The sequence below is a fragment of the Giraffa tippelskirchi genome, chromosome 11, assembly GCF_054371585.1.
Source record: "Giraffa tippelskirchi isolate mGirTip1 chromosome 11, T2T-mGirTip1v1.2.pri, whole genome shotgun sequence".
Classification (NCBI taxonomy): Eukaryota; Metazoa; Chordata; class Mammalia; order Artiodactyla; family Giraffidae; genus Giraffa; species Giraffa tippelskirchi.
Window position 1 is genome coordinate 147,703,188 of NC_137285.1, and position 56,734 is coordinate 147,759,921.

General features: G+C 37.2%; 4 protein-coding genes and 2 pseudogenes across 4 annotated transcripts; all 6 read right to left on the reverse strand.

Moving 5' to 3' along the window:
* Positions 1-6,646: 6,646 nt before the first annotated feature.
* On the reverse strand, positions 6,647-7,596 carry LOC145525839 (olfactory receptor 8J2-like; annotated as a pseudogene).
* A 6,937-nt stretch (positions 7,597-14,533) lies between these two features.
* Positions 14,534-15,579, reverse strand: LOC145525291 (olfactory receptor 5T2-like). The gene has a single exon (XM_081538086.1). It carries the CDS (start codon positions 15,488-15,490, stop codon positions 14,534-14,536), a length of 957 nt encoding a protein of 318 aa, XP_081394212.1. The 5' UTR covers positions 15,491-15,579.
* A 6,751-nt stretch (positions 15,580-22,330) lies between these two features.
* On the reverse strand, positions 22,331-23,260 carry LOC145525292 (olfactory receptor 8H1-like). The gene has a single exon (XM_081538087.1). It carries the CDS (start codon positions 23,258-23,260, stop codon positions 22,331-22,333), a length of 930 nt encoding a protein of 309 aa, XP_081394213.1.
* A 6,196-nt stretch (positions 23,261-29,456) lies between these two features.
* LOC145525840 (olfactory receptor 5T2-like) lies at positions 29,457-30,377 on the reverse strand. The gene has a single exon (XM_081539693.1). The coding sequence runs from the start codon at positions 30,375-30,377 to the stop codon at positions 29,457-29,459; it is 921 nt and encodes a 306-aa protein (XP_081395819.1).
* A 6,072-nt stretch (positions 30,378-36,449) lies between these two features.
* On the reverse strand, positions 36,450-37,397 carry LOC145525533 (olfactory receptor 8H1-like). Its single transcript, XM_081538866.1, has one exon. It carries the CDS (start codon positions 37,395-37,397, stop codon positions 36,450-36,452), a length of 948 nt encoding a protein of 315 aa, XP_081394992.1.
* Positions 37,398-48,544: 11,147 nt separating this feature from the next.
* On the reverse strand, positions 48,545-49,488 carry LOC145525534 (olfactory receptor 8H1-like; annotated as a pseudogene).
* Between the last annotated feature and the right edge of the window lie 7,246 nt (positions 49,489-56,734).

Genomic DNA, 56,734 nt, shown 5'->3' on the forward strand with positions numbered 1-56,734 from the left:
AAATCAAGAATTGTCACTGGAGCTAATCTAGTAATCAGCCATCCACTCACCGAAAACAAGGAATGCCTTCTTGTTCTGCCATGCAGTTAGTAGTCTGACTGAAGTTAGAAGAATTTATGAATGTCCCTCCCCTTTGAGACAGTCCCCTAGAAACTTGAATGCAACTTCTTGATTATTCCCAAAGCATCTAAGAACACGAAATGAAGCCACTAGTCTTGGTTAATTATTTTTGATTTCCCTGTTGAGGAAACACTCTTTTAGATGCAATTCACATGCTTTTTTACTATTAATTTTATTGCACTCACTCAAATATCTGGATTTCAGTTTATCATTTGTTGGATAAATCCTTTAATCACCCATAAATTACTTCAACATTTAGTATTTTCCACCATGCCCTCTGCCCAAGTTTTATGCCTGAGGGTAAAGACAAAACTCTTCTAACATGTCCTAGAGTGGTTCTAAAGACTCAGAAGGAGTACAAACGTAACTCATTTTTCTTTTTAATTTAAGGGACTAAATTGAGTTACCCATACCCTAACTCGGTATCCTATAATCATCTTCAATCCTCACTTCCCATCCCCACTCCAGTTTTCCTTCCTCATACAGGCACCTTCTCTGTGAGAGCTGATATACGCTCTTAAACAGAAATACAGCTGCATAATATGAACACGGTATACATTTTAATGTGCACTCATGTTGTCATTTAACTTGCTTTGATGCTTAAAGAGTCTCATTCTACTCTACATTTTTGAAGCACATTCATTTTACTGTGTGTGTGTGTGTGTGTGTGTGTGAGTGTTAGATGCTCAGTTGTGTCCAACTCTTTCCAATCCCATGGACTGTAGCCCACTAGGCTCCTCTGTCTGCGGAATTTTCTAGGCAAGAATACTAGACTGGATATCCATTCCCTTCTCCAGGAGATCTTCCTAACCCAGGGACTGAGCCTGGGTCTCCTGCATTGCAGGCAGATTCTTAATCATCTGAGCCACCAGGGAAGCCCCATTTTAGTACATACACACCATTATTTCTCTCTGTTCTGTTTCGTAAAATTGCTATAATCTGGGTCTCCTTTAATTTAAGATGTTTGCTTCCATGGCAGTAAGATCCAGCCGGTTGCCAACTCTTGAATATTCTGTGTCACCACAGTTAATGACTTTGTGTTTGTGGTCCCCACAGATCCATGGATGAGATTTTCTGTGATATATTGGGTCAGTCAAAAAGTTTGTTTGCTTTTTTCTCATAAGATGACTCTAATAGCACTTATTTATCTTTAATTTCCTTTGAAACAATTTAGTTAGATTGTATCCTAACAGCTGTCATATCAACATGCATTTAAAAATTATCAAAACTGGTGAATGTTTGTATAGCCATTTTAATATTGAAGATGGAAGCAAAAAGCAACATTTTGGCATAGTATGCTTTATTCTTTCAAGAAAGATAAAAGCACAACTGAAACCACCAAAAAAGATTTGTGCCATGTATGGAGAAGGTGCTGTGACTGATCAAATATGTCAAAAATGATTTGCCAAGTTTTGTGCTAGAGATTTCTTGCTAGACAATGCTCCACAGTCGGGTGGAGCAGTTGAAGTTGATAGGGATCAAATTGAGACATTGAGAAGAATCAACAGTACACTATGTGGGAGATAGCTGGCATACTAAAATATGCAAATCAAGCACTGAACATCTTTTGCACTAGCCTGGTTATATTAATCACTTTGATGCTTGGGTTCCACGTAAGTTAAGCGAAAAAAACCTTCATGATCATATTTCTGCAAGCTATTCTCTACTTAAACACAATAAAAACATTCTGTTTTTAAACAGTTTGTGGTGGGTGATGAAAAATAGATACTGTACACTAATGAGGAATGGAAGAAATCACAGTGTAAGTGAAATGAACCACCATCAACCACACCAAAGGCTGTTTGTTCAAAGATGATGTTATGTGTATGGTGGTATTAAAAGGGAGTCCTCTGAGTTCCTTCTGAAAAACCAAGTGATCAATTCCAACAAGTACTACTCTCAATTAGGTCAGCTAAAAGCAACACTCAATGAGAAGCATCCAGAATTAGTTACCAGAAAACATTTAATCTTCCATCAGGAAAACATAAGGCCACATGTTTTTTTGATGACCAGGCGAAAACTGTTACAGCTTAGCTGGGAAAGTCTGATTTATCTACTGTATTCACCAGATAGTGCACCTTCAGATGTCCATTTATTCTGCTCTTTATAAAATTCTCTTAATGGAAAAAGTCTCAATTCCCTGAGGAGAAGACTGTAAAAGGCACCTGGAACAGTTCTTTGATTAAAAGACAAAAGCTTTTGGGAAGATGGAAATGTGGTTACCTAAAAAGTGGCCGAAGGTAGTAGAATGAAATGGTGAATACATTGTTCAATAATGTTATTGGACAAAATTAAAAATACGTCTTGTATTTTCACTTAAAAACTGAAGAAACTTTTTGACCAACTCAATATCTCCTGGAGTGGGTCCCTGATAAGAGAAATATAAGCAAAATTAATTTATTTAAATTAATATGAATCCATGCCAAGATTTATCAATATATACTCTATCATCACTACATAAGATTTTATACTTTGGACATCCAACTTATGAATATGTACAATTTGTTCATATGATAAGGGACTGTAAAAAATAATTAAACCAGATTTAAAATTTTAGAGCCAAAATTGTTTTCTTATCTTAATACATTATTTTTTTTTTAATAGTCATCGAGGTGGCAAGGGGGTTCAGGATGGGGAACACATGTAAACCCATGGCTGATTCATGTCAATGTATGGCAAAAACCACCACAATAATGTAAAGTGATTAGCCCCCAACTAAAATAAATAAATTTATTAAAAAAAGAAATAGTCATCCAAATTGGATCTGAATTTGGAATAGAATGATATACTAAGCACTGTCCCAGTCAACTGATACAGATAACACGTATTTTATAATAGTTTTAATATTCAAATGTGTATAATAGTAATAAGACCAACAATTTTGGATAATGCTGAAGAAACTGTCATGGAAGTGACAGAAAATCTGCCACATACATCCTGCAGCAGAGACTGACTGATCATCAAATCTTTTTTGTTTTCACTTTGACTCCTTCTACCTATAGATCCAATTTTCAGTTCACTCTACTCATCTTTTGAATGATTTCTTTGAATGGGCTTTTTCATTTCCATAGAAGTGGCTTGTGGAAACAGCCCTTTGGAAAGTAGAGATGCAGGTATGACAGTGTAGACAAATGGAGTCAATGCCAGTAGCTGCTCAAACTAAACTGATTCACAAATAGCTTTAAAGTATTCTTTTTTCAATCATTAGTAACCTCTTCTGACCAAGAGACAAGAAAATCTTCTCTGAAAACCTTAAAACTCAAGTTTGCTTTTAAGTGACAAGAAAAAAAAAAAAAACCAAAATGGGACCAGTTTCTGTTATCTTTTTGGTTGTACTAGAAACATCTTTTAAACCTGAGTGTTTGAGACGTACGTAAAATAATGGAGACACATGATCACAGTCCTTCAAAACAGAAGGGGTTACTGAGAAAATGGCAGGGCCTTTGGCCTTTGAGTAGGTTTTTGGATTTAAATTTGTAAAATGGCATTTGCTATTCTGAATTTGGGAAATTTGAATGGCTTTTCTTATTTTCATCATCTTGAAAGGATTTATTTATGACCTCCACCTCCAAGATTAACACACTTGCAGTGCTTTCTGCCTAGGGTACCCTTGTGTTACAGAGCTGGGCTGAAGATATTATACTTACTGTCTCTATTGCAGCTACAGAATGAGGGGTCCGTCTGGTTGCTGCCTCAAGTCTTTGCTGACTTCCAAAGGTGTTCCCAAACCTTGCTTCATGACTGTGCCCTGAGTTTCTTGTCTCCCCCTAAAGACTAGAAAGGTTTTGTTGTCACTGTTTAGACACAAAGACCATGGAACCTCTTGAGTACTCAGGTAGGCATAACCTGGAATTATGGGTGACTTAACATCCAGAGGGTAAACTTTGAACAATCAGAGATGAGGGCTCACAGATAATTTTTTTTCTCTCTGACTTCGTTGAAAACCAGTGCTCAGCTGATGTGCCTGTATGGTGAGTTGATTTAGTTGATTCATCATTTTTGATAAAAGGGAAACAAGCGGCATGTGAGTACACGTGTATGTGTGTAACACATTTGGAAACTGAATGAAATACCTTTTGCTTATCTTTCGTTTAAAGAGGGCGTTATGTATAGTTTATTTAGAACAGATTTTGGAGCTAAGTAATATAGAAAGAATGTATAGTGTAAGCTTTCATGAGACTATCTTATCAAACACTAGTGAATAAGAGGTGAAAAATTTTAAATTGTCCAGTTTCACAAGCTATGTCAATATAGCTACAGATGTTTTCACAGCTATGTCAATAAATAGTGATGCACGCCTCCCCTCACCCTGCTGAAGATGCCTGTGTCTGAAGCTTCAAAGCCTGTGAACACGTTGCCATGAACATGCAGTGAAGAGATTTGTCACAAGTCTGTTTTCTATGTCTGCGTCTTCATTGAGTGAAGCAGAGGACGGGATGAAGTGAGAGAGTGGCGTGGAAACACATACATCGCCGTGTGTCAATAGATAGCCACCTAGGAGTTCACTGATTAATGCTGCGAGCAGCTCAGTCCAGTGCTCTGTGACAGCCTAGAGGGGTGGGAGGCGGAAGACGGGAGGGAGGTTCAGGAGTGAGGGGCCATATGTATACCTGTGGCTGATTCATGTGACATATTGCAGGAACCAACACAATATTGTAAAGCAATTATCCCCCAATGGAAATTTTAAAGCAAGAAAGAGATTTGCCAATGTGATTAAGCGAGGGCCTTATGTGAGTGAGTCCAAAGAAGTCACAGGGAGAGAAAGATGCAAACGTAGAAATCAGAGGAGATGTATCAGTGAAAGCAGAGGTTAGAATGATGGCTTTGTGGGATGGAAGGCAAACGCCAGGCAAGGTATATGGAACCTGCAGGAGCTGGGAGAGGCAAGGAGACAGATTGAACCCTATTTGGGTCCTGAAAGGAATACAATCTGGTACCTTGATTTTAGGTCTGGACAACTCATTGTGAACTTCTGACCTCCAAAATTTTGAGACAAGAAGTTCACATTGCTTCAAGCCACCAAATTGGTGATGATTTGTTATAACAGCATTAGGAAGCTAATACAAGTGACAACATAATTATTTTAGAAAATACATATAAGTCAACCAAATTAACAAGTAGGAAACACTACAGTTTTCATTCTTAGCTTCAGTTCAGTTCAGTCATGTCCAGCACTCTGTGACCCCATGGACTGCAGCACACAGGCCTCTCTGTCTGTCACCAGCCCCTGGACCTTGCTCAAACTCATGTCCATTGAATCAATGATGCCATTCAACCATCTCATCCTCTGCCGTCCCCTTCTCCTCCTGCCCTCAATCTTTCCCAGCATCCCTTTCCAATGAGTCAACTCTGCATCAGGTGGCCAAAGCATTGGAGCTTCAGCTTCAGCATCAGTTCTTCCAACAAATATTCAGGACTGATTTCCTTAACTTAAATTCCTAACTTAAAGTAATTGAATAGATTGCAGATAATTGGTAGAAATACAAGTGTGAGTTTAGTCCTGTTACTCTATTTCTGTTGACCTAACCAGAGTCAAAGAGAATTGTTTTCTGCTAGAAAGTAAACCTCTCTTATTGCAAGTACCTAGGTTGATGAAGCTAAATAAAACTGTAATAAAACAAAACAAACATTCCTTATTGACTTTTACATATTTATAAATAATAAAATACAAAATTCTAAAGGCTAATGGTATCAAGTTATTACTGGCTTTGTCCCTGAAGACCAAAAATGTACATTATATACTACAACTTTTCTGTTTTCAAATAATCTACTTATTTGTGAGTAAAGTTGAAAATTAACACGTGAACCTGACTCTCACTAAAAGAAGTGTTTGCTGTTATGATTTTAGAACAAAAGCTTTTTAACACGAGACTATGTTAGGAAAAACAATTATAAACTTTATATTTGAATGAACATTGATATTTTGCTTTATGTATATGTATAAAACATAAAGGATGAAAAAATAGAATAAACTTTCATATGTATTTTTAGTCAGTTTTGCCAAATGTCCTATTTTCATGTATATCTAAGCATTTTGTATTCAACCTTTATTTTCCTGTACAAGCTTATTTTTTGCTGTGACACAAATTTATTTTAAATGCAAAATAACAGTTGGTTGAAAAGCTGGATAAATTGATGGGTAAACACTACAAAAAATTATGAAACTTTTAGTAGTTGAAGGAAAGATATTTGTGATAAGGAAGATAATCTAACTCATAGCAAATATCCAAAAAAAATTTCCTACGGGCGTTCATTTTTATGTTACATATTTAGAAATTCTGGAAACCTTTTATTTACTTACATTTATTTTTTAAAATATTTATTTTCAAATTATTTTGTATTATTTATATTATTATATTTTTTCAGTCAATGCATTTTGTATGGAAAATTTAGTATTTAAAGGTGAGATTAAAAGGATTATGATTTTTGCTTAAAATTAGGGGACGTTTTATTTATTGCTTCATCACTTAGCAAAATTTTCAGGAACAAATAAAACCTTTAACTGGAGAGAGTTGCAGTTTTAAATTTACACTGATTTGAATGACTGACTTGGGTTATCCAGGAATCTCTTCAATGCATCCTTCACGTCCTTGTTCCTTAGGCTGTAAATGAGGGGGTTCAGCATTGGAATCACCAGGGTATAGAAGACCGAGGCCGTCTTATCAGTATCTAATGAGTGGTTGGTCCTTGGTTGCAAATACATGAAGAGAAGTGTCCCGTAGAACACAGTGACAGCCATCATGTGAGAAGCACAGGTGGAAAAGGCTTTTTGTTGCCCTTCTGAAGAACGCATCCTCAAAACAGCAAGGATAATGTAGAAGTAGGATGTTAGAACAATAATCATAGAGAAAAACAAATTGGTCCCTGAAAAGGTAAACACTGCTGTTTCTGGAATGTAGGTATCAGAGCAGGACAATGCTAACAAAAGGACATTATCACAGTAAAAATGGTTGATCACATTGGACGAACAGTATGATGCAGAAAACACACAGGAAGCGACCGTCAGTGCTGTGGCCAGACTGTAGGTGTAAATAGGGGACGGCAGGAGAGGGCAGAGCCGCGGAGAAAACGCCAGCAGGAGGAGCCGGGGGTTGCAAATAGCCACAGAGCGGTCCCAGGCCGTGGCAGCCAGCGTGGAAATCTCAGCCACCACAAAGACGATGAATCCACTTAGCTGGGCTGCACATCCACAGTAAGATATGGTTTTCTTTGTAACCAAGAAGTTAACCAACATTTTGAGGGCAATGACAGAAGAACTGCCAAAACTGATGATAGCCAAGTGCTTGAGGAAAAAGTACATGGGGGTTTGAAGCTGAGAGTCCACGCTGGTGAGGATGATGATGCCCAGATTCCCTGCCATGGTCAGTCCATAGATGGCCAGGAACACACAGAAAAGAGGAATCTGAAGTTCCGCAAGATCTGAGATATTCCCATTAGAATGAATTCAGTCACTTGAGTGCGATTCCCTCGAGCCATGTATTTTGCTGATTTCTGCTTAGTGGGGAAAATGGAAAGGGATTAATAGACCGTAAAGTGGTCTCTATTTTTGTTACATGCCATATTGTTAACTGTTTCACTTAAAATCAGTTTACTTCTGTTGACAAGTACTTAAAAGTTTCAGAACTTTCTTAATTGTCTTTTCTCTTCATCTTTTCATCAAATTCAGCAATATAGACTCTCCAGAGTCCCATTTCAGCATCTTAGAACTGTTTGACTAAGCAATTAATGTATTTATGTACTATAGGATATGGTTTTTATTGGATAAATAAACATAAATTTCATGATGAGATGTATTTATATTTTCGTGCATATGTAATTATATTAATATCTCATGAAAATATGCTGCACGTATATATATATGTTGGAGAAGGAAATGGCACTCCAGTAATCTTGCCTGGAGAATCCGTGGTCAGAGGAGCCTGACAGTTTACAGTCCATAGGGTCGCAAAGAGTCAGACACAAATGAAGTGATTTAGCACACGTGAAAATATATTGCAAGTATAGAGGTGTAGGTATTTATTTATATACACACATGCCTCTCTGTGTGTTTGTGTTTCTCGAGATAAAACAGAGGTACCTATAAGAAGCTGATGAGCTAGAGTGACATCTAGTTATTTTTTTCTTAGCTGCTACAGGCCTTCTCGGCCTCTCATACATTGTCATCATACTGGTGTATTTTAGCATTTCTGTGGAAAACTTTTTTCAATAGCCTGTTTTTCCCTTAACAATCATTACAATACTCCTCTGATTCAGCTGCTCACAGCAGATTTACACTTTGCTACTGCTCATTCTTTGTATCATTCAGATATTTTGAACCTGCTTTTTAAAAATCACATTTCCTTTCTTCTGTGATTGCTCTTATCTAATCTGTCTTTTTGCAGCTCAGACTTTTTATTTTGTTCTGGCAACCCTTTCCTTCTTTTCCTATTTAAAGAAAAGATGTATGTTTTTCAGCCTCTTGTGGGGGGGAGGGGGGTTGTTGTGTGCACGCGCGCGTGTTCCGTTGCTCAGTTGTGTCCAGATCTTTCTGACTCTGTGGACTGCAGCCCACCAGGTTCCTCTGTCCATGGGACTTTCCTGGTGTGAATACTGGAGTAGGTGGCCATTTTCTCCTCCAGGGGATCGTCCCAACCCTGGGAACAGAACCTGTATATCCTGAGTCTCCTGCATTGCAGGTGGATTCTTTACCACCGAGCCACCAGGGAAGCCCAAGAGCCTTTATAGGATATTTATCAGTAGCATGTTTTTATGATGCTTTGGGTGTGTTGTTTGTTTAGTTGCTGGTTAGTAGTTAGTGTACTAACTGATGAAAAAGGGAAAGCAAAAGTCACTCAGTCATGACCGACTCTTTGTGACCCCATGGACTGTAGCCTGCCAGGATCCTCTTTCCATGGAATTCTCCAGGCAAAAATACTGGAATGAGTAGGCTTTCCCTTCTCCAGGAGATCTTCCCAAACCAGGGGCTGAACCCAGGTCTCCTGCATTGCAGGTGTATTCTTTACCATCTAAGCTACCAGGGAAGCACTTTACTAATAACCATATGATTTTTCCAAGTATTCATAGTCTTGTGTTGTACGGATTAAATGAGATAGTGTACATATGTATGTTATATAGCACAGAGCCTTGTGACAATGAAAACAAAATAATTTGTACCAGAAGTTATTGATATTAACATGTTTTGAATGATTTTTTAAATGTGGTTTCTTATTTCAGTTCCAGTAACTCGTTCTACCTTACTGAGAGTTTTCATAGTTGAGATAGAAATAGCAAGTGAATTTTGGATATACAAAACACAGGGACACGTGCTATCTAACTATATATTTAACAACAACAACAACAAATTATCCAATGTAGTCTCCCTCAACCTGATTCCCTCTTAAATCTGTGATGTTCTTCTTGTTCCTGATTGCTTCTCTTGTGAATACCTATCCTGCATCCGCTGTGTTGGCAGGCAGATTCATTACCACTGCACCACTTGGGAAGCGCCTAAGGACATCTATTCCATACATCAACTCTGTTTGATGAGCTGATCCAATTATGCTGCAACAACTGTCCCTTATTTTTTGCCTTCTAACACTGCATCTAAAACAGATGCATAAGTAAGCTCTTGATGGAAAACATAGTGGCAACACTCACTCTAATCAAAGTATTTGTTTGCTAAACATATAGCAACTCAGTGCACGTTTCACTGAGAGATAACATATATAATAAATTTATTATTAATTTAACAAGGAAAAAAGCATTAGCAACAGTTATTGTCTACTCTGAATGTGTGTAATCAGCTTGTGAAAAGGAGAGTATTTTTATGTAGGAGAGAACTGTATAAGGAGAGAGTCTTCTATCTCAAAGACACTTAACTTTCTTATCTAGTGTAATGTGTCCTCTAAAATATCCACCAATTCCGGCAGTTCTATGGCAGAAAACATTCCCTTATAGTTCAAAGTAAAATATACCTATTTAAAGGACTATTCAGTATTCTGCACAAATGCTCAGAGTTTAATATATCAATAGGGGTTAGTTGTTCAGTCGTGTCCAACTCTCTGATCCCAGGGACTGTAGACCGCCAGGCTTCTCTGTCCATGGGGTTCTCCAGACAAGAATATTGGAGTAGGTTGCCATTTCCTTCTCCATAATCTATCAATAGGGTTTTAAAAATCATTGTATTTATATGTATCGCCAGCACTTCCACTTAGCAATCAGTGGGCAGAGATGTGAGTGACTTGGCAAGAGCATGGACCAGATATCATCAGTTCTGAGTTTAATTTGAACTGATGAAGTTTCCAGTATCCCTACTCTCCTCTTACGGAATTTGAAATAAATAAGGTATTTGATTTTACCTACCTGAGAAAAGTGATCCGCCTAGACCTGCTCCTGAAGCCTTTGCATGGACTGTGCTAACTGGTTTATACAAGTGTTTGAAGTCTCTGAAGACCTTCACACTGAAATGTGTGTCATGCCCCTAGTCCCTAAACAGGAGAATTAAAATTCCCAGTACAGATACTGAATGTTTATTAGTCAAGCCTCTATGCAAAAATGTCACACAAGGTGCAAATCTGTAGATAGCCTGGGAATATTCTTGAAAACCATTGATTAACTATTGCATCCGTTGATTCCACCCTTTTTTGTTTTGAATTTTACTCCTACATTGTTTGGAAGTGTTGCTTCTGGCACTTGAATGGAGAAAAGCACAGGATTCTGGCTCCAATGTTGAATTTTGATGTACATATTGGAAATAGAACCAAATGTAAAGCCTCCATTCTTGTGTCAAGATAAACCCTGGTGTATTTGCCACAAGAACCAGATGATGTACAACATAAAGGCAAAAATCTTGCTATATGTGCTTACTTACTTCAAGCACCTCGCGGCAAGGCTAGTATGTAGTTGTATACTTTCCACAATAACATTTAAATATTGAAAGAGCTACATTTATTCATATCTGTGGACTTTAAAATATGAAAACATGATAAAGAATGTAACAAAAGATAAACTTTAAAATAAACCACTTTAATTGACACGGTATTTTAATATGATTAATTTAGCCAACAACTGAATGTCATAACTTGTAATGTAATCCCATTTTAGGAAAAAATTTTTAGCTTAGACTCTCTATTTAAGGAGGTAGCCCTATTAAAACTAAAACAATTTTACACCCAAAAATATTAATGATAACAGAAGGATTGATAGAAGGAAGGAAAAATACATATAATATTGATACCATTAACTTTGAAAGATATGCCCTTGCAATGTAAAGGAAGCCTGTTGGAAGTAGGACAATATGGGCACAATAGGGATGTTTTGTGTACCTTGTTCATTGTCCTGGACACCGAGGAATGGTGGCATCTACCAGGGCTCACAGAGTGGAAAGAGGCAAAAGAAAACAGGCAAAGCTGAGTCAGGACCAGACCTGCAGGGAAAGCCAGGAAGATGTGGTGGAGCTGAGCTTGGGACGAGCTCCACATGCCAGTCAGTCCCACCTAACTCTCTGAATTGTGCTTGTCTTTTATCATCCTTGAGAATTAAGTGTAAGCCTGGTAAATGCTAATGCATAGTCTCTGTATTCTGTGACGAATTCTTGAATGAATTCACTGTCCGTAAGTTCAGCTCAGTTCAGTCGCTCAGTCGTGTCTGACTCTTTGCAACCCCAGGGACCGCAACATACCAGGCCTCCCTGTCCATCACCAACTCCTGGAGTTTACCCAAACCCATGTCCATCGAGTCGGTGATGCCATCCAGCCATCTCATCCTCTGTTGTCCCCTTCTCCTCCCATACTCAGATGAAATGACAAGAGGGAGAGAAACGCACAGACACAAAGAACATAAGAATAGCAACAGGCGTTTGAACACCCATGTGTGGCCTCTGAACCACAGACTGGGAATAGACTGCAGCTGGTGCAGAGATCTGAGGTTGGAGCAGAGTGCTTAGAACTGGAGTCCAAACCAATGATCCCATGGAACATGAGATGGGAGTAGGTGAGCTGTGGTTTTCCTGTTGATTAGATTGTGTTTGCTTAAGCTAGTCAGATATATAATTATCAAATTACTAGTAATTGCAGCTACAGTAACATAGCCATTTTGGATTATATGAGAAGAAAGTTGATGCTAAATATTTTAAGGTAAAGATTTCATGCCTATGGGACTGGGTGTGTGTAAATACATGTAGAGTATATACCAATATACATAAATTGAAATCCTAACCCTCTGTACTTCAGAATGTGACTATTACAGCAATAGGATTTTCATGGAGATAATTAACTTGAAGTCTTTAGTTGTTGTTGCTAAATCACTAAATCACTTTAGTTGATCTTGCTAAAATCACTAAATCACTTCTGACTCTGTTGCAACTCCGTGAACAGAGGAGCTTGATGGACCCCATTGACTGTAGCCCATCAGACTCCTGTGTCCATGGGCTTTCCCAGGCAAGAATACTGGAGTGTGTTTCCATTTCCTTCTCTAGGGAATCTTCCTGACCCAGGGATCGAACCCATATCTCTAGTGTCTCCTGCATTGGCAGGCATAGCACCATAGCATTTACCATAGCACCATGTGAGAAACCATAATTCTATGTACTTCTAGTCTATTATTTATAAATTTAATAGATGCATAACTGTATCTATTGTCTCTTGTTTATGGCTAGTTTTTTCCCCTATATTTGTGTTTATTTTTCTTTAAAACTAAAATTTTAAAGCATAAAATTTATTTTTGTGGTATTGAATTATGTTTAAGAATCTCTTCAATGCTGAATGATACACACACACGCATACACACACACTATTCAACAACACATTTGCATTGTTTGGATATGCAACTATAACTAATATCAGTGAACATGGTTTAGTTTTGATATTTAGTAGAAGAAACTGTTTGAATAGCAGCGAGGAGAGTATCACCAGCAGGAGAAATAAGAGCAGAGATATTACATAGGAATAAATACAATAAGGGCTTCCCTGATGGCTCAAATAGTGAAGAAGAACCTGTCTGCAATGCAGGAGACCCAGGTTCAATCCCTGGGTCAGGAAGAGCCCCTGAAGTAGGAAATGGCAATCCATTCCAGTATTCTTGCCTAGAGAAGTCCATGGACAGAGGAGCCTGGAGGGCTATAGTCCATGGGGTCGCAAAGAGATGGAGACGACTGAGCTGCTAGCACTTTCAAATACAGGTAATATAGGTAAGAGGGTTGTGCACAAGAACTTTAGAATTATAATTTATACTTCACCCCAATTCAGAAAAGTATCATTAGGTTGGACTTTAAATCTCAGAAGATTGTCTTGGATTTAAAAATAAAGATGCTCCTTTAAGAAGAGAATGAGTTTTTGCAAAATTGTGATTAAAATTAATAAATACAAATGAGCAAAAGCAGGAAAGGAGAATACTACATTTTAAAATTATCTCTGAAGGACACATGTCCTTGCAATGAAAATGAGGTCTATTGGAAACAAGGCTTAAACATGCATGTAGGAGAAACCCTTCTGTAATGAGGTTCTTGGGCCTGAGCATGAGGAGTGGGGATTTCTGCAGGCGCATATCAGAGTTGAAAGGGTCCAACGAAAAGAGAGCTAAAATCTGAGTCAGCGCCAGACCTGTAATCAAATCCAGAAAGGTGGATTGGGGCTCAGCTGTGGAAAGAGCCGAATGCACAGGCCAGTTATACATTATTCTCTGAATTGTTTGTCTTTTGTCATTTTTTAATGTAAGTGTGATCTTGATAAATGTCAATGCCTGGACTTCATTTTCTGTGAGAAATTAAAGATTTGTTTAGCACTCAAGCTCTGAATGAAATAACAAAAATGAAAGAAATTCATCCCTACAAATCAACATGGTAGTTAACACCAGGAATTTGAATATGTTATCTGTGGTCCCAAAACCACAGACTGGGATTAGATTGCTGCCAATGAATAAATCTAAGGATAGATTAGAATGCTTTGAAATGAATTCAGATACCAATGACTCTATGGTATGGGATCATATGAACTATGGGTTTGCTATTGATTAGTTGGCATTTGATCAAGCTAGTCAGATATAATGTTAATTACAGTTGTGAATATTGAGGACTATACATTCAAGTTATATCAAGATGAAAGAAGAAAAGAATACATAATATGCTAAAGAAAGTTACATCTACATATGCCTGTGTGTGTTATATCAATCAGCATGCTTTTACATACAAACGTGTATAGGTGTGTGTGCATGTATGTGTGAGTGTGTGTGTGGATACATCTATCAATAGGATAATATTAAGGCGCAAATGGATGATACAATTTTTCTGCATATAAAAATAACATAGATAGAAGGTTAGCTATGATGTTTATATTAAAACATCCAGGAAGAAGAGAAATACATTCATAAGGTAAAACAAAACAATTTCATCATATCTTCTCGGTATTATGGTATATAACATCATTCTCGATATTTTTAGTTAATTTTTACTGTGAAAATGTGCTTTATTGATAAGCCAGTTTTTTGCAGACACTCTCTTCATCGCCTCTTTTACATCTTTGTTCCTTAAACTATAGATGATGGGATTCATCATTGGAATCACAGTGCTATAAATTATAGACACAATCATATCACGATCTGTGGCATAGTTGGAGCTTGGCCTCACATACATGAAAAGAACAGTACCATGAAAAATGGACACTCCAGTTAGGTGAGAACCACAGGTAGAAAAGACTTTCCTTCTCCCTACAGCAGATGGCATCCTCAGAACGGCCAACAGAATGAAACCATAGGAGATCAGGACAACCAGGACAGTGACTATCTCAGTAGAGCCTGCAAAGTAGAAGAGCAGAAGCTGGTTTGTGCGAGTGTCTGAGCAAGAAATAGCGAGGAGGGGAGGGATGTCACAGAAGACATGTCTGATTTCAGTAGATGCACAGAAGGAGAGACTAAAAGTAGCCACTGTGTGTACAGAAGCATGCAAGATGCCACCAACATAGGAAGCAAGGATGAGTGGCACATAGACTCTGGGCGCCATGCTAACGGAATACAGGAGGGGGTCGTAGACGGCCACATAGCGGTCATATGCCATTGCAGCCAAGAGGAAGCATTCTGTGGTCCCAAAAGTAACAGCAAGAAACATCTGTGTTGCACATTCAAAGAAGGAAATGGCTTTATTCTTTGACATGAAGTCTACTAACATTTTGGGGGTAATTACTGAAGAATAGCAGGCATCCACAGATGAAAGCACACTCAGAAAACAGTACATGGGGTTGTGGAGCCGGCAATCCCCAATGACTAATACAACCAGTCCTAAATTTCCAATCAGCGTGAAGAGGTAAATTGCTAGAAACAAGAAGAATAAGATGATTTGCAGTTCAAGATTGTCCGTGAAGCCTTTCAGTAAAAAGGATGTTACTTCGGTGACATTCTTCATCTTGATACCTCATGGAACAAACTCGAAGATTTTCAAAAAATTGCAATTTATTTCCTACCAAAAGAATGAATAACATTGTGATTCAATGGAATGTGATTTCTGCCCATATATATATATATTTTCCAGAGTATAGTTTCCCAGTTGTAGATCAGAACATGGTGACAAGACAGTGCGTCAAGCGTTCATGCCACTCACTGAAGACTCAAATGGGAAAATACGCGTATTCACTCACGGGCTGAATTCAAGCCATCTAAATCCATTAGATAAACCAGTTAATTTACCACTGAATTCTATTAGCTGTTTCCATATTAAGTTAGCTTAAAACACCAAATCATTGGTTAAAATCAATTTCCTTCTCCCATACAATAGCATGACCTACTGTATCCATGTGCAGATACCTGGAATAGGATATCAGCATTCTAGTTACTTTCAGTAACTGTGTAAAATGATTTGCTATAATTTGTTTATCTATAGAATGAAATCATTAATATTGATTTTACAAAGTGGAGTAAATCAAAATTGATTTACAAATATTATAACATAAAATACACTAATAAAACTGAATATTCAAAATGATGTTAAACAGATAATGCTAAATTAGGCTGGACCACAGAATAGCCGCCTCTCAGACTGTAACATTTTATGAGCTATTCCCAAATTCTTTCTAACTCTTTTAGCCTTTCTTAGGTGTATCCAAAAGAATAATCAAGATTTTTTTTAAGATGATGCTGCTGCTGCTAAGTCACCTCAGTCGTGTCCGACTCTGTGCGACCCCATAGACGGCAGCCCGCCAGGCTCCCCCGTCCCTGGGATTCTCCAGGCAAGAACACTGGAGTGGGTTGCCATTTCCTTCTCCAATGCATGAAAGGGAAAAGGGAAAGTGAACTTGCTCGGTCATGTCCGACTCTTCGAGACCCCATGGACTGCAGCCTACCAGGCTCCTCTGTCCATGGGATTTTCCAGGCAAGAGTACTGGAGTGGGGTGCCATTGCCTTCTCCGTTAAGATGATGGGCCGTGATTAAATTATTACGTGACAACATATTTCATTCAAATGTATTTCTCCATTATTTTGCATTACATTGTGTTTTTCTTTTACTAAATAGTCAGTCATATTTATTACTTTTGAATATATCAAGTCTATGATTTTCAACTGTCTGAAGACCTGTGGTGAAAATGTCAAGAATTTTTCTGAAAAAACAAAACAAAACATTTTTTCCAAATTATTATATGTGTTTAGATATTGTTTACTGTGGAATCAGTGAATTATCAACTAGACAATCTGAGTCACAATTAAAGTCACTTGTAAAAAATTGTAACTAAACTATGACAACAATAATTAACCAACAAAAATTTAATACTTTATTTTCTTTGCTGTATTTATTCATCTCTATGAGAGACAACAGCTATTTATGAAAGGATTATACAACATATCTGATATCGTTAGGTCCAAACTCCTAAAGTACTCAGCAAATGCCTGAAACTTTCTCTTACCTGTGGATTGGCAAAAGCAGGTTTTGATATACTCTGAATGTAATTAACTCAAACTGCTTATATCTACCTACTCAACTGCTGATCAAACCACAGGAGAATCCCTAAGGGGAATACGCTCCAATTATGATCTGGTTCAAAATAGCAACATGATGATTCACTCAATAAAAAAGAAAATAGTCTTGGAATAATTCACGACCTAGTAATATTTGTTGAATAAATAAAGTCATTCATCCTCTGATTTATATTAATGCTTTATATTTGTTATTTCCCTAATAACTAGTGGTTTTATGTACTTTTTCATACTAACCTGTTGTCCATTTGTGTGTCTTCCTTGGAGAAGATTCTGTTCAAGTGGTTTGCAAACATTCTCTCTCACTCTGTAGGAGGCCGCCTTAGTCTGCTGATTGTTTTCTTTGCTGTATATACTTTCAGTGTGATGTATTCACATTTATCTAATTTTTCTTTCGTGCCTGTGCTTGTGATGTGATATCTATTAAATTATCACTAATCTAATGTCATGAGGCTTTTCCTTTATATTTCTTCTGAGAGTTTTATAGTGTCATGTATTATGAATCTTTCATTAATTCATGATAATTAAACCAGTTGTCAAGTAGACTTGAAAGGAATTCTTACAGGAAACTCTGCTTATACACCAGAATTTCAGGAGTGGATTTGTAGGTTTGTATAAAGGAGTTGTAATAAGTTATTGTAAATTTGATGAAGTTAGGAAGAGCAATTCTAATCATGAAATGTTTGTCTTATTAAGACAAGTGTGAAATAAAAATCATATTTGTGGCTAGATAAGAAAAATGTAAAGAAATTTTAAAGAAATTTATTTCTTAAAATTGTATAAACATTAATTTAATAACAAAAAATGACTTTAATAAATACTTTAGTACTGATAATTTTTCACTGACTTAGAATACATTATATCCATTCATTAGGAAGTTTAAAATATTTTTTTTCTTTTCAGGGGAAAAAAAACCTTATTTGCACCTTGTGATATGTTTTCTGTTAATTTGGCTTGGTGTTCATCTTTGAACATCTTTGAAGCATGGCTTGCTTTCTTTGTCTATATATTTTCCCTTGGTTCTATTTTCCTGACTTTAATTTAATGGAATTTATTCATTTTTTTAAAAAAATTACCATGATCTCTTTTCCTTCATCTCAGTAGATAATATTTTGTTGTTGCTCAGTCACAAAGTCATGTTCCTCTCTTTGTGACCCCATGGACTGCAGCATGCCAGGCTTTTCTGTCCGCCATTAACTTCTGGAGTTTGCTCGAACTCATGTCCATTGAGTCAGTGATGCCATCCAGCCATCTCATCCTCTGCTGTCCCCTTCTCCTCCTGCCTTCACTCTGTCCCAGCATCAGAGTCTTTTCCAATGTGTCAGCTCTTTCCATTAGGTGGCCAAAGTAATGGAGCTTCAGCTGCAACACTTCAGCATCTGTCCTTCCAATGAATCACTTGATGGTCATTTGAATTGTTTCTATTCCTTGGCTTTCATTCATAGTGCTTATGAACATTTTCATGCATGCACTTAAGTGAATTTATGCTTTCAATTAACTTTAGATACTGAAGATTAGACCAAAACCAGATGGCTTTGTGATGAAATGTACCAAATATTATTTTTTAAAAAAAATCAATCATTCCACAGTGCAGAAGAGGACAGCATTTGGGAGATAAATGATCAGCAACATAGAAGAAACTTAGTTTGCAGGACTGTTGTCATTTATTCACTAAATCGTGTCAGACTCTTTTTGGTCATATGTACTGTAGCTCGCCAGGTTCCTCTGTCCATTGGATTTTCCAGGTAAGAATGCTAGACTGGGCCTTCTGCAGGGGATCTTACTGACCAGGGCCCTTATCGGCTGCTCCTGCTTTGGCAGCAGGATTCTTTACCACTTATTCACCAAGGAGGCTCAGTTTCTAGAATTATGTTGTGAAAAAGACTCATCCACATACCCTAGTCAGCTAAAATCTGGAAGTTCATAACCAAGGATACTTTTTTCTTTGCTGAGCCAGTCTTTCTGAATCCCATTTTTACATCAGGCTAGCCTGTACCCTGACTATTACAGATTCTCTTCCTAGAACAACATCATCATTGGGCAAACTGTTCTTTGCTTAATGGAATTTTCCTTTGTGAATAGGGCTAGGCCTGGATGTTTGAGAAGACTTAGCTAGTATAGTCCAAATCATGCTGGCTGTTATTAGCATGTTTTAGAGAATGTCTGCCAGCAGTATAAGCCTTTCAACAGCCCCTGACATTTTATGTAATACTTTCTTTAATATAGTAATGAATTTTATTTTCTCAGTTCTGGTAATCATAGCACAATTTTGTTGAAAATGTCCAATCAGTGGTGATGAGGAATATTCACAGTGGAGTTAGACTATCAGTGTTCAAATGTGAGCTTGTTCTTTCACTAGTGAGTGATCATGGACCAGTTGAGTACTGTGTTCTTTAGTGTCATCCTCTATAAATTGCAACCTTCAGATACATTCATTGAGGTTTAGATCTGGGTGCTGGGGAGATGATGTTGAACAAACTAAACAAAAGTCCTCATTCATTAAACTTACATGATAACATGTGAGGTGCAGCAGACAAGAACCAAAATACACTAGCAAAATATTATAAGAGGTTAAATGTAGAAAACTGCTGTGGAAAATAAATGAAACACACAAGGGGGAAGGGAACAGGGACACTTTTGAATGGTTTTATTCAGAAAAGAATAGGAAAGAAAGCACGCATTTCTCTGCAGATAGGAAATTTCTGAATGAAAGGGAAAATGGAAAAATTCCAAGAACTATCAGTATTAGTGTGAACAGAAGAGTTAGGATGTCAGTGGTCAAATCAAAGTGAGTGTGATTGATGGAATAATAAGGAATGAGTTCATGGAGCTAAGGAGTGGGGACAAGGTCACTGTAGAGCAGTGGGCTACTATGAAGATTATAACACAAAAAAGAACAACCGTGTGACAAAGAAACCCCACCCCGAGGCATATACCTGGAAAAAAGTATAACTCAAAAAATGCCTACACCCAAATGTTCATTGCAACACTGTTTACAAAGGCCAGAACATAGAAACAAGCTATATGTCCATTAACAGAATGAAACTTTAATTCAAGAATTTATTTTTAATAATCATAACAAACTTATAGAAATCAGGAGAAAGGCAATGCTATTGTAAAATGCACAGAACTGCAACAAAAATAAAGCAGTTTTCTGAAGCTTTTTGACACATCACACACATTTAGGGGTTTTAAATGCTTTCAGATAGCTACTGAAGAAATATCACTGCATGCAGATTTTTAACTTGATGAATTTGCACACATTTATGTCCAAAGCATTGCAAAACGAATCTGGATTTTTCCCATTTGCCAAAAACACATTCACCCTAGATTTCAATGACAAAAGAATAACTAATGGTAAACTTGTAGGAGTACAAAGAAAGCTACTGAAAAGTTTGTAGGAAATGAGAGAAATATGACATATATAATGTAATACCACATACATACATGACTATCGATCTAGAGCATATGTTGTTGTTGTTAGTCGCTAAATGGTGTCCGACTCTTTGTGACCGCATGGACTCTAGCCCGCCAGGTTCTTCCGTCCATGGGCATTTCCAAGCAAGAATACTAGAGTGAGTGCGATTTCCTTCTCCAGGGAATCTTCTGGGACCAGGGATCAAACTGGCAACTCCTGCATTGACAGGTGGATTCTTTTCCACTGAGCCAGCAGGGAAGCCCCCTAGAAGAATATATTATTGCTGCTGTTTAGTTCCTCTGTTGTGTCTGACTCTTTGTGACCACATGGACTGTCGCCCATCAGGCTCCTGTGTCCGTGGGGATTGCCAGACAAGAACACTGGAGTGGGTTGCCATTTCCTTCTCGGGGGGATCTCCCTAAATCAGGGACCGAGCCTGTATCTCCTGCATTGGAGGGCCAATTTTTTACCACTGAGCCAACAGGAATGCCCAGAAGAATATATATAAAAAACTTTTTTTTTTAATTTTATATTTTCCAAGTTTTTTGAAGAAATTTTGACGTGCTGAGCATTTACTTCATTGTTTGGGTATTTGTCTTTTAAATAAACTAAAGGTAATTTATAAATTAGAATAATATTCTTTAAGAAAAAATAAAACATTATGAGTTAAAAATAAGTGGGGATGTGAACATTCTAATGATAATAGTTAGCATTTTTCTGTAAGGCCTTAAACGCTTTACATCAATTGTGTGATATAATATCTACAATAACACTATAGACCTGGAATTATTACCTACTTGGTCAGGTTGAGGAAACTTGAGTCCAAAAGTTTCAATGATTTTTTCAAATGTTACAGAGCTAAAAGGGTTGCAGATCAAGAACTGAAATCCTGTAATGGATAGTTCCAAAGCAAGTGCTACTAATCACTCGGTTATATTGCTTCTCCACAAAGTGCATGAAGTAATTTCTAAAACTGTTATTACTGTTCCTAAAATGAACCTCTTTTCATAATAAACTACTCCAAATTTGTATGGTACTGTTTAAAAGGTAATAGCTATACTTCATCATTCTGCAAATCAGTTGTCCTTAAGGACACCTTGAATTTAGCATGTTTCAACATTTCAAATTATTTTCTTAAGGCGTATTCCAGGAAAAGGGCTTCCCATGGCTCAAGGTTAAAATTTGTTGCCAATGCAAGAGATGTAGAGGATGCATGGTTCAATCCTTGGTTTGGGAAGTTCCCTTGGAGCAGGAAATGACAACCCATTTCCATATTCTTGCCTGGAACATTCTGTGGACAGAGGAGCCTGGTGGGCTACGGTCCATGGGGTCACAAAGAGTCGAACACGACCGAGCATGACCACAGTGCCAGGAAATGACCAAGATCATATTAGATCAAGCAAAGAATCGTTCAAAAAAAGCAAATAAATAAATAGTTCAGTTTGTTTCTGCAAAGAGAAAGCAGGGGAATAAAATACAGATAAGGAAAAAAAAATAAACTGATGAGCATGAACACTTAACTTCAATGCTATTTTAATTGTTCAGAACACTTAATCGGGCTTCCCTCATAGCTCAGTTGGTAAAGAATCCACCTGCAATGCAGAAGACCCCGGTTTGATTCTGGGGTCTGGAAGATCCCCTGGAGAAGGGACAGGTTACCCACTCCAGTATTCTTGGGCTTCCCTTGTGGCATAGCTGGTAAAGAATCTGCCTGAAATGCAGGAGACCTGAGTTCGATCCCTAGATTAGGAAGATTCGCGGAGAAGGGAAGGGCTCCCCACTCCAGTGTTCTGGCCTAGAGAATTCCATGGACTGTATAGTCCATGAGGTCACAAAGAATCGGACACGACTGAGCAACTTTCACTTTATCTTCTGCATGACTCTACTGAGGGCATTTTTTACTTCCTTGTTTCGAAGACTGTATATAAGTGGATTCAGCATGGGGATGACAATAGTATAAAAAACAGAAGCTATCTGATCCTTTCCCAAGGAGTAGGATTTACTTGGTTTTAAGTAAGTAAAAATCATAGTGCCGTAAAAGATGGTGACCCCCAGAAGATGTGATGCGCAGGTAGAGAAAGCTTTTTGCTTACTAGAAGTGGAAGTAATTTTCAGGATAGTAGACAGGATGGAGACATAGGACACTGTTATTGTAATAAGAGACAGCACTAGGCTGGAGCCAGCGAAAGTGGATATGATGATTTCTATGTCATGTGTGTCAGTGCAGGACAAGGCTAAAATTGGTGATAGATCACAGAAAAAGTGAAAGATTATATTGGATTTGCAGAAACGCAAGCTGCTCATGCAAAGTCCATTAACAAAAGAGTCCATAAAGCCAATCAAATAACATCCAAAGACTAGGAAGCAGCAGCGTCTGGTGTACATTACAATCGGGTAACGCAGAGGGTTGCAGATGGCTACATAGCGATCATAGGCCATGGAGGAGAGAAGGAAACATTCCGTCCCACCCAAAAATATAAAGCAACTCATCTGGAGGAAGCAGTTCAGGTACGAAATGTTCTTGGTGGAAGTCAGTAAGTTGTCTAAGGTTTTAGGGGTGATGACACTTGAGTAACTGAGGTCAAGAAATGACAAGTGACTGAGGAAAAAGTACATGGGGGTGTGAAGCTGGGGCTCCAGGCGGATTGTCAGGATCATCCCCACATTCCCCAGCACAGTCATCAGGTACATCAGGAGAAAGAGGGTGAAGAGGACCAGCCGGGTCTCTTCAGAGTCTGTCAGCCCCATGAGGATGAAGTCAGACGTGTGTGTGATATTCCTTCTGCCCATAGTGTTCAAATGCTCCAGACTGTTGAGAAATCAAAGTTGATATTCAGCAGGAATTACTTCAAAAATAAAAAAAATTTCTTTGTGTATGTATGAATGACATCACTTATTTATATTAAGTTAGTGTTTCCATGAAGTGATGATAAGGAGATGTGTACAGTGTATGCAGAGACAAAAACTTATTTTGATTTCCAGATATAAAAATAGGTGTGAGTTGACATTTGGATATATTATAACAAAAACTAATACATTGAAGAATTAGAATAAGCCTGACATGGTGCTAAATGCTCCTGTTAAGGCATTTAATTAATGCATTTCATGAGATTTTTATACCATAATTATTAGTCCTGTTTTAGCCATAGTTTTCTGATGAGACAAAGGGCACGGATAATTTAGTTGACTTGTCCAGATTTAGTACTATTAAATTTTGGATCTGCAATTCCACCTCGATAGATTGACTCCAGGGAGCATGTCCATAATACTGTGTGTGTGTGCTCAGCCATGTCCGACTCTTTGCAAACCCCATGCACTGTAGCCCTCCAGGCTCTTCTGTCCATGGAATCTTCCAGGCCAGAATACTGGTGCGGGTTGCTGTATCCTCTTCCAGTGTATCTTCCCCACCCAGAGATCAAACCCGTGTCTCCTGCAGAGCAGGCAGATTCTTTACCGCTACACCACACCATAATACCATACTCCTACTTATAATTAATTGTAGCAAAACCAAGAGTAAACTGGTAGCTATATGAAAATGAATGATAAACGAATAGTTTTAATGTACCATGTTCTCTTCTTTCATTTCAAATACTATTTAATGTTAATGACAAGTATCCAAACTTAGTGGACTTTAATAGGGTGTATTAAAATGATAGACCACATATTAGTACTAATTTCCAAAAAATATGATATTTTTCTAACTTGACCACTGAAAATAAAATTTCTTCCAAAATTATATTTCTAAAAAATGCTAATGACTTGCAGACCCCGATTATATCAACTCTGTACTTCTCCTTCCACAAATCCTGACACTTCTTAGTAAGGTCTAAAAGATATCTGCATGCATATTCTGCTGATAAAGTCCCCATTTTATTGGATCCTACCTAAAACCTTCCAAATTTGAGAATGATACTTACTTTCAGCCGAAGTTGGTGAAAAAAACACTTTCTTTCAATATTTTCTCTCTAGAAGTATGTCAAACTCCAATTTTTCTCACAAATAACACATGAAGACCATTTCAGTTGAAAATTTCTATGATGTAATATTTGTTTTCTTTGAGATAAGTTCTTTTTAAATTTTAGTGCATTCATTTTGTTTTATTCTGAGGCAAAAATAAATCAAATGAAGTTTTGTTCAACTCCTGATCATGCATAAAATTTGCCAGGAAGTTATGTCTAAAATGAGTATTAGGGATCAACTGCGTACATATATGTAAACGGAGCACCGTATCTCTTGCCTCTCATCCTGATAACTCCAGGGTACCTTGTATCCTGGAGACTGATGATAATGCAAAATTTGTTCATCTCTGTGGACCAGTTTCCAAGGAAGATTACTTGGCATGTCTCCAAGGACAAAAGTTCAAGTACTAAATGGTGCTGTGCTAAGTTCTGAGAAACTAATTTTTTCCCTTAGAAGCCACACAGTGAAGAGCCTAATGCCTGCGGTGGTAGAGAAGCTATTTTTAGAGAAATACTTCCTTATTCTGTGACTGAAACTATCAGGGATGGAATGATGCATTTTTTACAGTGAAACTTTTATATGTAAATTGTGCCAATATTATAGGAGTGGACTTCCCAGGTGACACTAGCGGTAAAAAATCTGCTTGCCAATGCTGGAGACATAAGACACGGGTTCAGTTCTGGCCTGGGAAGACCCCCTGGAGGAGGAAATGACAACCCACTCTAGTATTCTTGCCTATTGAATCCCATGGACAGAAGAGCCTGGCGGTCGACAGTCCTTAGTGTGGAACAGAAGCAACTTAGCACACATGCATTATAGTAGTAAATATGTACATTGGAAACAAAATGTCAATATAATAAAATTCAAAAACAATATGAAATAATCAGAACTAATGTAACATTTGATTAAAATTTCCCAATTATCTTTTCCTTCATAAAATGCTTATTTGTAGACCTCTAGATTCAGAGAAGGCAGTGGCACCCCACTCCAGTACTCTTGCCTGGACCCCCATGGGGTCTCCGTGAGTTGGACACGACTGAGCGACTTCAGTTTCACTTTTCACTTTCATGCATTGGAGAAGGAAATGGCAGCCCACTCCAGTGTTCTTGCCTGGAGAATCCCAGGGACAGGGGAGCCTGGTGGGCTGCCGTGTATGGGGTTGCACAGAGTCACACACGACTGAAGCGACTTAGCAGCAGCAGCAGATTTGCAATAAAGGACAGAAATGGTATGGACCTAACAGAAGCAGAAGATATTAAGAAGAGGTGGCAAGAATACACAGAAGAACTGTAGAAAAAAGATCTTCACGACCCAGATAATCACGATGGTGTGATCACTCACCTAGGGCCAGACATCCTGGAATGTGAAGTCCAGTGGGCCTTAGGAAGCATCACTACGAACAAAGCTAGTGGAGGTGATGGAATTCCAGTTGAGCTATTTCAAATCCTGAAAGATGATGATGTGAAAGTGCCACACTCAATATGCTAGCAAATCTGGAAAACTCAGCAGTGGCCACAGGACTGGAAAAGGTCAGTTTTCATTCCTATCCCAAAGAAACACAATGCCAAAGAATGCTTGAACTATTGCACAATTGCACTCGTCTTACACACTAGTAAAGTAATGCTCAAAATTCTCCAAGCCAGGCTTCAACAATATGTGAACCATGAACTTCCAGATGTTCAAGCTGGTTTTAGAAAAAGCAGAGGAACAAGAGATCAAATTGCCAACATCTGCTGGATCATCGAAAAAGCAAGAGAGTTCCAGAAACACATCTATTTCTGCTTTATTGACTATGCCAAAGCCTTTGACTGTGTGGATCACAATCAACTGTGGAAAATTCTGAAAGGGATAGCAATACCAGACCACCTAACCTGCCTCTTGAGAAACCTGTATGCAGGTCAGGAAGCAACAGTTAGAACTGGACATGGAACAACAGACTGGTTCCATATAGGAAAAGGAGTACATCAAGGCTGTATATTGTCACCCTGCTTATTTAACTTATATGCAGAGTACATCATGAGAAACGCTAGGCTGGACGAAGCACAAGCTGGAATCAGTATTGCTGGAGAAATATCAATAACCTCAGCTATGCAAATGACACCACCCTTATGGCAGAAAGTGAAGAAGAATTAAAGAGGCTCTTGATGAAAGTGAAAGAGGAGAGTGAAAAAGTTGGCTTAAAGCTCAACTTTCGGAAAGCTAAAATCATGGCATCTCGTCCCATCACTTCATGGGAAATAGATGGGGAAACAGTGGAAACAGTGGCTGACTTTATTTTTCTGGCTCCAAAATCACTGCTGATGGTGATTGCAGCCATGAAATTAAAGGACTCTTACTCCTTGGAAGGAAGGTTATGACCAACCTAGATAGCATATTTAAAAGCAGAGACATTACTTTGCCAACAAAAGTCCATCTAGTCAAGGCTATTGTTTTACAGGTAGTCATGTATGGATGTGAGAGTTGGACGGTGAAGAAAGCTGAGCACTGAAGAATTGATGCTTTTGAACTGTGGTGTTGGAGAAGACTCTTGAGAGTCCCTTGGACTGCAAGGAGATCCAGCCAGTCCATCCTAAAGGTCATCAGTCCTGGGTGTTCATTGGAAGGACTGATGTTGAAGCTGAAACTCCAATACTTTGGCCACCTCATGCGAAGAGTTGACTCATTGGAAAAGACCCTAATCCTGGGAAGGATTGGGGGCAGGAGGAGAAGAGGGCGGCAGAGGATGAGATGGTTGGATGGCATCACCGACTCAATGGACACGAGTTTGGGTAAACTCTGGGAGTTGGTGATGGACAGGGAGGCCTGGTGTGCTGTGGTTCATGTGCTCGCAAAGAGTCGGACACGACTGAGCAACTGAACTGAACTGAACTGAACTGAAGTAAATGAATGAAAGTATACAACATCCATCTTTAAATTTTGAAATAAAGTTTGAGATTTTTGTACAACGGCTCATAGCCTCTCACTGACATGATTTTGACTTTGGTAAAGGAACAGAGACAACCTACATATCATTTTCTAGAATATTTGCTACTTTAGTGCAGAGCACAGCTGTTCTTTCTTCATCTCCTTAGCCCTAATGTCTGATAAAGTTTTGGCATATTCTTGACTCTAAAGTTAATGAAGTGACAGATAGATTGTTGATTATAGACAGGAAATTACAAAGATTTTTCTACCGACTGAAGTCACTCTTTACAATGAGATAAATCCTTGAATATTATGCTGTTGCTTCCTCTAGTGCCCGTTGTTTCTTGTCTGTCATGTAACCAACAACACGGTCCGTACTGTGCAGAGTTAACAATACTTTCATCTCTTTCTAGCTCTGCCAACTTTCCCATTGATTCAACATTCCTATAACAATATTGGTCTTCCCAGATTGTTCAGTGGTAAAGATTTTGTCTGCTAATTCAGGAGATGCTTGAGATGTGGGTTCAATCCCTGGGTTGGGAAGATCCCCAGGAGTAGGAAACAGCAACCCACCCCAGTGTTCTTGCTTAGAAAATCCCATGGACAGAGGAGCCTGTTGGCTAGAGTCCATGTGGTCACAAAGAATCAGGCAACTGAGCACACACACACATAATGTTGTTAAGACTTTTTAATTTTTTCTTTTACAATTTTTATTGTTATTGATGTTATTTTACAAGTTGACTTCTCATTTTAAGCTTATTATTGTACAAGAGGTATTTTCCATTTTGTAAATCTTCAGTATATTATTTAGTAAACATATTTTGGTCAAACAGAGAAAACTGAAAGACAATGCCATGATTGGATTACAAAACTTCACCTTTCAAAAATATTTGTAAGAAGCACACACACCCATATTTAAATATGCAGGAAAATGTCATGAAAGTCACTTTATTTGCATTACCCACATTAAACAGTAGATTTATCTTATGAGATTCACTATTTTAAAGTAATACATAACTGTGTATAAGCTAAATTTCCAGTGCTCCAACTTCTTCCATTATCACTCATGTACTTGTCTTTTGTCAGTTTTGAATGTAAGCATGATCTCGGTAAGTTCTCATGAATAGCCTTTATTATCTGTGAGAAATTAAAAGTGGGTATAATACTCACACTTTGTTGTGGTTCAGTCACTCAGTCGTGTCCGACGTTTTGCGACCCCACGGACTGCAGCGCGCCAGACTTGCCTGTCCTTCACCATCTCCCGGAGTTTACTCAAACTCATGCCCGTTGAGCTGATGAGGCCGCCCAACCATCTCGTCCACCTTTTCCTCGTGCCCTCAGTCTTTCCGAGCATCAGGGTTTTTTGCAAAGAGTTGGCTTTTTGCATCAAGTGGTCAAAGTATTGGAGCTTCAGCTTCAGCATCAGTTCTTCCAGTGAACATCAGGGTTGATTTCCTTTTTGAATGAATTTAAAAGAAGGAAGAAGTGCTTCCTGAAATCATCATGGTGATAACACCAGGAATTTGAGCATATTATCTCTGGTCTCTGAACCACAGGCTGGGATTTGATGGCTGTCAAAGTGTAAATCTAACCATGGAGGCAGAGTTCTTTGAACTGGAGTCAGACAGCCATAGCTCCATGCTATGAGATCACATCATCAGCTATAGTTTTGCTATTGATTACAAGGTATAGGATAAAGCTAGTCATTTATAATTTTAATTTTATTTATAATTACAAATTGGAGCCTTTATATTCGAGTTATGTGGAAGTGCAAGAAAATCATAAACATTATGAAATAAAGATTAGATATACATATGTCCTTGAGCATGTTTGTGTTATATCAATCAGTATAGCTTCTACCTACATATATGTGTTTTATATGTGTGCATACACATATTGGTAGGAACATACTAAGAAGCAAGTGGAAGGTACAGTTTTTTTTCTGCATAAAATATAGCATTGGTAGGGGGTTGACTATGATCTTTATTTTAAAAAATCCAAGAAGAAAAGAAACATAATAATCTAAAAATTTTTCATTATATCTTCTTGATATTGAGGAATAGAACCTCACTTTCAATTTTTAATTTTAATTTTTACTATGAAAGTATAATTTATTGATAAATCAAATTTTTCCAAACATTCTCTTCATTGCCTGTTTTACATCTTTGTTCCTTAAACTATAGATGATGGGATTCAGCATGGGAATCACGACACTGTAAAACAGTGACACGATCATGTCATGGTCCAAGGCGTAGCTGGAACTTGGCCTCACATACATGAAGAGGACTGTGCCATGAAAAATAGTCACTCCAGTTAGGTGAGAGCCACAGGTAGAAAAGACTTTCCTTCGCCCTTCAGTGGAACGCATCCTCAGAATGGCCAGCAGAATGAAACCATAAGAGATCAGAACAATAAGAATAGTGACTATCTCAATAGAGCCCACGAAATAGAAGAGCAGAAGCTGGTTTGTGCGAGTGTCCGAGCAGGAAATAGCGAGGAGGGGAGGGACGTCACAGAACACATGTCTGACTTCAGTAGATGCACAGAAGGAGAGACTAAAAGTAGCCACTGTGTGTACAGAAGCATGCAAGATGCCACCAACATAGGAAGCAAGGATGAGTGGCACATAGACTCTGGGCGCCATGCTAACGGAATACAGGAGGGGGTCGTAGATGGCCACATAGCGGTCATATGCCATTGCAGCCAAGAGGAAGCATTCTGTGGTCCCAAATGTAACAAAGAGAAACATCTGTGCTGCACATTCAAACAATGAAATTATTTTGTTTTTTGACATAAAATGTACTAACATTTTTGGTGTAATTACTGAAGAATAGCAGGCATCCACAGATGATAGCACACTCAGAAAATAGTACATAGGGTTGTGGAGCCGGGAATCCCCAGTGACCAATGCAATCAGTCCTAAATTTCCTATCAGAGTAAAGAGGTAAATTGCTAGAAACAGGAAGAATAAGATGATTTGTATTTCAGGATTATCTGTGAGGCCCTTCAGTACAAATATAGTAACTTCAGTGGTATTCTTCATGTTGACACCTCATGAAACAAATTTAAACGTAAAATTACAATTAATAAAAATATTGTGGCTCAATATTGTGACTTCAAGGAATGTGAGATATGCCCTCATTCATTTTAGGAGAATATTTAATTCCTAGTTGCAGATCAGGAGATAGTGACAAAGCAGAGAATAAAGTGTTCATGATGCTCACTGGAGAATCAAATGTCAATATTTGTATGTTCACTTACTTCCTGAATTCATGTCATTTATAAAACCATCAGGTCAATTGAGGTTAATTTACCATTGCATTCTATTAGTTGTTTTCATACTAAATCACTTTAAATAACCAAGTGACTGGTTAAAAAACAATTTCCTTCTGACATTCAAACACATAAGATAGCCTGTCAGTGTACAGATCATCAGAATAGCAGCCCTCCAGAACTTTCAGTAATTGTGTAAAATGGTCTGCAATTACTATCTAGTCAACTGTAGAAGGAGAACATTAGTATTTTTTTTATAATATTGGAATTATTATTTTTCAGTGTGAGGATGATTCACAAGAAGTTTAGCCCATAATGATTCTTAATGTCAGTTCAATGACATAGTTTGTTCAGGACAAATAGAATAGGATTTAGAAATTGAAAATATGTGGTCATAGACCAGGTTCATGATTAAAAGCCATGTGTAATGTTAATCTTGCTCCCTAAAGTTTTCCTTCTTTAAAGTACTAGTACATGCAAAGGCTCAAGCAGATAAAATAATACACAGCTACACAGACTAATTTAATATTAATGAATTAAATGTGGAAAGAAATAAATATAAATGTGTAAAACAGTTTTCTTTAAATATGTCATATTTGGTTGCAAACTTAGGATGACCATACGATTGAATTTTGGTCACCAGTTGTACGTATTTTTAAAACATTAGCAAATACTGGATCACAAAATTAATACTATAACTAATAATTTAAAAATATATGTGATCAGATCCTTGATCCAATTATTCTATCTGTTATATACTTGTCATATATTTGTTTTGTGATTATTGATATATAGCTAAACATTATTCTATTAAGATTAAAAGCAATGCATCATAATTTGATTATGATTTATATCCTCTATTCACTCTTCATGCCTCTGGTTTATTCTTTAGAGAGTAAAGAAGCTTTGTAAATTTTGCATTCTAGTAATATCAAAAATACACATACAGATCACACAATTCCATTTTCTATGTTACAGTGAGTTTAAGTTTAGATAGTGAAAGACATGATATTAAATGTCTTTGTGTGTGCTCAGTCATGTCCAACTCTTTGTGACCACAGGGACTGTAGCCCCCCAGACTCCTTTGTCCATGGAATACTGGAGTGGGCTGCCATTTCCATGGCTCAATTTCTCTAGAAACAGGATTTTCTGCTAGATGCCAAAACGAAAGTTATACTGGGTATAACTGAATCAATATTAGAATGTACTGAAAGGACTCAGAATTTTAAAGAGAAGATGATATGATTCTCAAAGTGTTTAATAATACGAGATCAACTTCTGAACTAATGTAAAGCTTCTTCTAAAAATACATTATTAATTGAAGTCAGATATTCCAAATACCTTGACTCAACCTTAAAACACTAAATTTGCAATGAAAAGGAAAAATAAGGACAACCATGCACCAAGCACATGCAGCAGTAATGGGTTTTGCACACGTCACTTTACATCCCTTTATAGAAGCTCTCATAGCTAAAAAGTGTCAGATCCAAGATCCAATCCCAGGTCTTCCCCACGATGCATCTGCTTTTCATCATTTTTCACCGCCTCCTGTAATACCACAGCTTCATTCTCAAACTGACCTCCCACTTGCTGCTGCTGCTGCTAAGTCGCTTCAGTCGTGTCCGACTCTGTGCGACCCATAGACGGCAGCCCACCAGGCTCCCCTGTCCCTGGGATTCTCCAGGCAAGAACACTGGAGTGGGTTGCCATTTCCTTCTCCAATGCATGAAAGTGAAAAGTGAAAGTGAAGTCACTCAGTCGTGTCCGACTCTTAGCGGCCCCATGGACTGCAGCCTACCAGGCTCCTCCGTCCATGGGATTTTCCAGGCAAGAGTGCTGGAGCGGGGTGCCATTGCCTTCTCCTTCCACTTGCTACTTTCAGTGAAATAAAACACTCCACTTTTAACACTTTTTATTTATTATTTAACTTTTTATTTTTTATAAGCATATAGCTGATTAACATTGTTGTGACGGTTTCAGGTGGACAGCAAAGGGACCCAGTCATACACATACATGTATCCATTCTTCTCTAAACTCCCCTCCCATCCAGGCTGCCACATAACATTGAGCTGAATTCCATGTGCTCCACAGTAGGTCCTCATTGACTGTCCATTTTAAATATTGATGTGTATACATGCCCATTCTAAACTCCCTAGCTCTCCTTTCCCCTCGTTCTTCACCCCTCCAGCAAAGTAAAACCTGCTTTTTGATATGCATTTTCAAAGATCTTTCTAAATGTTAAGACTAGAGAAACATTCTGAAATAGTAGTAATCTGATGTAGCTTGTACATCACAAAGGCAACAACAAAAGGATAATTGTTTTCCTCATTATAGCAAAAGATAATCCCTCAGATAGTTTAAAAGGACAAATGCTTTCTTGAATAAGACATTTTCAAGATTGTGTCTGCTTTCAACTGGTCTGCCACCTATGAGAAAAATAGAAGTACGCACCTAGGCGGTGCGGCAGTGAAAAACCTGCCTGCCAACGCAGGAGATGCCAGAGAAGCAGGTTCGATCCCTGGGTTGGGAAGAGCCCGTGGAGGAGGAAATGCCAACCCACTCCAGTATTCTTGCCTAGGAAATTCCATGGACGAATTATAGTCCATGGCGTTGCAAAGAGTTGGACACAACTGAGCACAAATACATACATTCTTCTTTAACTAAAACCGTCTAATGTCTTCTCTTTTCTCTGCTGTGTTTATGCCCCTGTGTGATCGGCAACGACTAGCAGGACTGTGTGTCATATCTGATATTGATGTTATAAGTCTCATTATTATTCTGCAAATATTAAATTAGTCTCCAAATGACCTGACGTTTCCTCTTACCTGTGGATCAGCAAAGGCAGGTTTAGGTACAGTATGAATATAAGTAGCTCGAAATGCTTATATCCACTTACTCAATTATTGATGAAACCACAGGAGACTCTCCAAGGGGAATATGTCCTAATTACTTCCTGGATCAAAATAGCAACATGATAATTTACTCAATAAAAAAGAAAACAGTCCTGAAATTATTGAGTGCATGTTAATATTTATTGAATAAATAGAGTCCTTTCATCCCGGATTTTTAATAAAACTTTAGATTTGCATTTCCATGATAATTATTGGTGTTATTTTTTGTACTAATCTGTTGCCTGTCTGTGTATCTACTTTGAAGAAAACACCAGTTCAAGGGGTTTGCAGGTCTTTTCTCCCATCCTGAAGGTTGCCTTCTTACTCTGCTGACTGTTCCTTTGCTGTATATATTATTAGTTTGATATGTTCTCAATTATCTAATTTTGCTTTTGTTGCCTGTGCTTATGGTGTCATATCCATGAAATTATTACTAAGTACAGTGTCATGAAGTTTTACCCTTATATTTTCTTCTGCAAGATTTTTAAGTTCAGGTCTTAGGTTTAAGTCTTTTGATTTTCATTCATGGTGTTAAATGATGGTTGACTTTCATTCTTTTCTATGTGAATACTCAGTTTTCCCAACACTATTTGTTAAAGTGACTATCATTTTCCCTTGGTGTATTGTTGCTATCCTTGTCAAATATCAATACTAAATATATGTAAATTAATATGTAGGCTCTTTATTCTGTTCTACTGGTCTATACGTCTGTCTTTACACCAATACTATATTGTTCAAATACTGTAGCCTTGTAACATATTTTGAAACCAGTATGCATGATGACTCCAATTTTGTACTTCTTGCACATGATTTCTTTGGATATTTGAAGTCTTCCTTGCTACCACATAAAATTTAGGATGTATTTTTCTGTTTTAAAAAATACCAATGTTATTTTGATAAGCACTGTATTGAATCTTTCACTGACCTAGGTAGTATGGATATTTTATCAAATTCATATCAAAATCACAATTGCATATAACCTCAGAGCTGTTAGGACAGCTATTGTTGAAGAAAAAAACAATGTTGGCATCCATCATGTATGGATGTGAGAGTTGGACTATAAAGAAAGCTGAATACTGAAGAATTGATGCTTTTGAACTGTGGTGTTGGAGAAGACTCTTGAGAGTCCCTTGGACTGCAAGGAGATCCAACCAGTCCATCCTAAAGGAGATCAGTCCTGGGTGTTCATTGGAAGGACTGACGTTGAAGCTGAAACTCCAATACTTTGGCCACCTGATGTGAAGAGCTGACTCACTGGAAAAGACCCTGATGCTGGGAAAGATTGAGGGTGGGAGAAGGGGACGACAGAGGATGAGATAGTTGGATGGCATCACTGACTCAATGCACATGGGTTTGGGTGGACTCAGGGAGTTGGTGATGGACAGGGAGGCCTGGTGTGCTGCAGTTCATGGAGTCTCAAAGAGTCGGACACCAGTGAGCGACTGAACTGAACTGAACTACTTATCTCTGTTAAGTAATTTAAAACAAATGAGTTAAGCACTTAATTTAAGCAATTTAATTTTTAATGACCATAACAAATCTATAGAAATCAGGAGAAAGGCAATTATGCTTTAAAATACAAAGAATTTCCATTAAAAAGCAATTTGCTGAAGCTTGTTGACACATCATAGAAAGGAAGGCTTTTTCTAATATTTTCAGACAGTCACTGAAGAGATATAATTGTCTGCAGGTTTTTAACTTGATGAATTTACACACACTTCTTGTCCAAAGAATTGCAAAATGAAAGTCAATCTTTCCCATGTATCAAAAACGCATTCATCTTAGACTTTATTGACAAAGAAATAGTTAAAGGTTAATCTTGTTAGTGTACACAGTAAACCGGAAAATGGTACATATGAAATGACAGAAGTATTGTTCTAGCACATTTTATGTGTGTGTGTGTGTGTGTGTGTGTGTGTGTGTGTGTACGTGTGTGTGTATACACATAACTATCAATCTGGAAGAAAATATACAAAGTTATTAATTTTTAGGGCATTTCTATTTCCTTAAATTTTCAACATTTTTCAAGTTTTCTCCAATATTGACAGGTACCATTTTAAATCCAAACCTGTGAGATGCTGAGTTTTTTCTTAGCTGTTTGTGTGTTTGTCCTTTAAATCAACCAAAAGTAATTTTTTACAAACAAGAGAATATTCTGTAAGAATAAGGCACTGTGCATTAAAAACACTGAGGCAATAAGAGTGTTCTAATGATAATGGTCTGCCTTTAATGCTGCTGCTGCTAAGTCGCTTCAGTTGTGTCCCACTCTGGGCGACCCCATAGATGGCAGCCCACCAGGCTCCCCCGTCCCTGGGATTCTCCAGGCAAGAACACTGGAGTGAGTTGCCATTGCCTTCTCCGCTGCCTTTAATAGTACTACCTTAAACACTTACATCAGTTATACGATTTAATCTTTACAAAAATTCTATGGACCTGGAATCGTAATTTATTATGTTCGATTGAGGAAATGTTTTATTTAAGAGTTACACAGCTGAAAGAGTTGCAGCTCTAGAATCAAAAGTCTGGAATGTTAGGTTCGAAAACAAGAGCACTCTGCTATACTCCTTTTCCACAATGTAAATGAAATAATTTTTAAAACTGTTATCATTGTTCCCAAAATGAAGCTCTTTTCTGTCATAAAATTCTCTGAATCTGCATGAAATAATTTAAAAGGTGGTAAATATAATTTTTATTTGGCTAATCAGTTATCCTTAAAAACAGATATATCTGCACCATGGATTTAACATGTGTCAGTGTTTCCAATTACAATGTGGATTTCTAAAGGCATATTCTAATAAATGTCCAAGAAAATATTTGCTCAAGCAAAGGATAATTCTACTGAATAAATGAATAAATAAAGAACAAGTAAAGTCTTCATTTCTGGAGAAAGAGGAAGGAAATGCCATAGAGGGAAGAAGAAAAAAAAATAGCTTAACAGTTCAGCATCATTGTTATTTTAATTGCTTGGAAACCTTTCTTTTCTGAATGACTCTACTGACAGCATTTTTCACTTCCTTGTTTCTAAGACTGTATATAAGTGGATTCAGCACGGGGATGACAATAGTATAAAAAACAGAAGCCACTTGATCCTTTCCCAAGGAGTAGGACTTCCTTGGTTTTAGGTAAGTGAAAATCATAGTGCTGTAAAAGACGGTGACCCCCAGGAGATGGGAGGCACAGGTAGAGAAGGCTTTCTGCTTCCCTGAAGTGGAAGCGATTTGCAGGATGGTGGACAGGATGGACACGTAGGACACAGATACTGTGATAAGAGACACCACTAGGGTGGAACCAGCGACAACGAATATCATGATTTCAATGTCGTGTGTGTCAGTGCAGGACAGGGATAGAATTGGGGATGTGTCACAGAAAAAGTGATAGATTACATTGGAGTCACAGAAATGCAATTTGTTCATGCAAAGCACATTGACAAAGGAATCTGTAAAGCCAATCAAATAGGATCCAAAGACAAGAGAGCAGCATCGCCTGGCGGACATAACCACCTGGTAATGCAGAGGGTTGCAGATGGCTCCATAGCGATCATAGGCCATGGAGGAGAGAAGGAAACATTCAGTGGCGCCCAAGAAGACAAAGAAATACATCTGAGTGAAGCAGTTCAGGTATGAAATATTCTTCTTGGAAGTTAGCAAGTTGTCTAAGGTTTTAGGGGTGATGACACTTGAGTAACTGAGGTCAAGAAATGACAAGTGACTGAGGAAAAAGTACATGGGGGTGTGAAGCTGGGGCTCCAGGCGGATTGTCAGGATCATCCCCACATTCCCCAGCACAGTCATCAGGTACATCAGGAGAAAGAGGGTGAAGAGGACCAGCCGGGTCTCTTCAGAGTCTGTCAGCCCCATGAGGATGAAGTCAGACACATGAGTGATATTCCTTCTGCCCATGGTGTTCAAATGCTCCAGACTGTTGAAAAATCCAAGTTGAAACTTATCCGAAATTACTTTAAAAAGGTTTGTGTTGCTATATATGACCTGACACATTTATATTTGTTTAGCGTTTCTAAGAACTGATGATAATGAGGTATGGACTGTGTATGAAGAAAAAAATATCAATTTGATTCCCAAATATACAAACAGATGTAAATCGACATTTGAATACAACAAAAGGTAGTATATTGAATACATTGTATAAGCCTGACACAGTTCTAAATGCTTCCCATTATTAATGCATTTAATGCCCATGAGTTTATTATACCATAGTATTATTAGCCACATTTTTCATATGAGAAAAAGGGAACAGAATTTGGGTAACGTGTCCATGGTTAGAACTATTAAATGTTGGCTCTGTATTCCCACCAAGATAGATTGACTCCAGAGAGCATGTCCATTATATTCCTGTCATAGTTAATTTCAAATATGCCTATTAAAATGCTATATATATCATAAACAATAAACAATGCTATATATCTCATAAACAATCATAGTAGAATATTTTTAATATACTGTGCTCTGCTATTTCTCCCAATATTATTTAATACTACTGAAAAATAACTTTCAATCTTTGGACTTTAGTAGATTGACCACATACTTGGTGTTAATTTCCAAAAGACACAAACTTATCATAACCTGACCATTCAAAACCAAATTTTTTCCAAAATTATATTTCTAAATTGCTAAAAGACTGTGATCATAACAACTCTATATTTCTGGGTCCACCAGTCCTGGCACTACTGAAGGCAAAGATATCTAAAATGATACCTGCATGCATACTCTTCTGATATTATTCATACTTTATTTGATTTCAACTAAAATCTTCAATTTTTGAGAACAATACTTACCGGGAAGCAAGACTGACTGAAAAACACCTTTCTCTAACAGTATCTATCCCTCTGTAACATAATATTTTTTTCTTTGAGATAAATTCTTTTTAAATTTTAGTGCAGTCATTTTGTTTTATTCTGCAGGAAAAATTAATCAACCTAGAAAGTTTGTTACGTTCCTGATCAAATGTAACATCTACCAGGAATGTATGTCTAAAATGAGTATCAGAAGCAGAGCAGAGTACACCTTGCCTCTTATCCTAGTAATTCCAGGGCACCTCACATACTGGGGATTGATGATTGCAACATTTGGTCATCCCTGTGGACCAACTGCCAAGGAAGAATTCTTGGCATATCTCCAAGGACAAAAAGTACTTGGCATATCTTCAGGGACTAAATGCAGGTATCCTAGGACATGAGAAACTAGATGTCTTCATTTCAAGACCCACAGTGAAGGGCCTAATGGCTTGGTCTTCCTGTGTGATGCTCTAAATTTGTGCCTGGGTGGTAGAGAAACTATTTCTAGAGAAATTCTTACTTTATGCCTGAAACTGTCAGGTAAGAAATGATACATTTTTTCACAGTGAGTCTTTTATATTTAATTGTGTGACACTATTATGAGAGTAGACATTTTCATTAGAAACAAATTGAGAATTTAACAAATTGAAAGAATGATATAAAAATTTTCAACATTATGTAACATTTTGATAAATTTCTCCAGATGATTTTTTTAATAGAATGCTTGTTTGCGTACCTGGAGAACTTCATAATTATTATCATACTGGATATTCAGTATCCATCCTTATTCTATAATTTAAATTTCATAACATACTATGACCAATGTTATTCTAGCCTCCTAAAAAACCAATAATTTCACATTTTATTTGTTTACTGATACCCTATAACCAACTTTATTCTAGTGACGTCTTCTTTAGATGTTAAGAATTTTATTGAATATTATTTATACAAGATGAGACAACAAAGAAAGACTATAAAAAGGGATAGACTGAGAATCATATTAAAATACTCTTATGAATCTTTCATTAATTCATGATAATTAAACCAGTTTTCATATAGATTTAAAAGTGATTCACAAGAAACTCTGGTCCTACTTCAGAATTTCAGGAGATAATTTGTTGTTTGGAAAAAAGGAAAAAATTGTGTATTTATTGTATTTTTAATGAGTTTTGGAAGGGCAATTATACACACCCAAACTTTGTTCTGCTAGAATAGGTATGAAATAAAATTCATATTTTTATGATAAGATAAAAATTATGAACAAAAATTTTCCTCTGGCCTTTCACCTCCGCTCTCCCCTCTCCTGTGCACTGTGTATCTGCATTATGCATTGGCCAAACCTCCACCATCAACAGAAACACCTGCTCAGCAATAAAGAGAAACATTCTTCTAGCATCAACAAAGCAACTCCGTAAGATATTCCTTTTTAATATCATATGGGACCACTATGACCCATGGCTTCCCTGGTGGCTCAGATGGTAAAGAATATGCCTACAGTGTGGGAGGTCTGGGTTTGATCCCTGGGTCGGAAAGATCCTCTGAAGGAGGAAATGGCAACCCACTCCAGTATTCTTGCCTGGGAAACTCCTCTGGTGGGGTGCAGTCCATGGGATCACAGAGTCAGACAGGACTGAGCAACTAACACTTTTGCATGAACCATAACCTTTTACTTGCTTAGATCTAGATTGTATCCACTGTCAAATATACATCATTTAATGTACAGGCCTCTGTCTCAAAAACTTATGTAACTGTCCTTTGACTTCTAATGGGCAGAACAGTTCTTGGAGATTTCTGAGTTGTCCTCAGGTTATAATCCTCAGTTTGACTTGAATAAAATTTTCCATTTCTTTCTTGGAGTGACCAGTTAATTTTTCACTGAAAGTCCGACTCTTTTAGACCCTATGGATTGTAGCTCACCAGGCTCCTCCATCCATGCGATTTTTCAGGCAAGAATACTGACATGGTTGCCATTTTCTTCTCCAGGGGATCTTCTCGACCCAGGGATCAAACTCAGGGATCCCGCATTGCAGGCAGACTCTTTACCCTCTGAGCCACCAGGGAATCCAGTCTTATTTGGAGACTAAAAAGCCAGAATAAACTTATTTGATGATAGGTAACTTTGGGAGTTAAGTAAAATAAGAGACTAATAGTAATTTTCAATGTAAAAACCACCTCAGCAACCATAATATTAGCATTAGTCACTTAGCTGTGTCTGACTCTTTGCAACCCCCTGGACTATAGCCTACCAGGTTTCTATGTCCTTATAATTCTTCAGGCGAGAATACTGGAGTGGGTAGTCATTCCCTTCTCCAGGGAATCTTCCCGACCTGGGTATTGAACCCAGGTCTTGGGGATTTCAGGAAGACTCTTTACTATCTGAACTACAGGAGCTTCCCTGTAGCTTTTGGTGACTATAATTTTGACTCTATATTTGTGACTATAATTTGGTGACTGCAAAATTACCAGGAACAAGTCACTTGCTTAATATTTTCCTATCATTGAAATTTATCTTGATTATGTTCAATATTTTTTTTTTTTATGATTTGGGGTTGTTATTGTACCATTTATTGTATCATGGCAGAAACCAAAGTCTGATCAGAGATTTTTTTTTAATCTCTTTTGATTTAATATGATATAGTTTCATCCGTTAATTTGTTAGTTTTAACTATGCCATCCACATACATTCCTTTCTCTCTTGGATTATTCTGGTTAATTTTTTTTCCTTTCTTCTTTAACGAATGAAGGAATGTTTCTTTTACTTTCTTTGGATGCTGCTGTTGCTGCTGCTTAGCTACTTTATTCATGTTGAACTCTGCAACTCTATGGACCATAGCTCGCCAGGCTCCTCTGTCTTTTTTGGTAAATGCTATTAAATTATCTTTTTTTGTTTTCTAATTCATTAATTGTTATCTAATTTGTATCACTTTTCACCTACTTTATGAGATTTGTGGGGAACAAAAAATAATTTTCACTCTGTCCTTTTAGATTTTTGGCTGAGGAACCTACCTTCTTGTAATGAAAGGCAGATAACCAGGATAAAAACAAATAGAAATTTAGTAATATGTATACCCCCTTTATACATGAGAGACACCCAAGAAAACTAAGTAATTCTCCAAAAAGGGTCCAAGCCACTACCTTAAATATCATTTCCAGCTAAAGATAAAAGAAGATGTGGGACGGTGGGAGTCAGGGGAAGAATAGTAACCACGAGTGCAGTTGTTAATGTAGACTCAACTTCATTCCTTTCTCATTGAATAGAGATTTAGTCATCTTTCTCCTCCTGGAATAGAAAGGGAGGCAAAATGAAAGTGATAGTCACTCAGTCATGCCAGACTCTTTGTGAGTCTTTGTGACCTCATGGACTGTAGCTCACCAGGCTCCTCTGTCCTTGGAGTTCTCCAGGCAAGAATACTGGAGTGGATAGCCACTCCCTTTTCCAGGGGATCTTCCCAACCTAGGGATCAAAACCAGGTCTCCTGCACTGCAGGCAGATTCTTTACTCTCTGAGACAGCAGGGAAGCCCACAGAGAGGGAAACATCCCTCCAAATGGAGAGCAGTAGTGTTAGTCACTCAGTTGTGCCCAACTCTTTGCGACTCCATGGATTGGATTGTGGTCCACCAAGCTCCTCTGTTCATGGGGATTCTCCAGGCAAGAATACTGGAGTGGGTTTCCATTTCCTTCTCCAAGGGATCTTCCCCACCCGGGGACTGAACCCAGGTCCCCTGCATTTCAGGAAGATTCTTTACCGTCTGAGCTACATGGATATTTCCCCTTTAAATGTAAATGCCTCCTCAGTTCAGTTCAGTCACTCAGTCATGTCTGACTCTTTGTGACCCCATGAATCGCAGCACGCCAGGCCTCCCTGTCCATCACCAACTCCCAGAGTTTACCCAAACCCGTGTCCATCGAGTTGGTGATGCCATCCAACCATCTCATCCTCTGTCGTCCCCTTCTCCTCTTGCCCCCAATCCTTCCCAGCATTAGGGTCTTTTCCAATGAGTCAACTCTTCACATGAGGTGGCCAAAGTATTGGAGTTTCAGCTTCAACATCAGTCCTTCCAATGAACACCCAGGACTGATCTCCTACAAAATGATAACTTCTACTCAATTTCCAGAACATCTTCTGTGTCTACTGTTTTATTTTATTTTATTTTTTTAAATATCCAGATAATCCTTGAGCCTAGGAAGCATCTATTGGCATTGAAAATTCTGTTCCCTTTCAGGTTGAATTTATTGTTTTTTCTCTAGGACCTAGTAATACCTGCTTAACCCATTATGGAAAGATATGAGTTAGAGGTTTTGAGGGACGGTACAGATAGAGCAGTTTAAAGAAAGAATGATGAGAGGTCACCAAGGATAAGTTTGACGTGTATATCAAAATATGTATACATATGGACATTTAATCATAACTCGACAAGTAAAATGTATTTCTACATTTTATGGTTAACTGGAAAAGTGTGGTATGTTTCTGCTCTTAGACATTAACTAGGAAGCATTAAAACATAAAAAATAACAATTTGATGTATAATTTTATTAATACTAAATAAATATAAAGGTCTGAAATGATCTACAGAATACACACACAGTATAAGTGCAAATAATACATACAGTTAGAACCGAGGAAAATATAGGTAAATGTAAATAAATTTCAACAGCTGACATTTAAAAATTTAAGCATGATAGTTATAGTGCATAAATGAAAAGCTTTCATAGAGAAAAAATAAAGGGAAATATCAACTTGATAATTTTCTGTGATGATGGTGAAATATAATGAAAGCGATCATCTGAATCTGATATTGTGCTTAGAAGGAAAAATGTATGTAGGTTTAAGAAAGGGAATGAGTGATGAGTTGTTAAGACAGCCTTTAGAAGTCCCTAAAATAATACATAGTATATTTTATCAGCTGTCACTTGCAATAGTTTATAATGTAAAATCACATTGCAAAGTGAAGTTTTCAGGAGTCAGATATCAGTAATGTAGATCAGAGAAGAAAATTAAAATTTTAAAACCAAATGTATACATTGTGCACACACACATCCTTTCACATGAATTGTCTTCAGCTAGTCCCAAGACTGAAGACTGTTTATTTCTGCAGCAGGTTGGTTTGTGATATATGTAAGATATATAAGAAGGCCTAACAGTTGACTGTGATGATTACAAAACACATCAACAAAATATAAATCTACATACACTCATTTCCTCATCCTAACCATTAAAGAAAAAAATCATTTGAAAAGAAATCTATTAATCACTATGCCATTTTTAATATACAAGTAAGCAACATTTTTGAAAGAATTCTAGAAATAGAATTTTCAATAATGTTTTTTGAGTGCTAATATGCATAGGATTGTCTAAATACCAGGCAAGATATAAACATGAATAAGAGAAGTCTTCAGTTCAGTTCAGTTCAGTCGCTCAGACATGTCCGACTCTTTGCGACCCCATGAATTGCAGCACGCCAGGCCTCCCTGTCCATCACCAACTCCCGGAGTCTACCCAAACCCATGTCCATCGAGTCGGTGATGCCATCCAACCATCTCATCCTCTGTTGTCCCCTTCTCCTCCCGCCCCCAATCCTACCCAGCATTAGGGTCTTTTCCAATGAGTCAACCCTTCGCATGAGGCGGCCAAAGTATTGGAGTTTCAGCTTCCACAACAGACCTTCCAATGAACACCCAGGATTGATCTCTTTTAGGATGGATTGATTGGATCTCCTTGCAGTCCAAGGGACTCTCAGGAGTCTTCTCCAACACCACAGTTCAAAAGCATCAATTCTTCAGCGCTCAGCTTTCTTCACTGTCCAACTCTCACATCCATACATGACTACTGGAAAAACCATAGACTTGACTAGACGGACTTTTGTTGCCAAAGTAATGTCTCTGCTTTTAAATATGCTGTCTAGTTTGGCCATAACCTTCCTTCCAAGGTGTAAGCGTCTTTTAATTTCATGGCTGCAGTCACCATCAGCAGTGATTCTGGAGCCCAAAAAAGTAAAGTCTGACACTGTTTCCACTGTTTCGCCATCTATTTCCCATGAAGTGATGGGACCAGATGCCATGATCTTAGTTTTCTGAACGTTGAGCTTTAAGCCAACTTTTTCACTCTCCTCTTTCACCTTCATCAAGAGGCTCTTTAGTTCTTCTTCACTTTCTGCCATAAGGGTGGTGTCATCCGCATATCTGAGGTTATTGATATTTCTCCCGGCAATCTTGATTCCAGCTTCTGTTTCTTCCAGCCCAGCGTTTCTCATGATGTACTCTGCATAGAAGTTAAATAAGCAGGGTGACAATATACAGCCTTGACGTGCTCCTTTTCCTATTTGGAACCAGTCTGTTGTTCCATGTCCAGTTCTAACTGTTGCTTCCTGACCTGCATACAGGTTTCTCAAGAGGCAGGTCAGATGGTCTGGTATTCCCATTTCTTTCAGAATTTTCCAGTTTATTGTGATCCACACAGTCAAAGGCTTTGGCATAGTCAATAAAGCAGAAATAGATGTGTTTCTGGAACTCTCTTGCTTTTTCGATGATCCAGCGGATATTGGCAATTTGATCTCTGGTTCCTCTGCCTTTTCTAAAACCAGCTTGAACATCTGGAAGTTCACGGTTCGCGTATTGCTGAAGCCTGGCTTGGAGAATTTTGAGCATTACTTTACTAGCATGTGAGATGAGTGCAATTGTGCGGTAGTTTGAGCATTGTTTGGCATTGCCTTTCTTTGGGATTGGAATTAAGAGAAGTCTTAACCTTAATGAATTCATCACTAAGTTTCCACAAGCCAAAAAAACAAAGAAACCATTTACTTATATACTGCATATGTGACACATTTGTTCCGTGCTGTGAAGAGAAAAACTATGACTAAACAAATTTTTCTCAAAGAGCTTACAATCTTGTTGAAGAGAGACAAATATTTTAAGCACACGTATTTTCTCCTAAAATAACTTCATGAAATTAATCTTTGGTTCCTTTCAATAAATGTTTTGACTGCTCAATTTGTTTCATTACTTCTCAATGATTCATGCACAGTGAAGGCAGCAGTGGGGATTTCATCCTTTCCAGAGGTCGTTTTGTAACAATGCTGGGAAGAGTACATTAAACTGAGTTGATGTTCAAGTCTCTTTTCAAGGAAAAAGAAAAGCAAAACCCAGTTTCATTTTTAATACTATTGACTTAATGAAGTTTTTCTGCCTGATATGGAGACATGAGAATCTCTAAATATACCTCCAAAATGCTTAGGAATTATGCCATGCTAAAGTACTTCAAGTTTCTACATTCCACACACATACATAGACACACACACACACACACGCACACACATTAAAAAATTATCACCTCTTTTGTCTTAGGGAAACACATTATAGTGAATAGAAATTAAAGCCAGCTGTTTTTGATGGGTTCTGTACTCCACTGCATAAATGCATCACCTTTATCTTGAAAACAAGGTAAAAACACAGCTTGTTAAAAGACTAGAAAAATGAAAAATACCCAGAAATATAGGAAAAAGCATTATGCCTCTGAAAGATGAGAGAAGAGTCAAAAAGTATATTATTGAACAAATGCAAGCAAAAATAAATAGCAATTGCTGTAAATATATAGTCTAGAAAACATGGATATCAGAGCAAAAATAAGTCATAATAATCTCAAGTAGAATTTGTAAAATTGGAAAATAATTAAAATAAATTAGATAGGTGAAACAATGCACATTTAAAACACTTGAATTTGTTGAGAGTTTTGAATTAATACAAATAATTTACACTATCTCCTAAAAAAGAGTTTATGCTTATGCATTTTATTTTTAACATTTAAAAATATTTACAAAAATCAAAGATTGCTTTACATAGAAAGCAATCTAAATTTCAAATAACAGATTTTTATAACCACTCATGTTTGAATAAAATGATCTATGTAGTTACAAAAGTTTAAACAAGAAATATGAAATACCTGGAAAATAAAAAATACGTTCTGAAATAAGCTTTCAATAGAGAAAATTAAAATTGCAATTCAAGGTTATGTACAAGAAAGCTTTAAAATATAAGAAATTTTAGTATTCTAAATGATTAAAGATTATGGGTTACCAGAGCTTCTGAATTCATTGCAAATTTGTAGCTTTATAACTTTTCTCTGTTAAAAAAAAATTTGATGAACCAAGCATTTAGATTAAGAATTTATTTTTAATAATCATATCAAGCCTACAGAAATCAGGAGAAAGGCAGTAATGTTTTAAAACACACAGAATTTCAGCAAAGATGCATTTACTGAAGCTTGTTGACCTGTAACAGAAAGGTAGCCTTATTAAGTATTTTCAGTTGGGAAGGGAACTCCAATCCAAGAGCGAAGGAATATACGTATACCAAGAGCTGATTCACTTTGTTGTACAGCAGAAACTAACACAACATTGCAAAACAATTATACATCAATACAAATATAAATATTAATAAAATAGAATGATACATTCTGGGAGCCATAAAAGTGATAACACTGCATGCAGAATTTTAACTTAATAAATTTACAAATATTTCGTGTCCAAAACACTGCAAAATGAGAATCTAGATCCTTCCATGAACCAAACACAGTCCTCTTAGATTTCAATGATAAATGAATAATCGAAGATTAAACTTGTAAGTGTATACAGAAAACCTCAAAAAAGGACATAGGAAATGATAGGAATATTTTTCATATACATAATACACGCACACAAACACACACACACCCATATATATATATAAAACTATCAATCTGTTTATAATAGCTAGGACATGGAAGCAACCTAGATGTCCATTGGCAGATGACTGGATAAGAAAGCTGTGGCATATATACACAATGAAATATTATTCAGCTATTAAAAATAATGCATTTTTTATGCATTTTTTTAAACTCAGTTCTAATGAGATGAAACTTGAGCCTATTATACAGAGGGAAGTAAGTCAGAAAGGAAAACACCAATACAGTATATTAAAGCATATATATGGAATTTAGAAAGATGGTAACGATGACCCTATATGTGAGACAGCAAAAGAGACACAGTGTAAAGAACAGACTTTTGGACTCTGTGGGAGAAGGTGAGGGTGGGATGATTTGAGAGAATAGCATTGAAACATGTATATTATCACATGTGAAATAGATCACCAGTCCAAATTCGATGCACGCAACAGGGCAGTCAAAGCCAGTGCCCTGGGGCAACCCTGAGGGATGGGATGGGGGGGAGGGGGGAGGGGGTTTAGGATGGGGACACATGTACCCCCGTGGCTGATTCATGTCACATTATGGCAAAAATCACCACAATATTGTAAAGTAATTAGCCTCAAATTAAAATAAAAAACAAGCAAAACAAAAACTATCAATCTAGAAGAATGCATACAAAACCCTGAATAACTTCTTAGGAATGCATACAAAACCCTGAATAACTTCTTAGGCATTTCTATTTCCTTAAATTTTTAAAATATATCCAATATTAACACATTCCATTCTAAATGCAAAATTGTCAAATGTTAAGTTTTTCTTTAGTTTTTTTGTGTGTTTGTTCTTTAAATCAACCAAAGCTAATTCATAAAACTACATATGAATATCTTAAGAAAAAGGCATTGGGCATTGAAAATACTGCAGGGATGTGAATGTTCTGATGATAATGGCCAATATTTATTAGTACGGCCTTAAAAAGTTAACATCAATTAACGGATTTAATCTTTACAGCAATGCTTTGGACCTGGAATTGTTATTTATCTGTGCAGTTTAGGACCTTGAAACTTAAAGTTTCGGTGATTTTGTTTTAAAGCATTCTACAAGTAATTGTGAAGTTTGGGAATCTAAATCCTTTAACATTTGGTTCCCAACTAAGTACTCGTAATCACTCTGCTATTTTGCTTCTCCACCAAGTAAAGGAAATGATTTCTGAAACTGGTATCATTTTTCCCAAAATAGAACTCTTTTCAATCATAAAATTCTCTAAAGTTTGATTATGCATGAGGATTTGTACAGCATACTTTAAAAACTGACAACTATACTTTTCATTTTGCAAATCAGTCGCCCTTAAAAACATACATATGGAGACCATGGTTTAAACGTGTTTCATGGTTTCCAATTATAGTGTAGATTTCTAAAGTCATACTCTTAGAAAGGCCTGAGATTGTATTTATTCAAGCAAAGGATGGATCAATAGACTAAATAAATAAATAGTTTTATTTGTTTTTGGAGAAAGATCAAGGAAATACACTGTAGGGACAAAAACAAACAGAGGAGCTTAAAAGTTCAGGATCAATGTTACTTTAATTGTTTGGAGCTCTTTCTCTTCTGTAAGACTCTGCTGAGAGCATTTTTTACTTCTTTATTTCGAAGACTGTATATAAGTGGATTCAGCATGGGGATGACAATACTATAAAAAACAGAAGCCACTTGATCCTTTCCCAAAGAGTAGGATTTACTTGGTTTTACGTAAGTAAAAATCGTAGTGCCATAAAAGATGGTGACTGACAGGAGATGGGAGGCACAGGTTGAGAAGGCTTTTTGCTGCCCTGAAGTGGAAGTAATTTGCAGGATGGTGGACAGGATGGACACATAGGACACAGATATTGTGATAAGAGACACCACTAGGGTGGAGCCAGCAAAAATGGATATTATGATTTCTATATCACGTGTGTCAGTGCAGGACAGAGCTAAAACTGGGGGTGCGTCACAGAAAAAGTGATAGATTACATTGGAGTCACAGAAATGCAATCTGCTCAAGCAAAGCACATTGACAAAGGTGTCCATGAAGCCAATGAAGAAGGATCCAAAGACAAGAGAGCAGCATCGCCTGGCGGACATAACAGCTGGTAATGCAGAGGGCTGCAGATGGCTCCATAGCGATCATAGGCCATGGAGGAGAGAACACATTCAGTGACACCCACAAAGACAAAACAATTCATCTGGATGAAGCAGTTCAGGCATGAAACATACTTGTTGGAAGTCAGTAAGTTGTCTAAAGTTTTAGGGGTGACGGCGGTTGAGAAACTGAGGTCAAGAAATGACAGGTGACTGAGGAAAAAATACACGGGGGTGTGAAGCTGGGGGTCCAGGCAGATTATCAACATCATTCTTGCATTGCCCAGCACAGTCATGAGGTACATCAGGGGAAACAGGGTGAAGAGGACCAGCCGGGTCTCTTCAGAGTCTGTCAGTCCCATGAGGATGAAGTCAGACACATGAGTGATATTCCTTCTGCCCATGGTGTTCAAATGCTCCAAACTGTTGAGCAATCAAAGTTGATTCTTACCAGGAATCACTGCAAAAATGATTTGTGTTTCTACGAACAACAAAGCATATTTATATTAGCTTTTTCTGAAAAGGGATAATATTGAGGGGTGTCTCAAGTATGAAGAGAAAAATCTTTACTTGATTTTTAAATATAGAAATGTGTATAAATTGACATTTAGATGTAATATATTAAAAGCTATTGTATTGGAAAATTAGAAGTAGCCTTGTAGTGTTCCAAACCTTTCACTTTATTAAAGCTTTTAATTCCATTGAGAAAATTATACCATAGATATTAATATTAGTCACATTTCATAGAGAATTTAGGTAATTTATCCAGAGTCAGAGCTAGTACATGTTGTCTCAGTAATTCTATGAAGATAGATTGATCAGAGTGTATGCCCATAATACTAATTCTTATTCATAATTAATTTTAGCAACTCTAAAAAACAATTGCTAGATATAAAACAATGATGAAAGAATTGTTTCAATACATCATGCACAATTCTTTTTTTCCCAATATTATTTAATACTAATGAAATATAAATTCAACCTTTGGAATTCAGTACGGAGTATTAAAATGATAAATCACATAGTAGCCTTAATTTCCAAAAAATATGCGTTTTCATAACTTGATATTCAAAATCAGATTTCTACAAAAAATTATATTTCTAAAATACACACATTCCTTGCAGACCCTGATTACATCAATGTTATCGTCCCCAAGTCCTGGGAGTACCTAGAGTGATGTTAAATGATATCTGCCTGCGTGCCTCTCTAATGTCTGTGTTTTATCTGAACCTAACTAAAATTTTCTGATTTTCAGAATAATATTTACCAGCAGCCAGAGTTGGTGGAAAAAAAACTATTTCCAATATTATCTGACTAGAAGTATGACAAAGTTTCCCTCACAAATAAAATATAAAGACCATTTCAGCTGAAAATTTCTGTAACATAATATTTTTTGATATGTTCTTCTTAAATTTTAGTTCTTTTGTTTTATTCTGTGGGAAAAGTAAATCAGTGTAGAAATTTTGTTCAACTGCTGTTCAAATGTACAATTTGTCAGGAAGTTGTGTGTAAAAAGAATATCAGGGATCTAACTGTGTATGAATACAAAGTAGAATACGCCATGCCTGTCATCCTGGTAACTCCAGGGAACCTCGTATACTGGAGGTTGGTGATTATGCAACATCTCGTCATCCCTATGGACCAGTTTCCATCAAAGATTGCTGTGCATGTCTCCAGGGACAGCAGTTCAAGGACTAAATGCAGCTGTGCTCAACTTTGAAAAGTTGGCTGCGTTTTTCCTCAGGAGCCACACAATGAAGCTTTACTTTTCCTTTGTGATGTTCTCAATTTATTCCTGTGGTAATTATTAAAGGTAATAATGTGCTGTGCTGTGGTAATTATTTCTAGAGAAATGATTAATCTATGACGGTAACCATCAGGGATGGAAAGATACATTTTTTACAATGAAATTTTATATTTATATTTTATATTTAAATCTATGTGTGACACTATGCTAAGAGTAAATATGTCCATTAGATACAAAATGAAGTCTCCAAATATGAAAAAGAAAATTCTTCTAGGGGTGTTCAGAACTGATATTTTAAGCTTTACTGAAGCATCATTGATACAGGAAGATTTATACACATTTACTATATACTTATTAATGAATTTTGACATCTACATATATCCAAACGCCATCACCTCATTCGAGGTTCTAAGCCTATAGCCATAATCTCCAAAAATTCCCTTCTGTTCTTCTATGCATGGGTGTGTTTTGTGGTAAAAAATGATTTCTAAAGATAACCACCACATACTAAAATATAGCATGTACAAAATTAAATGAATATATAAAAAATTCAAAAACGATATGAAAATAATCAAACTCAAGTTTTGATGAATGTCTGAGCTATTTTTGTTCATTGAATGCTTAATTGTATTCTTCTATATTTGCATACTTATCATACTATATAGTCAGTATCCATCTGCATTTTATAACTAAAATTTCACAATATAATGTGACCAATTTTATACTAGCCTTTCATAAATCCCATAATTAAATGCCTTATGCATTGACTGATACCCCTTGACCAACTTTCCTCCAGAGTTCATTTCAGTCGCTGAGTCGTGTCTGACTCTTTGTGACCCCAAGGGCTGTAGCATGCCAGGCTTCCCTGTCCTTCACCATCATCTGGAGTTTGCTCAAACTCATGTTCCCTGATGCTGAGAAAGATTGAGGGCAGGAGGAGAAGGGGATGACAGAGGATGAGATGGTTGGATAGCATCACCGGCTCAATCGACATGAGTTTGAGTAGGCTCCGGGAGTTGGTGTTGGACAGGGAGGCCTGGCGTGCTGCAGCTCATGGGGTCGCGAAGAGTCGGACACGACTGAGCGACTGAAGTGAACTGATGGTCCAACTCTTACATTCATACATGACTACTGGAAAAACCATAGCTTTGACTATATGATCCTTTGTCAGCAAAGTGATTTCTGCCCCTCCAGAAATGTTCATCAAATATTAAATATTTAATTGAGGATTATTTGCCCAAGATGAAGAAGACTCTAAAAGGGGGTAGACTAAATATCAGATTACAATATTATTATAAATTTTCTGCTGATTCATGATAATGAAATCAATGTTTATGTAGATTTAAAAGTGAATCTTACAGGAAAGTTTGCATATACATCCAGAATTTCAGGTAATAATTTATTGGTGTTGATAAGAAGCTACATTTTTATGCCTTATACAGTTGATGCAGGGCAATCCTATTCATCAAAAGATAGTGCTGCTAAAACAGGAGTCTTTAGAAATTAAAATGCCAGTGTAAACTTATTTGACAACAGACAGCTTTGGGAGTTAAGCCAACTGAGGACAGTTACCTTCAGTGTAAAGTCACTTCAATAACCATGGTGATTGCAAAATTACCAGAAGCAAGTTCTTCTTGCTCAGTAATGTCCCAGTGTTGAAAGCCATTTTGTTAAAGTCTAGGATTATGTTTTCAGAATATTTATTAATTTGACCATGACCATTTATTTTGTCACGTTGATACCAAGTCCTCATAAAATCGAGCTCCTCTGCTGAGTTTATGATTAACATCTCTATCCAAAATGTTATTCCCGAGAGTTCCAAACAGGATAAACCCAAGGCGAAACACCCCAAGACACATATTAATCAAATTAACAAAGATCAAACACAAAGAACAAATATTAAAAGCAGCAAGGGAAAAACAACAAATAACACACAAGGGGATCCCCATAAGGATAACAGCTGATCTTTCAATAGAAACCCTTCAGGCTAGAAGGGAATGGCAGGACATACTTAAAGTAATGAAAGAGAATAATCTACAACCCAGATTACTGTACCCAGCAAGGATCTCATTCAGATATGAAGGAGAATTCAAAAGCTTTACAGACAAGCAAGAGCTGAGGGAATTCAGCACCACCAAACCAGCTCTCCAGCAAATGCTAAAGGATCTTCTCTAAACAGGAAACACAGAAAGGATGTTTCAACACGAACTCAAAACAACAAAGTAAATGGCAACGGGATCATACTTATCAATAATTACCTTAAATGTAAATGGGTTGAATGCCCCAACCAAAAGGCAAAGGGTTGCTGAATGGATACAAAAACAAGACCCCTATATATGCTGTCTACAAGAGACCCACCTCAAAACTAGGGACACACACAGGCTGAAAGTGAAAGGATGGAAAAACATATTCCATGCAAACGGAGACCAAAAGAAAGCAGGAGTCGCAATACTCATTTCAGATAAAATAGACTTTAAAATAAAGGATGTGAAAAGGGACAAAGAAGGACACTACATAAAGATCAAAGGATCAATTCAAGAAGAAGACGTAACAATCATAAATATATATGCACCCAACATAGGAGCACCACAATATATAAGGCAAATACTAACAAGTATGAAAGGGGAAATTAACAATAACACAATAATAGTGGGAGACTTTAATACTCCACTCACGCATATGGATAGATCAACTAAACAGAAAATTAACAAGGAAACACAAACTTTAAATGATACAATAGACAAATTAGATTTAATTGATATTTACAGGAGTTTCCACCCCAAAACAATCAATTTTACCTTTTTCTCAAGTGCACATGGAACTTTCTCCAGGATAGATCACATCCTGGGCCATAAATCTAGCCTTGGTAAATTCAAAAAAATTGAAATCATCCCAGCCATCTTCTCTGACCACAATGCAGTAAGATTAGACCTCAATTACAGGAAAAAAACTATTAAAAGTTCCAACATATGGAGGCTAAACAACACGCTTCTGAATAACCAACAAATCACAGAAGAAATCAATAAAGAAATAAAATTATGCATAGAAACGAATGAAAATGAAAACACAACAACCCAAAACCTATGGGACACTGTAAAAGCAATACTAAGGGGAAGGTTCATAGCAATACAGGCGTACCTCAAGAAACAAGAAAAAAATCAAATAAATCAACTAACTCTACACCTAAAGCAACTAGAGAAGGAAGAAATGAAAAACCCCAGGGTCAGTAGAAGGAAAGAAATCTTAAAAATTAGGGCAGAAATAAATGCAAAAGAAACAAAAGAGACCATAGCAAAAATCAACAAAACTAAAAGCTGGTTTTTCGAGAAGATAAACAAAATTGATAAGCCATTAGCCAGACTCATCAAGAAACAAAGGGAGAAGAATCAGATCAACAAAATTAGAAATGAAAATGGAGAGATCACAACAGATTCCACAGAAATACAAAGGATCATAAGAGACTACTACCAACAGCTATATGCCAATAAAATGGACAACTTGGAAGAAATGGACAAATTCTTAGAAAAGTATAACTTTCCAAAACTGAACCAGGAAGAAATAGAAGATCTTAACAGACCCATCACAAGCACGGAAATCGAAAGTGTAATCAGAAATCTTCCAGCAAACAAAAGCCCAGGACCAGACGGCTTCACAGCGGAATTCTACCAAAAATTTAGAGAAGAGCTAACACCTATCCTGCTCAAACTCTTCCAGAAAATTGCAGAAGATGGTAAACTTCCAAACTCATTCTATGAGGCCACCATCACCCTAATTCCAAAACTAGACAAAGATGTCACAAAAAAGGAAAACTACAGGCCAATATCACTGATGAACATAGATGCAAAAATCCTTAATAAAATTCTAGCAAACAGAATCCAACATCATATTAAAAAGATCATACATCATGACCAAGTGGGCTTTATCCCAGGAATGCAAGGTTTTTTTAACATCCGCAAATCAATCAATGTAATACACCACATTAACAAATTGAAAGAAAAAAACCATATGGTTATCTCAATAGATGCAGAAAAAGCCTTTGACAAAATTCAGCATCCATTTATGATTAAAACCCTCCAGAAAGCAGGAATAGAAGGAACATATCTCAACATAATAAAAGCTATATATGACAAACCCACAGCAAACATTATCCTCAATGGTGAAAAATTGAAAGCATTTCCCCTAAAGTCAGGAACAAGGCAAGGATGCCCACTTTCACCACTACTATTCAACATAGTTTTGGAAGTTTTGGCCACAGCAATCAGAGCTGAAAAAGAAATAAAAGGAATACAGATAGGAAAAGAAGAAGTAAAACTCTCACTGTTTGCAGATGACATGATCCTCTACATAGAAAACCCTAAAGACTCTACTAGAAAATTACTAGAGTTGATCAATGAATATAGTAAAGTTGCAGGATATAAAATTAACACACAGAAATCCCTTGCATTCCTATACTCCAATAATGAGAAAACAGAAAGAGAAATTAAGGAAATAATACCATTCACCATTGCATCAAAAAGAATAAAATACTTAGGAATATATCTACCTAAAGAAACAAAAGACTTATATATAGAAAACTATAAAACACTGATGAAAGAAATCAAAGAGGACACAAACAGATGGAGAAATATACCGTGTTCATGGATTGGAAGAATTAATATAGTGAAAATGAGTATTCTACCCAAAGCAATCTACAGATTCAATGCAATCCCTATCAAGCTACCAATGGTATTTTTCACAGAACTAGAACAAATCATCTCACAATTTGTATGGAAATATAAGAAACCTCGAATAGCCAAAGCAATCTTGAGGAAGAAGAATGGAACTGGAGGAATCAACCTGCCTGACTTCAGACTCTACTACAAAGCCACAGTCATCAAGACAGTATGGTACTGGCACAAAGATAGAAATATAGATCAATGGAACAAAATAGAAAGCCCAGAGATAAACCCACGCACATATGGACACCTTATCTTCGACAAAGGAGGCAAGAATATACAATGGAGAAAAGACAACCTCTTTAACAAGTGGTGCTGGGAAAACTGGTCAACCACTTGTAAAAGAATGAAACTAGAACACTTCCTAACACCGTACACAAAAATAAACTCAAAATGGATTAAAGATCTAAACGTAAGACCAGAAACAATAAAACTCCTAGAGGAAAACATAGGCAAAACACTCTCCGACATAAATCACAGCAGGATCCTCCATGACCCACCTCCCAGAATATTGGAAATAAAAGCAAAAATAAACAAATGGGACCTAATTAAAATTAAAAGCTTTTGCACAACAAAGGAAACTATAAACAAGGTGAAAAGACAGCCTTCAGAATGGGAGAAAATAATAGCAAATGAAGCAACAGACAAACAATTAATCTCAAAAATATACAAGCAACTTCTGCAGCTGAATTCCCGAAAAATAAATGACCCAATCAAAAAATGGGCCAAAGAACTAAACAGACATTTCTCCAAAGAAGACATACAGATGGCTAACAAACACATGAAAAGATGCTCAACATCACTCATTATTAGAGAAATGCAAATCAAAACCACAATGAGGTATCATTTCACACCAGTCAGAATGGCTGCTATCCAAAAGTCTACAAGCAATAAATGCTGGAGAGGGTGTGGAGAAAAGGGAACCCTCTTACACTGTTGGTGGGAATGCAAACTAGTACAGCCACTATGGAGAACAGTGTGGAGATTCCTTAAAAAACTGGGAATAGAACTGCCATATGACCCAGCAATCCCACTGCTGGGCATATACACCGAGGAAACCAGAATTGAAAGAGACGCGTGTACCCCAATGTTCATCGCAGCACTGTTTACAATAGCCAGGACATGGAAGCAACCTAGATGTCCATCAGCAGATGAATGGATAAGGAAGCTGTGGTACATATACACAAT

Excerpts from the sequence above, each read along its gene's own strand:
- LOC145525291 (XM_081538086.1), bottom strand. The coding sequence starts at position 15,490 with ATGAAGAATGTCACCGAAGTAACATCCTTTTTACTGAAAGGCTTCACG.
- LOC145525292 (XM_081538087.1), bottom strand. The coding sequence starts at position 23,260 with ATGGGCAGAAGGAATATCACACACACGTCTGACTTCATCCTCATGGGG.
- LOC145525840 (XM_081539693.1), bottom strand. The coding sequence starts at position 30,377 with ATGAAGAATACCACTGAAGTTACTATATTTGTACTGAAGGGCCTCACA.
- LOC145525533 (XM_081538866.1), bottom strand. The coding sequence starts at position 37,397 with ATGGGCAGAAGGAATATCACTCATGTGTCTGACTTCATCCTCATGGGG.